Source organism: Anthonomus grandis, chromosome 5, assembly GCF_022605725.1.
Source record: "Anthonomus grandis grandis chromosome 5, icAntGran1.3, whole genome shotgun sequence".
NCBI lineage: Eukaryota > Metazoa > Arthropoda > Insecta > Coleoptera > Curculionidae > Anthonomus > Anthonomus grandis.
Window position 1 is genome coordinate 38,087,559 of NC_065550.1, and position 72,089 is coordinate 38,159,647.

Consider the following 72,089-nt stretch of genomic DNA (forward strand, 5'->3'; position numbering starts at 1 on the left):
TTAACAAATAAATTTTCCATGATTTATACGTGCCACAAGATAAAGGAAAAACAGGGTCCCATTTATTATAGGGTATTGGAATAAGACAACCGTGTTTTTATGTCTATTTTTTTTTAGTAATAAGATTTTAGTAGTAAGATTTTATATTTTTTAGTAATAAGATATAAAAAGAATTGACATGAGGAGAATAAGGAATAAAAGAAACCAAAAACGAAATGAATCGAAACTATAGAAGCCGAGATATAAGTAAAAATGTGGGAAAAACATAAGAAAACTGGTTTTTTCCCACCGTACCATTTTTTTTCCTAAAATGATTGTTGGCAAATTTTAAAATAAGCCCTAAACTAACAATTTTTAGTAAAAAAGCCCAACAAAAAAATAATTTTTTTTGTTGGTCGAAAATCGAAAAACCCCTATATACGATACCCTCGAATTTTCGAAATAATGGTTTTTATTTTTTTATAAATAAACTATAACTCTGACAACTTTTTGTATTAATAAAAGTTCTTGGGTATATTAAGAGGTATTCGCCTGTCAAATCGAATTGGTTCTAGCTATTTTAGAATCGGAGAAAATTGAAAAAAACTGTAAAACATAAATATCAAATTATCAAGAGCCCTATGAAAAAATGTCAATTTTTTATTTTTTTATTTTGCACTACTTCAGAGTACCTTTAAAAAAGGTTATTACCAATTTGACTCTAAAATGAACAGAAACCCTATTTCTTTGCATTTTTCGATTTTCGAACAAAATCCGGGGTCAAAATGACCATTTTTTCAAAATATGCTCTGAATTCAAAATTTCTTTTTTCTGGTTAAAGACCATTCAAAAACTAGTAAAAAAGCTTTATGACAAATTTTTCCACGATTCATACGAGTGTCACAATCTAAAGAGAAAGATCAGATCCCATAATAAGCAATGTATTAGGATAGGAAAAAGTGGTTTGTTTCTTGTTTTTTTTTAATTTTTAGTTTAAAAGGCAATTATAATAAAATAAAAAATAATTTAAAGGGAAAAAAAACGAATAAAAAAATGTATCAACTTATTGAACTGAAGCTATAAAAGCCGTGATATAAGTAATATAGTAAAATAATACAAAAAATACACTTTTTTTGACACCGCATCAATGTCTTTTTTTCCTAAATTGATAAACTATTAATATAAATTTTTTTACCAATTTAGCAACCCCCACTAAAAGAACCCTAACTAAAATAAAACTATTATTACTATTATTTTTTTCCAGGTATTTATACCTTGTCCTAACCTTTATGCTGCTTTTACTATTATTATAAGGATTATCTTTCTTGTAAATGTTCTTAAACCTTAAAACACCCTGTAGATTAATATTACTCATGACGTCACGAGACGAACACGACGCGTTTATAATAATTGTTGTCAGACATCCTCCTCCATCCTTCTCTCAAACGACATGTGCGACTCGATAGTGACGTCGTCCGTATGCTTTTACATTGGATGCTGGACCGCCAACTTTATTGTACCATGAGCTGGCTCCCTGTGTCTCCAGGGTATGACTGGTTGATTGGAACGGCTTTTTTTTGGGGGTTTATCTTAAATAACAGCGTGTTGCGGAAAAACGGTAATATTTAAAGAAAAACGGTATTTAGTGAATGATAGCCAGATAGTGTCCGGTGATTTCAGAAAAAAAATGGTTGTTGTAGGTATAATTTATCATAGGTATGCCGGTATTAAGCGTCAAAGTTATAAAAATGTGTAGAGTAAAAACTACTCTACGTATAAGGTTGTAGACTATGTCGAAAAATAGGATTTAAAAAGTTCTTAAAATGCTGAAAGTTTGAAATTTCTAGGTGCTGTCAATAAAGAGTTATTAAGAAAAGTAGAAAAAAACGGTCAAAAAAAGGCCCAAAAAGGGGGTTATATTTGTTAACACAGCTCACCCTGTATAATACGTAGCATCATGAATAATACCTCTATTTAATCCTAAAGGATTAAGCTTTCAAACGGTGTTAACAAAAAAAATTAAAAAAATTTTTTTAGAAGTAGAAAAAAATTTATTTCTCGAAAAAATTCACTTTTTCTTTTTTGAAAAAAAAAATATTAAGTTTGAGCTCGTTTATCTCGGAAGGAGTTTCTTTTGGAAAAAAATAGTTTTAATAAAAAAGGAAGCTACATTTACGTAGAAAAGGGCTGTTTTGTTCGCATTATCGGGAACATTATTGTTTAGGCCCTACAACCGTTTAAGTCCGCGAGGTACCGCGCAAAAAGTTCAAAATTCATTCACAGAAAAATCCGACTTTTAAGGGGTTTATCTTAAAAAGCGCCCTTTGGGAGTTGCTTTGCATAAAGGCCTTTGACGGCAATGAGTTTCAGAAAATTCGGCTCAGTCAGTTTTTCACAAGTTGCTGCACCGACTGTTTTCGCGAAAAAAGCAGTTTTTTGCCACGCCCAAAAAAAAATTACGTCATCACGTAGCTTTAACCTTCCCACATAAAACGGTGAAAACCAGAAAAAAAAATTCGCCATAGAAGCAAAGTTATTAACGTTTATGTGACGCGAGTCCTAAATCTGTCAATTCTTCACGAGCACATATAAGAGCTTCGCTCTTAACAAGAAATATACTATTAAGAAAAGTGTTTTCAACAAAATTTGTTAAGGATTGAAATCATTCCAGGCAAACATTTTAAAGATATACACATGTTTGTCCAGTGGTCTCTAAAAAAAAGTAATTAATTTTTAAACAGGATGTTTGGTATTAAAAGTGACCGCTAAATTCAAAATTCAAGATCTATAGAACTACTTGGAGTATTGTTATGAAACAAAAAGTATAATATTGAGAGAATTGTTTCTGATATATTTTGGTCAGGAAACAAATGAAAATTTTGAACATATACACATTTTTGTCCAGTGATCTCCAAGAAAGATGTTCCTTAAAGTGATCACTCACTTCAAAGTCCTTTATCTAAAGAAGAGTAACTTTACGAAACAAAAGGCATAATACACACATTTTTGTCCAGTGGTTTCCACTGTAAGCAGCCACAAAATTCATCTCCAAAGCATCAAAAACTATTCACACAATCATCGAGTATGTAAATTTGTTGCAAGTTACTGGAGTAGATAGATGGTAGAACTTTTTACTTCCAACATGAAAAATCCCTTCTTACCCGCGGTCCCATCTTACCCTACTTTCCTCTATCTCCATCTATACAATTGAGGTTAATTTTTCTTATTCCAAACTTTCGAAATATTTCTGAAAACCAATTATTACTTAAATTTCCAGCCGAAAATGGAGCAGAGAACAAAAAGCGGCAGTGGGCAGCCCCGTCTTTGGTTACATGGCAACGGCGAGTAATACCGTGAAAACCCCCGTGGTGGGCGCACCCCCTTATCAACTCACCCTCGAGGATCGGGTCAGGTGGGCCCAAATCGCGGACGTTATGGCTCAGGCGAATCATTATGCGGTAAGACAATCATCAGTAACGGAATATTCTTTAACTTCCACATTTTATAGCCCGAACCTGGATTAGCTCCAACCAGACCCTCTTCGGCATTATTCGGTTATCCCACGTTGCAAATGAACAGTACCATGCAGAGGCATCCGGGGTCTATTTATGGTGGTGCCGGTACACTCCCACCGGTGCCTTTGCCACGGTTGAATTTACAGGTATTTGTATAATAGTAATATTCTAATTCAATAATTCTTTATATACATATACAATCACGTATATTATAACACTAAATAGCAAAACAAGAAAACGTAAGCCTCGGGTAACCCAGGGTATTATTAATTCTATAAAACAGAGAGATAGCATGAAAAAATCTTTAAACATGAACCATAATATTGCCGATGAAATAAAATATAAAAAATTTAGGAATAATTTAACTAAGGTAATGAAATTGGCAAAAAATAATTATTATAAGCTAAAAATAGATGAATCCAAAAATGACTACAAAAAAACATGGAAATTTATTAATGAGATTACCAACCATCAAAAAAAAGCGCCTCAAAATAATTTTAAAATAAAAGTAAATAATGACATAATAACAGATGAAGTAACAATTAGTAATAACTTTAATGAGTTTTTTACAAATGTAGGTTCAAAAATTCAAAAAAATATCAATAAAAATTCATCGAGTTTTAAAGAAAAAATTAAAATTAATCCTAACTCCATGTTTCTTTTTCCAGTTAATACAAATGAACTTATAATGCACATTAAAACATTAAAAAATAACTCAGCACCAGGGGAAGATAAAATTTCAACTAATTTAATTAAAAAAATACATGTTCATATTTTAAAACCTTTAGTTTACTTAATAAATTTGTCATTTTCAACGTTTAACTTACCCTCTGATTGGAAAGTCTCTCTGGTATCTCCTATATATAAATCAGATAATCGTGACGAAACTACTAATTATAGACCCATTTCTCTCATAAATAACTTTGCTAAGATATTTGAAAAATGTTTAAAGTCTAGAATAATGAATTTCCTGGAAAAGAATAATCTTTTATATCAAAAGCAATATGGTTTTCGAGATAAAAAAAAATACGGAGAAAGCCGTATTTGATTTAATTAATAATATTAACATTAATCTACAAAACAGAAAAAAAAGTTTAGCAGTTTTTATGGATCTTTCGAAAGCCTTCGATACCGTTTCACATGAAATTCTCTTTAACCGTTTAGAAAAAATTGGTATTCGAAACGGGCCTCTTAACTTAGATAGAAAACAATTTGTTAAGATTAATAACACAATGAGCTCTCCTAAATACATTAAAACCGGAGTTCCACAAGGGACAGTGCTGGGACCAGTACTCTTCCTTGTGTATATTAATAGTATAGGAAGCTTATTGGACGACTGCGAAGTTATTTCGTACGCAGATGATACTGCATTATTGTTTTCTGATAATTCTTGGAAGAGAGTCTTTAAAAAAGCCGAAATTGGCCTTAGTAAAATGTATGAGTGGCTCAACAATAGTCTTTTAAGTTTAAACTTTAATAAAACTTATTATATGAGTTTTTCCGCAACGTCAGTAGATCAACCACCGCCCACAGAGATTGTTATTCATAATAATGACTGCTTATCGCATAATGATGCATGTAATTGTATCAAAATAAAAAAAGTTGAAAAAATCAAATATCTGGGGGTTATACTGGATCAGTATCTTAAATGGGAGGAACATATTGCATTCGTTAATAAAAAAATTAGGAATATTTTCTATAAATTGTATCAGGTACGTGAAATCCTAAATGTAAAAATGTTAAAAACTTTATATAACGCACTAATAGAATCCAATTTAAGGTACTGTATTATTATATGGGGTTGCGCGTATAACAATACTATAAAGAAGTTGTTAATCACTCAGAATTCTGCACTAAAAATAATATTTAAAAGACCATATAGATTTTCAACTGGTGAACTATATAATAATCTAAATTTACTAAGTGTCAGAAATATTTATATCCATTCCACTTTAAACTATGTCCATACTACATTATCACCAATTAATAGTGATTCTATCAACTATCTCACAAGAACAACAAAAGAGATAAATATGTTTATTCCATTTAAACGTACAAATGTGACCCAAAGATTTGTAACCTATTATGGACCAGTTCTTTTTAACACACTGCCTGCTGAATTGAAAAAATATTATAATTATTCAAAAATTTTCAAAGCCAAAACCAAACAATTTTTATTGAAAAATCAAACATTTTTTGAAACGTTGTTCTGAGTGTGTGGATATTGGGTTATTTTAGTGCGTATTAGTCGTAATTTTTACTACCTTTTTGTTCTCTCGCCTGTTTTCCGCCTGCATAGCGGCCGGGCTGTTACCGTTCTTAACCTCTTAATATCTGTGCCATTTTTGGAAGAGGAAATCTGCACACAAGGTACGTCATTAGATGGCCTTAGGCCGATTCCTCTTCTTGGATTTTTACATTAGGTATATAGGTATTTAACGTTATTTTTCTTCTCTCATGAAATAGGGTTGTTATCTATTTTTATTTGTACCTATTTTTCCTATGTAACAATAACACTTTTGTATATAACTTTACGTAATATATTTGAATTTACGTAATTTGAATCACAGAACAAATGAAATAGCGTTGAAAATAGACCAATAAATATAGAAGTTTTTTCTACAATTCCATGTCAAAACAGTCATTCAATGTGGTTCTAATTTTATGAAAAACTTCTGTACCCATAGAAAAAGTATAGTTTTCCAAAAAATTGGGATTAACCTTTTAACAGTTTTTCCTCATTATCTCAAAAACTATTAAGAATCGGGAAAATTTTCTTTTAGCACTGTACAGATAGCAATCGTTTATTCTAACCATCCGTAACCTTTCCATCGAACGATAGTTTTTGAATATTCCAAATTTAATTTCAAAGTTTTGTAAAATTCCAAAACAATTAGTTATTAAACTGTACATTCCATTCATTGTACTAGGTCCCTCCAGAAAACCGACTTGATCCTTCTCTATTCCAATTCCTCTAATTTCTTCTGAAGATTGTTGTTCCATCATCATATTATGAGAATTAATAACCATTTTAGCACTTAAAGTCTGTTCCGAGTATTGGTAAATTTGACATTGGACAGACTAGATCTAAAGCTGCATGCTTGGTATTGAGTCACAATTTGTGTGTTTCATTAGCATCAATGCAGCCAATGCATTTTTTGGCTTGACTATTTATTCTGCACATTTATTCAATCACTGATAACAGCAAGATACTATTATATGTCAGTCAACGTATACTTTTTTTTGTTTTACTCATATCTTGAGTTTCTAGCATCTCCATTACGTCCTGACGCACCACTTTGATATCCCTTTTTTTACTTCTTATTCTTCCTTCTATTCTTCTTCTCGTTTTTTGGTCAAATAATTAACAATAAAAATTTTAAGGCTCAGCTAGCAAGTAAGGCCTCAAGTATGCAAGGTATGCGACCTTTAGACAACAGCAGTTCAAGCGAAGAAGAAGACAAAGTGGACCTGCTAGGAAGAAATTTCCACGTGCCAAGACCGAAGAGCAGGAGTAACGCCTCGATAGCGGTAAGTCCCTTAATGCATTAAACTCACTAACCTAATTGTTTTTAACTTAATAGAATCAAAGCGGGATTTATTACGATGTGGATTACGAGCAAAACGAAATGTACAAACCGAGCGGGATTCCGATGAGTACGTATGGACGAGCTCCGTTTTTTAGAAACTCATAATAAAAGAGGGTTTTCTTAAGCGAGGAAACTTTTGTACATAGAATAGAGGGTAAACTGCTGCAAGTTAACGAACACACTTTTTGTTAATTTAGAGGTGTTAACCGGATTGGGTGGGAGTAGTAAAGGCGATGACGATTTTTGGTATTTTGAGGATTTTAGGGAGCGGAAACGAGGCGCGACTAGTCCCACGACTTCCTTGTGATCACTTCTTGTTTGTCTTTTATGCCACTCTCAAAATTCTTTATTTTATTGTATTAGATTTAATTGTTTTTTTTTTGTCCTGACTGTATTTATTTATTGTATTGTATATATTAAGTTAAATGGCTTATTTAGTACTTAAAATGTTTGTATGTTTCTTATATTATGTATCGACTTTTTTTAAAATATATTTTTATTGTATTTATTATCGTTTTTTTTTTATTTCTGAGAAAATTATTTTATGGTATCCAAGTCATTTTGATCGATAGACCTTTAAAATAGTTGTCCTGATAAATAGTTTATCTGTGTCCATGCTAAAAACGATTTGTTCCATTTGTTTTTGGTTGGTTATAGTTAGAAAAGTTTATAAAGAACCGGTGACATCAACAGGCGGCGAAATCCGCGCATCTCGTTATTCTATCGATCGGGTCAGATGACTATGTCGAGGTCTGAAGACAGTGGAGGCGGCACACTTGTTGAAATTATTAATATTTATTTGTACTAGAGTTTAAATAGCCCTAGATTTTTAGTAGGTATAGCTAGCGGTATTATAAGTGCGTTTGATTTAGTTGAAATACCAACTAAGAATGCATATATTTGAATTTAATTGCTCCGAGATTCGTTTAAAAAAATGTAAATAAATTAAAATGATATTTTTTAGCAAAAAATAGTTCTACTTACAGGAGGATGCAGTTCGCTAATTATTTTTAAAACAGGACTTCAAATAGGTAGCTGAAAATTATTCTTTATTCGCATTTTTTTTTTAAGGATCAGATATTTTAAACGACTTGTGTAAAGAAACAAATTGGTATAAGCTTAAAGTCTTATTTCATTATTTTACATATTATATATTTTTATTCACTATCTGATATTGTATTACAACTTAAATCAGATTCATCCAATGAAGACCATTTAATCTCTTCATCAGATGAGCCTGTATTTACTGTAAATTTTAAAGAATCCAATGCTTCATCAAAAAGGTGATGACTTTCGAAATATTGTTTTTCTATGTTGTCTATATGGTTGCAAATATTTATCCACTCATCATTCGAAATTTCCGCAAATTTCTGCCTTGTCAAAGTTTCGACATCCGCCAATTTAAAAGTGGAATTTCTGCTTGCCATCCAATTCCTAACAGTTGCCCAAATTTTTTCTATCGGATTAAGGTCTGGGTGATATGGAGGCAAACGTAACACAATGTGTCCATGCTTTTCCATTAGGTCGTCCAACTTGGTTTTTACAGGATACTACTCACCACCATTACCACTCTTCTGTAAGTTGACTGGGATACTCGAGTGGCAGCTAACGTACGTTGTCTAAAATAATTATATACTATTATTGTAAGTTATCAGTACAATAAAAATTAAAATTTGAAAACATCCTACAATAAAATACGAATTTATATTGTTCACTTACCTAACATTTTTCAAAGGAATAGTAATTCTTTGCTCTCCTTCTTTTTTCATAAAAGCTGCCACGTTAGAAATAATCTCTCTCCCTTGGCTGTGAATTATTTGTCCTTGTTTGCCTACTTTCTTAGGTGACATCTAAAAAAAAAATTAGAAAGTAAAAAAGTTAATATACACATGCACACTCTAGGCTGTATCAAAGATAATACTACGTTACTACGATACTTTTTTGGTACATGACCCGATCGATAGAATAACGAGATGCGCGGATTTTGCCGCCTGTTGAAGTCACCGGTTCTTTATAAACTTTTCTAACTATATCAATCTACAGCACCCTCCAGTCACGTTGATAAGTTTTTGAATGTAATCTAGGTCAAATCGGGCTAGAATGAAAATAGGGAAAGTATCAACTGTTTCTACTGTATTTCATATTCGTGGGACTCCTTGAATCCCCCTTTTGTAGTACAACTATGAGGAATTTTTTTCAAGCAATTGGTTAGGGCAAATTTGTATGATAATTCTTTAAAAGCAATTACTATGACTTTTTGACTACTTACTTAATTAAATAATGATATTCTTCCAGGCAGTTGAATACCATAGAAGCCCTAGGGCCTTTGCATAGAGATCTGTATTATAAATGTCTAAAAATCATTATTCAATTTATTCTAGACACTTCAAGTTTGTTAATCCAATTTAATTGCATAGGAAGACTTTGAAAATATTCATCTCTAGCAGTTCTAAAGTTCAGTAAAGGACTAATAGAGAACAATTTTTCTTGCTTTAACTGTTTGGAAGAAAATCATTATTTAATATATTAAAGGCAGTTAAGTAATAAGTGCCTTTAAAGAAATACACATTCACCATTACCGATTACTTTAAATTAGTCAATTCCTTGTTCTTCAAATGCCTAGAAAAGATTATTTAATTTATTCCAGGCAGTTGAATACTGCGCTCATTCCTTTCAATCTTTCACTCGATCCTTTTAGCAGGAAATGGCTTAAATTAGGAAGAAAAAGGTTTTGTATGGCCATCACAATATCCTGATTTAAACCCAATTAAGCACCTTTTGGGAGATATGCATCTGAATGCATCGAAGAATCATGATCAGGGATAGTTTCTAAGTTAATCCGTTCTTAGGTTAATTAATTGGGTTAAAAGGTATTTTGATAAAGGAAGGGCGGTTAGCAAATGATTTCATATATAAACGTTTTTTGTGCCTCAAAAACTCTCTGATTTAAAGAGAATTTGGTCAACAAAGGTCCAAGGGACACACATATTGCAGCATCAAGAATTTGATTAACTAGTGGACGTTTTTGGGCATAACTTGGAAACTACTTAAAGGATTTTCATAATTTTTTTACAATAATATAGTCGAGTTCCTGAAGATGAATTCAAGGTCAAAAATGCTCCCAAGGGGGGCAACAATTTGGGTTATTAGATCAATTTTACTTGGGACCCTTTCCTAGCAAGTCAATAAAGGGGAACCACGCAAACGTAGAAAGTAAAAAAGTTAATATACACATGCACACTCTAGGCTGTACCAAAGATAATACTACTACGTAGTAGTATTATCTTTGGCTGTACATATATACCTACAAGTTAAATACCTATTATTTTGTCACTTAAAATCAAAGTATATTTTACATAATATAACTTTTAACAGTAATTAATTTTCATTTATTTTTTTAAATTATTAGACAATTGAATAATTTAAACCAATTTTACTTACCTTTTACAATAAAAATCGGATAGTCTAACTAAAAAAGCTATAGTTTATTTCACTATTATACTTAAAAAAAAAACACACAACAGATTTTAAATGCCTTATAACACTATTAACTCACTTCCTGTACGAGACGACACTGAGTAGGCCTTCAGGATACGTCATAGGCTTTAAATCCCCGGCAGGTACGAAGAAACGAAGTACGGCGACTGCTTTGTTCTTGCGGTTTCTTTAATAAGAAGTGAGAGAAAATATATTGCGGTCGTCTTTTCTCTCTGCCACCGGATTTTCTATCGATTTTGTGTTGAAAAATGGGTTTGTGCGCATATTGAGCAGCCGGTTTTTTATAAACTTTTCTACCTATAGTATGTGAATCACAACTGTGATAAAAAGAATTCACAATTTTTTTTAAGGAAAACAATTTTTATTAATTTAAGGAATTTTTCTTTTAAATTGCCCTAAAAAAATGAAATTTTGGTTCTACTTATTTCAAATTAATTACATTTTTCACAATTTTCGTAGGAAAAATTCTTATTCTTTTTTTTAAATATCTATAATTTAACGATTTTTCTGGGAAAATATTTATATAAACCATTTTTTACCAAATAAAAGATGATTTAACAATTTTCCAAAATAAAATAATAATTCTTTGTAGTTTTTTATTAATAACCATTTTTCTTTTAAAAATAAATAAATCACTGAATTTCAAATCAAATCGATTTCTTAGATAATTGATTTTTTAACAATTTTCATAATTAAACACCTTCTCCAAGAAAAATTGTTCTATGCCAGATAAATACATTTTTTGACATTGTTACAATTAAATAATTTTTTTAGAAATCTAATATTAATAATGCTACATATATAAACAAAATATAATATTATCTAAAAACACAATGGGTGGAATGCATAAAAAGTAGTAGATGCTAATGCTTCGCTAAAAAGTATTTACTTTGTAGCATTTGCTTTTACATAAAAGTATCTACTTCGCCTATGAAGTAATTACTACACTGTACGGCCCAACAGAAGTACCTACTACTTAAGAGAAAAGTATCTACTAGTGTCAAAGTTCTCAAAATTGACAAGACACTTGTCAAAACTCGTTTTTCTATCAGTGCGTCTATTAGTATTAAGTGTGTTCGTGTAATTCGGTTCGGATTCAAACTTTTTAAAAGTTCAGTGATTATAATTCTGGTTTAACTATGAGTGATTCTTCAGATTCCGATGCAACAAAAGAGCTAGCACAAGATAAAAACGAACAAGTATTATTTGTTACTCTACTTGACATTTTATTTGATAAAAAGATGACACCAAAAATTAAAAACGAAAAAGAAGATGCACTAAATAAATTAACAACTGGTTTTAATAAACTAATGGGAAAAAAAACCTAGACACAAAACAAATTTTGAAAAAGTTTAATAACACGAAAACAAAAGTTAAGAAAATAGTTGACTTGAAAAATACTGGAAATAAAAGAATTGTACTGACGGAATGGCAAAAAAAATTCTACGACTTATGGAATGTAGGAGAAAACCCAGTTCTACACAGAGTACCAGGTGCATGTCAGGCCGGTGTAAGCAATAAGATTGATCTTTCCTTCCAAAACAGTGAAGATAACTTCCTCAGTTCTAAACCTGGCTCCAAACAAGTTAAAGTCATGACACCTAAAGGTTCTAAAGCAACTGATAAGGAGGAGACACTTATTCAACTACAAAAGACCTGTCTACGAAAACAAATTGAAGCAGCCGAAGCCCAAATTTCTGCTTCTCGAGCTCAACAATCTTCAGCCGAAGCTTAGGAACGGGCCACGATTATGGAGTTTCAAGAAATGATTTTTATTTGCAAAATTCCTTGAATTAAACTATTTTTTTTATATAGTTTACATTTCAAGTCAATTTCCTTTTAAATTACTTCATTTAAATTTATTTTTTTGAAAATTAATCCAAATTAAAATTGCCTAAGTTTTTTTTTTGGAAAATATTCTTAAATAAACGAACATTTCGCAAATCTCTTTTTACAAATAACTGAACGATTTCCTAAATAAAAAATTGATTTATAAAAATTTCCGGATTTTTTGACAATTTTTTTTGATAAAATAACTGTCCAAAATAAGTGATTGTCTTTTTGAAAATTGTTCCAATTAATTTTTCCTTTAAACCAACAATTTTTTTGGCAATTCTCAATTTTCCCAAAATAATGTAAATGGCAATGCGCCCACAGGGACCAATTACCATTTACAGGCCCCCCTGGGTGTTTCAAATAAACGAATTTTTCGCATATTAAACTCCCAAATAGCCCCACTCCCCAAGGAATCCATATTTATCGACTTTAGACTTTGTTATCGGAATTTTAGTACTCGCCCTCTTAAAGTTTAAAATAATTTCGCACCTTACACGTTTGAAAATATTAAGGGATCGTTCGGAGTCCCGAAACACCTGGTTTCCACTGCTAAGTAATTTACAAAACGGCAGTTTCCCCGAGCGAAACTCTCATTATAAGGTGTATTTACTGTAAGCTGAATACGATTATCCCGAAAAGGCTCGTAAAACGTCTGTGTGGAAGAGAACATTTTATTTTATTTATTATTATTATTATTAAGTCAAATTGTACAACAAACATTAATTTTAATACGTAATTAGTACTTTAGAGCGACGTTTTCCAACTTGCTAAGCAACTCGCTGGTTTTTTTCGTGCAAATGTCGTCGATGCCCACGTTGGCACTGGAAATTTCGGTTTTGATTTCGGAAATCAAACGGTCCAGTTTCTGGTTGGTGCATGCGTAAATGTCGTTTTGAAATTCCACTAAAAAAATATTATAAATTATCATTAAATAATACATTACAAAATGACAAATAGATTAAGTAGCGGGACGGTCATTAGCACTGGAGTATCTCGAGGCACAGTCCTGAGACCCTTATTTATTTTGAGAGTATATTAATTAGCGTTTTACAAAAATGGATAAGTAGCAATAAAATAAACCTAAAACTAAATTTATAGCATTTTCATTAACGGGTGCCGATCGACCCGGACAATCTGATATTAAAATTCATGCCACAACCTGTAATTTATTAAATACTACTTGCACCTGTCCAAGTATACAGAAAACGAATAAAATTAAATATTTAGGTTTATATATTGATCAACATGTTCGTTGGAATGAGCATGCTATCGAAAAGGCGAAAAAACTTCGAAAACTATATTACAAATTTTACCAGCTTCGAAACATTCTAAATAGGAAAATAATAAAAATAGTTTATAATGCCCTTATAGAGTCTATTTTAAGACACTGTTTACCAATTTAATGTTTTAAACCTAAGAGGATTATTTGTAAGTCTTTATTTCTATACAAAAAAATAATTTATAAATATTTTATTATAAATACACATGGGGCACTGCTATACAACAAGCTACCACAATGGTCAGGTAAGGATTAAAACTGGTTTAATTTTGTTTTTTTTTTACAGGAAAGGAAAGCTGGCTGATCCTGTATAGTAACTACTAGCTGCAACTGATAACTTGCAATAGCCTTCTTTTAAATTAAAAAAAAAATAATTTTACAAGTATTTGTAAGTGTTTTTAACATATAACATTTACATTAAGCCTAGGTGGATAAAAAACACCTGTATGCATTAACATTCTAGAAAAAGGTGTTTCCATTTTTCCTGTTTTTAATAAACTTACTTAATTAACCTTAAACTATTGTAATAACTCGTACCCTCGACTTTATATTTATCCTTCTTCAAAAAACCATGTTAAAGACCTAGACTGTATAATAATAAAAAAAAACAAAAATTTGTTTTACCAACAGTTGTTTTTACCTATGTATCTACCTACAATCTACATACAAGATATTTATTTATTTATTTATTACAAGTTCAGGTTGCGAACAGTACACAAGTACCAAAAAAGCATCCACTGTGTATATATAACAAACTTATGATAGGTTTACCAAACATTGTCTTAAATTTACATGTTACGTGTGTAGATACAATCAAAAAGAAAAGGGAAATTTAGATGAATACATCTAATGAGATTAAATAGAGCGTAAACTGTTACAAGTTCTGAATTAAATAAACAAAAATAAAATTATTCTATCTTTTTTAAAAAGTAGGTTTTTAATTGGCGTTTGTAGGATCCTATCGGCGTTCCAAAAATATCCGAATTCAGAAAATTGTAAAAATTAAAAACATTTTGAATTCTAGAAAGTGGAGAGTTCTGTCCTACGTTGGTTCGATAAAAATCAGCTGCAAACAAGTCTCGGTTTCTTGCATTTTGCCTTGGTATCCGTATATTAATGTGAGATAGAAGATAATGTAAATCGACGTGACAATTTACTATTTTATAAAGCGTAAAAAGATCTGTGATATTTCTTCTGTATTCAAGAGTTAAAAATTTAAATTTGGCTCGTATAATGGTATAATTATGGTTGTATATTGGCATATTGGTCTTAAATCCTAGATATTTTAGAAACCTATTTTGTACCCGCTCTAGGCGCGTAATGTCTACATTGTACTTCGGATTCCATATTACTGAGGCAAAAGAAAGTTTACTGAGGACAAAAGCATTATATAAGGAGATAATTGAATTTGGGTTTTTAAAATCCGTTGAATTTCTTTTTATGAAACCAGCCATCTTATTGGACTCGCATATCACTCGCTCAATGTGAGATTTAAAAGTCCATTTTTCATCCAGGATTACTCCCAGATCTCTAATCTGTACAACTCGTTTCAGATTACTGCTATTTATAGAGTAAGGCGATATTATTTTGGTAATATTTTTTGTAAAAGATCATCTGCAAAAAGTAATATTTTACAGTGTTTAAAACATTTTTTTATTGAATTTATATATATTATAAAAAACAACGGACCCAGGTGACTGCCTTCCACTCGGATTTATGGCCATCAATAGTTACTCTACTTTTTCTACCTGTATTATAGGAACAGGATAATCTAATTATTGCAGAGAAGAAAGATCTATTAATCACCAGATCTAATACCCCTAGACTTATTTTCTGGGGTCACTTAAAACCTGTTGTGTTCAAAACACAACCATCTTCACTCGATGATCTTCGGCAACGGATTATTACAGAATGTGCATCTGTTCCCAGAATGTGAGAAGTGAGTTTGAAAATAGATTGTACTTTTGTTTAGCCCAAAATGGAATGCTTTTAAGCATAGTCTTTTAGTTAATTATACAGGGTGTTCGGAAAAAGGAGGCCAATCCGCCGGCCACATATAGGGTGAACAAAAATAATGCGACTTTCCTTATTATGCCATTTTTTAAATGGGCGCTCGGTATTCAATATACAGGGCGTCAAAATTCACAATTATTACCAAAATTTTGCCACATTTTTTTGTATATATATATATATATATATATATATATATATATATATATATATATATATATATATATATATATATATATTATATATATATATATATATATATATACAAAAAAATGTGGCAAAATTTTGGTAATAATTGTGAATTTTGACGCCCTGTATATTGAATACCGAGCGCCCATTTAAAAAATGGCATAATAAGGAAAGTCGCATTATTTTTGTTCACCCTATATGTGGCCGGCGGATTGGCCTCCTTTTTCCGAACACCCTGTATAATTAACTAAAAGACTATGCTTAAAAGCATTCCATTTTGGGCTAAACAAAAGTACAGTGAATTAATATATATATATATATATATATATATATATATATATATATATATTAATTCACTTATACACATACACTTCTCACATTCTGGGAACAGATGCACATTCTGTAATAATCCGTTGCCGAAGATCATCGAGTGAAGATGGTTGTGTTTTGAACACAACAGGTTTTAAGTGACCCCAGAAAATAAGTCTAGGGGTATTAGATCTGGTGATCTCGCCGGCCATTCCATTGTACCTCTTGTCCCAATTCACCGATGTATAGTATCATGTAAAAATTGTTATTACATTCTTTGCTAAATTTTGATTTATTTTCGATTTCTTTTAGATTAGTGTTGGTTAGTGGAGTAATTAATGTCAGTACTATTTTTATTTATTGAGTGTAATATATATTTTGAATTATGGAAAGTTTTTTATATAGAGCATTTTTAAAATTCTAGTTTTAGCCTCGTCCAGGTGCATCGCTCATAAATTTGACTGTAACTCAGAAAGTACCTAAGCCTTAAAAATGCTTAACATATCAAATTGTTCTCTATCGGTTGCTTTAATTTTAAGTGAAAACTTCATTAAAATCCCTTGAATAGTACTTGAGTTATCAAAGAAAGTATCTTATACAAAGTATTTTGCTATCCATGACGTTAACCATATTATGTATACCTTCTGTTTTTCCTGAATCCAAATTCACTCTCTCTAAATAGCCTATTTTAACATTTTTCAAGAATTTTTGATATAATAAGAAGAAAAGAAATTTCTGCATCATCTGGAGTCGATCTGTTGAATAATAGTAGAACATAGATTCATGCTTTTATGTTTTTTTTTAGGTTATTTATTTCAGACAGAGGTCTGATTAAAGAATCAGTTACAATTATAACTGAGTCTTTAGAATTAATATTTTGTACAGAACATAGAATTAACAAAAAAAAAGTACTTATTATCCTAAATAAAAATAAATAAAAGCAATAAATAATTCTGTCTCTGTTTTTTAAATGAGGTTATGGTTCACAGTAATTTCCTCACCAGTAAAAAGAGTTTCTGGTAATGATTCTAGTTAGGGGAACGACACAATAATTTACTACCAACATTCATAAATTGTTCACACTTGTCTTTTGCCATTTAGTTCCTACTTTTAGTAAAATCCTTATATAGCACTCATCAAGATTTTGATCATCCCTGTAGCCCCTGATAGATCTAAGTTTATCTTTTCTACTATAACCAAACTTGATGTTCTGAGTAACATAAAAAAAACTAAAATCCCAATATTCAATGAGCACAGACAGTATACCTAATAAATTTTTATTATTATATATAATAAAATAATTATCAGTTTACGTAGTTGCCATTTGTCATAAAATTATAAACCCCTGTAAGTTGATTCACTTGTTTTGCAATAATGTTATGTAAAATGTCAATGTTAAATAAAAATTGAGTTAAGCACCTTTTAATTCCCCAATAGCATTCTTCACAATTGCCTCCACTTGCTGCCAAATATTTAGAGTTTTCTGATTTTTTCGTTGTTTTCCCGAAGTTTTTCCAAGTTTCTTTTTGGAATTCGGTTTGAAACTTTGAGATTGTAGTGGGCTACTGGTAGCGCGGGCAGTTGTTGCAGCCAAGTTTTCCTTTCGGTTCAAGTAAAGACGCACCAAATATTTCGTCATCTGAAATTTAATGATTAACTTGGTTTATAGTGTAGAAAGTGGGGCTTGGTTTTGTAATATACAGTGGTGGCCAACTAATTAGAAACGATTAAAAAAAAATACTTTATTCAATGTTTCAGTTCTTTAAAATAACTTAAAACCAACTTGTTGTAAAATTTTGATTGTTCATGACAACAGCAATATATAATTTATTTATAGACATTCCACTAAGAAATTTGTAAGGAATGCAGAATATAAACAAAATTTATAGATAACACAGTTGGCCATCTACTTAGAAACGACGAAAATAAACGCGCGTATAGTTCATTTCAAACCTTTGTACTGGTAACAATTTGTGTTTTTTGTATCTACAAGCCTTGTCTTTGTGTCTTTCATAGTTTAATATGGGTAGAAAAAAAAATTGTCATGCGTAAAACGTCAATGCGTAAAATAATTTTTACGCTAAGGGAAAGAGGTTGGACTTATATAGTAAAATAGCTGACCACCTAAAATGTTCAAAAAAATGGTTTTCTATGCACTCAAACACATAAAAGAACATAAAACGTACGAAAATATTCCACACAAGAGAAGATCTAAAAGAACCAGCCAACGAACTGATGAAACTGGCTAAAATGAATCCATTTCTCATTAATCCATCCCATGCTTTAATATTTGGACGAGTATCCCGCAAGAAACCACTGCTAAAGAAGAAAAATCGCCAGGCTAGATTAAAATTCGCTAAGGACCATATTAATTGGACCATAAAAGAGTGGAAAAAAGTATTATGGTCTGATGAGACAAAAATAAATCGCATTGGTAGTGATGGTAGAATATTTGTGAGAAGACCAAGGGGTGCGGAAAATAATCCGAAGTATACAACCAGCACAGTCAAACATGGGGGTAGAAATATAAAATTATGGAGATGTTTTTCGTGGCGTGGTATTGGTCCATTAGTGAAAATTGACGGTATTCTTGACCAAGAAAAATATAAAGATATTATGGAGAACCACATGTTGCCGTTTGCTGATGAAACTCTGTCGGTGTCTTGGGTTTTGCACCAAGACAATGATCCCAAGCACACGGCTGTAAAAAAATGGTTTGACGATAACTATGTTGATGTACTTGATTGGCCCTCATGTAGTCCGGATCTCAACTCCATTGAGAATCTTTGGAGAGACCTGAAAAAACTTTTAGAACATAAAAATATTAAAAACCTTAAAGATCTGGCGGAAGAAGCAGAGCAGGATTTGCTACAAAATATTGATTTATTTAGGGTTTAGAGCTGTTATTTTGTTTTTTTAAATTGATAATTCTTTGGTTTTTAATTAGTTGTCCAATTTAATATTTGTATAAAAAATTAACTTTGTTTTAAAAGTATAATATATGTGAAGACAAATCCACTAAATTTATGGTAATATTAAAGGTAAATGTTAGTTATGACAATGGGCGAGAAATTTAAGAATAAACAATTTTATTTACAAAAGATTTATGATTTTTATTAATTTATTCACACTGTTTCTAATTAGTTGGCCACCACTGTATGTACATGTACATGTACGTGTTCGTAATTGTAATTTTATAATTTTTGAATGTACTAATTTTATAATTAAAAATTTTTATTTTAGTTTTAGTACATATACCTGTGAAAATACATTGTTGTGTGTTGTTTACGAATAAATAAATAAATAAATATAGTGGAAAATTAATTGCGTTGCAACTGCAACCAGTTTTGGCCGTTTTTTAAAAATGAAAACTCGTTTCATGCTAAAGAATTATGGAGGATCATCAAGAGTAATTTTTTTTGAAATTTACATTAATTTTTTTTTAAATTAATTTTAGAGACATTGGTTGATTTAAGGATATACCACACCATTTGGTTATGGGTCATTTCTCAATTTAAAAAAAAATTCTGAAATATGTCTCAATTTTTTGAAAAAAATGATTTATGAGTAATTTCTAAATTATTGGAAAAAACACATTTTTTCTCTGCGTGCACATTTTTCTGAAAAATCCTGCAATAGATGTGAAATGAAATAATTCGGAAAATCTGTGTATAAATTTTTAAATGTCTATGCCACTTGGTTAATGAGTTATGGGTATTTTTAGAAAACAAATTTTTTTCCAAAAATTTCTTTTTTATGTTTATACATTTTTAGAAAAAAACTTGAAATAGGGGTCCAGTAAAATAATTTGGACAATCTGTGTACAAATTTTCAAGTCCCTATGCCATTTTGTCAATGAGTTATTAGCCATTTCTCAATTCAAAAAAAAAAAAAAAAAAAAGAAATCACCAAAAAACTTATTTTTTACCTTGCCTGTACATTTTTGAAAAAAATCCAAAAATAGGTGTCCAATGAAATAATTCAGGCAATCTGTGCACAAATTTTCAAATCTATGTTTCATTTGGTTAATGAGTTATGGGTCATTTCTCAATTTTTAGAAAACAAATTTTTTTTCAAAAAAACTTATTTTTTCACTGTCTATACATTCTTAGAAAAATTCATTGAAATATGCATTCAATGAAATAGTTCAAACAATCTGTGTACAAATTTTCAAATCTCTATGTCATTTGGTTAATGAGTTATAAGCCATTTCTCACTTAAAAAAAAAGAAATTTCTCAATTTTTAGAAAACAATTTTTTTCCAAAGAACTCATTTTTTCACGGTCTGTACATTTTTAGACAATATTCTGGAATAGGTGTCCAATAAAATAATTTAGGCAATCTGTATACAAATTTTCAAGTTTCATGTCATTTCATTAATCAGTTATGAGCCATTTCTACGTACAACTAAATGTTAAAAAAAAGTTATATTAATTACGATATTTCACTTTTGAGGTCCCTACCGATTTCATACGAAATTCAAGGAACACATTAGACATAAAAGACACATTTAATTAATATAGAAAAAAAATTATATATGCTTTTAAACAATTTTAATTTGAACTTTTTTAAGTTTAATTTAGCCCTAATAGGCTTAAAACATCTCATTTTATATATTTTTTTTGTTTGTTTATATAATTTTAATATATAGTAACTAGTCTCCGTCCGATTCTACTTATTTTAACATAATTTCCACCCTTGAATAATCGTATTATATCACTGTGTTGTTGCTCCTTTCTTTCGTTCTTTTTATTAGTGAATACACAAGTGGATCTGATGATGCCTAATATGGGCGAAACAAATGTAATCCTTTGACCTTAATTTAATAAATTTGAGACCTGTGACTTTATTTTATTTTATTTAATGTAAGCCAGTCTCTTTGAGAAAAGAAGAACTATTTCTTGAAATCTCATTTTAACTGACATTTTCTCAAGACCAAAAAAAAAACTTATTTTTCCAAATTCTAGGCTATAATAACTTCCTAGAATGAGGATTTCCACCTCAAAAAATCACTTTTTCACTCCAAAACACACCCTCTTACCTCATACAACTCCTGGTTTTGTAACACCTGCGAACGTCCCACAGCACCGTTCAAATTCTCAATATAAGAATCGTAGTCGTCGTCGATGTACTCCTCGCCGATCAAAATTAAATTGTAATCGTTGATCCCGAACAGGTCCCGACTTTTCACCCCTTTATCCCGTTTCTCCGATTCGCAAGTGATATCGTAGTACTTCTTACTTCTGGCACTATTGGTGAGGTCTTTGGTTTTCGTCTCTAATAACTCGGACAAATCCTTCAGTTTTGATTGCGGAGTGGAGTAAATTGAATCTTTTAGGGGTTTTAGTTCAGTGGTTTTCTCATCGTCGGTGATGTTTAGGTCCTTCGGTTTCTGTTGCTCACTAGGACTAAGATTTTTGTTGTTTTTTTTTTTGAATATAAATTAAATGGTTGTTACTCACTTTTGGCTCCTTCCCTCTTCGTCGATCTTCGGTAAGATGGTGTAGCTGACATTCAAAGGGTTTAGCGATTCATTCTCCAATGAATCTTGTTCGATGCTTTCGTTTGTTAAGTTGTTTCTGTCTTGCTTTACACTCGGTTTTTGACGACTTGAATGTTCCGAGTTAGTCTCTTGTTTGGCATAGCAATTGTGGACGGACCTTTGTCTATTCATAAAGGAAAATGCCTAAAAATTAAATTATTTTCGTGGATTTATATATGTATTTCACTTTTTTTTATTTACCTGTGTTTCCGTAGCATTCTTCTTAAATCGAGGAATCGATGATTGGCCACTTGAGAACTTTCTTTGAGGACTTTGAATGTTCTCTTTGTTTTCAGTGTACGAGAGGCTTAGCCTGGGTCTGAGGGAACGACGAGAATCCTTAAAATAATAGAAAAGGGTTTTTCAACCATTGAAATTAAATTATTTTTAATGGAGCACCACTATAAGAAAATTGTTGGGTCAAATGATCTATTTTGGTAAAGAAATGAAACTTTTACATAAATTCTATATAAAATTCTTAGGAATTTAATGGGTCACAACCCCACTTTGGACAAATCGTTTTGGAGATATAAACAGTTCAAAGTGGTCACTTTCTTTGATATTTTCATTCTTTAAACAGACATTTTATCCTGTTAAACATTTAATATAAACTATTTACCTTTTCCTTATTAGATGTTTCAGGACAAATAAAACTTGGATTCAAGGATAACCGTCTGGAACCAGCTTGGTTACTCTTAAACAAAAATAACAAATTAAAAAAAGAACAAACTGAAAAAGCTTTTATATACCTGATTATTGCATCTCTGATGGCATTTGCCGCTGTACCTGCTACAAATGGGACCACAACCACAATTGTCATCGCATTTTTGTGAACCAACCAATGGGTGTCTCTAAAAAAGAAATTCAATGAAAATTCCATGACTTAGGATCAATTAGACCACAGGAATACCGTCCAAGAAGTGCCGTGTCTAACAGCATTGTCATTAAGCGTTTTTGAAATTGTATAGGCTGTAGGAGAGGGACTGACTAAAAAAAGGAAATTTTTAGCACTAAAAATCCCTATGTAATGGAACAATTGAATAAATTACCCACAACGTTTTCGGGAAACCTGGACGACAAGGAAAAAGACATTTTCAGTGATATTTTAATACACATAGACATTCACACAAAAATATACTGGTAACAATACTGCTGAAATATGTACATACATAAAAACACACAGATGTTTTTGGTGCAAATACCTTTACGTTTACCAGGGACGCACTAAAAGAATTTGCAAAATTCTTCTAAGAAAAATATTATATTTTCACTCTTAATAAGTGACAATTTAAAACAAAGGGAAACCCACCAAAATTACTTGGAAAAATTGAAAAACAGTCATAACCACCTGGAAGAAACGATCATTTGTTCTAGAAACTTGAAACACATGGAAACCCCAATAGAACTACATGGAAAACTAGGAAAACATGATCAAAACTGCTTGGAATAAATAACAATTTATTATAGGACCTTAAAGACTATGAAAATCCAATTAAACTGCTTGGAAAACTAGACAAAATGACCCCGAATGCCAGGAATAAATGAAGATTTATTTGAGGTGCTTAAGACCAATAACACATTTCTTTAATTGCCTGGAAAATAGAAAAATAAACCCAATTTATCTTAAGAAAATAAAAATTTATTCCAGGAACTTGAAGTACATGAAAAACCCATTGAAGTACCTGGAAAACCTGAAAAATTACCCCAATTCCCTGGAAGAAATGAAAATTTGTTCTAGGAACTTGAAACACATGAAAACCCCAATAGAACTACTTGGAAAACTAGGAAAACATGATCAAAACTGCTTGGAATAAATAACAATTTATTATAGGACCTTAAAGACTATGAAAATCCAATTTAACTGCTCGGAAAACTGGAGAAAATGACCCCAAATGCCTGGAATAAATGAAGATTTATTTGAGGTGCTTAAGACCAATAACACTTTTCTTTAATTGCCTGGAAAATAGGGAAAAAAGACCCAAATTGTGTGAAGTAAATACAAACTTATTCCAGGAACTTAAAGTACATGAAAAACCCATTAAAGTACCTGGAAAACCTGAAAAATTACCCCAATTACCTGAAAGAAATGGAAATTTGTTCTAGGAACTTGAAACACATGAAAACTCCATTAGAACTACTTGGAAAACTAGGAAAACATGATCAAAACTGCTTGGAATAAATAACAATTTATTATAGGACCTTAAAGACTATGAAAATCTAATTTGACGGCTTGGAAAATTGGACAAAATGACCCCAAATGCCAGGAATAAATGAAGATTTATTTGAGGTGCTTAAGATTAATAAAACACTTCTTTAAATGCCTGGAAAATAGAAAAATAAACCCAATTTGTCTTAAGAAAATAAAAATTTATTCCAGGAACTTGAGGCACATGAAAAACCCATTCAAGTACCTGGAAAACCTGAAAAAATTACCCCAATTCTTTGGAAGAAATGGAAATTTGTTCTAGGAACTTGAAACACACGAAAACCCCATTAGAACTACTTGGAAAACTAGGAAAACATGATCAAAACTGCTTGGAATAATTAACAATTTATTATAGGACCTTAAAGATTATGAAAATCCAATTTGACGGCTTGGAAAACTGGACAAAATGACCCCAAATGCCTGGAATAAATGAAGATTTATTTCAGGTGCTTAAGACCAATAACACATTTCTTTTATTGCCTGGAAAATAGGGAAAAAAGACCCAAATTGTGTGAAGTAAATAAAAATTATTCCAGGAACATGAAAAACCCATTGAAGTACTATTCCCTGGAAAAAATGGAAATTTATTTTAGTTTTTTTAAATATATAAAAATCCACTTCAACTGCTTGAAAAATTGGGAAAAATGACTTAAAAATTGCGGGAAATAAAGAAAATGATTCCAGGAGCTTGAAGAACATGAAAAATTCATTCGACTATTTGGAAAACTAGGAAAATATGATCAAAACTGCCTGGAATAAATTACAATTTATTAAAAGAATTTAAAATAAAGGAAAACCCGCTACAAATGCGTGGAAAATTGGGAAAAAGACCTAACTGCCTGGAAGAAACGATGATTTAATCTAAGAACTTGAAATACATGAAAAACTCATTTCAACTACCTGGAAAACTGGTAAAAGAGGACTTCAACTGCCTGGAATTAATGGCAGTTTAATCTAGGAACTTAAAACACATAAAAACTTACTGTCATTGCCTAAAAAATTAAGATAAATTTCCCAATTTTTGTAAAAGAAATAAGAATTTATTCCAGGAGTTTAAACCACATGAAAAACTTATTAAACTACTTGGAAAACTAGAAAAACATAATCTACACTACCTGCATAAATGATAGTTTATTCTATGAATTTAAAACACATGAAAACCCATTTTCGTTTCCTGGAAAATCATTTACCATTTACCAGAGATATTTACCTAAAAATGAAAAGTTATGAATGAATTTGAGTTAAAAATATTTCACTGTATAGTAAATGGAATTTCTTAAAACGATTTTAAACATTTTTAGTACGTCCTATTTTAATACACGTAATCCGGCAATGGAGAACTTTAAATTGAAACAAGATGCCCTATAATAGATAAAAGAAACTCCGACTCTGTAACGAAGCTGATGCGGTCGGTTATATTTCAAAAGTTTCGAGCGGTGCTTTCTTAAATTAAATTTTAATTTAAAAAGTCGGTTTACTGATCGAATGGAGTATATTAAGTTGGTAACAAACGTTCGTTCGGTTAAGGGTGATTTTATGAACGGAAACAACAAACAAACAAACATAAAAAAAGGGCGTCCCCGGTTGGAAAAAGGACATTATTGGGAATTACCGCAATAATCCCGAAAACGATCCCGACTAATGGTCCGGCGAACCGCTAATAAGGAAACGATACACCGCATTTGACAGGAATTTAGTTTGATTTATCGTGGGGAATTTTGGTCGGGACCGGTCGTTATTTTTGACCGCAGTAGACCATCCACCTAATGGCCAAACCGATAACGGCAAATAAAAACTGTTTTGTACCTTACACCTTCGTATTAAAATAGCAATTTTATAGTATTGTCATGGTTCAAAATTTCGCAAGAAATTTAGCTTTCTATGATGAAGTTGAGTGTTTTTAGTTTTAACGCAGACAAACCAACCGTATTTAAGATATACTTAAGTTGTTTGCAAAAAATGGGGAAGAGAAGAAGAATTTGTTAGAAAAATTACTTAAGTGACGAAAAAGCAAAAATCCTTAAGGCTCTGGAGGCGATTTTTCTAGCTTTTCCATAAGAAGCCATGCTAATTTTCTCATTGCCATTTGACCGACCTTAGAACATTGAAAGGCTAGAATTAGCATTGCCATAGAACTATGGGCAATTTGTTTACTTGCAACATCTCTGATGCAATGATGCCAAATGCTAATGTAGAAATGGCAAAAAAAAACACAGCCGCAAAACGAATATTCAAACTTAAATGAATGTAGATATTACAGAAAAGATAATAATAATAATAAGACTTTTATTAATCACCAGAAAAAAATAAAAAATTACAATTCTGTTATAAACCAAATGCATATCACATCTTGAATAGTTCGTTCTTTACAAAGAGCACATTTAATGTGTATTGAAACATATAAAAAATATCTATAGAACTTAAATTTTATACAAATACATATAAAATTCCAGAAGGTGACTAATAGGCCGTGTTTTCAGACTTCCAGGGAACAACCCCTGCGAGATTCCCTGAATTCTGTTGAGGCCTTATATATATTTAATAATTATAAATTATAAATGACACTTATAAATAATAAACAAAAGCATTTTCCCAGTTAAAGAAAAAAAGAAGAAAGTTAATACAACACGAATAAAAAGCATACTGATGGGATAAGGAGAGAATAGGAAAAGGAACTGGAATTGGACAAGGAAAAGGTCGGCACATATAAATAATTCGATTTTATAATTTAAAAATAAAAATAAAAAACAATTTTTTATTATAAATACTTATAAGTAATTTGTTATTGATTTATTAGAATTAGTTTAGTTTTCATCTTAAAAATTTTTTCTGACATGGTAAAATCATTTATACAATATTTGTTAGTATAGTGTGCTATTAAGTAAGAAAACGATCTCTTAAAAAATTCTTTATTGTATGAAGGAATAGTTAATAATTGTTTTCTTCTAATATTCAAGTTGTGCACGTCAGTCCGATATCTAACTTTTCGATGTAAATATGAAGGAATCCTTGACTTAAGAATTTTGAAAAAGAAGCAAATAAGATGCAACACTCTACGATTGTACATATTTAACCACCCCGCAACCTTTAGCTTATGTGAAATATGTTCTCTCCTTCTTATGCCATATACAAACCTAAGACAGGAATTCTGAAGTTTTTGTATTCTATATGAGTCAGAAGAATCAAGGCAAGGACCATAGATGGTGTCACAAAAATTTAATTGGGATAGTACCAATATTTCACAAAGCATTTTTCTTATAGGCAAATTTAGGTAATCCCTTTGCGAAAAAATCATTTTTAGTGCGGAGTACCCACTTTTCATTTTAAGAGTAACATGATCCTTAAATCTTAGTTTGTAATCCATTAAAAGTCCAAGATTCTCAGCAGAATTTTTAAAAGTTATGTTGTCATTATTAATGTAAAGTTGCAAGTTATTTAAAATATTTGTTCGTTTATTATCACTACAAAAAAGAATGGCTGTGGACTTATTGGGATTAACTTTTAAAAGTAACTTTTGCGTTTCTATAAATAAATTGTTAAGGTCTTCATTAATTTTTATATTAGCCTGCCAAACATCAGTATCTTTAAAAGAGAAATAGACATAGAAATGCTACCCTACGGAACACCGCTGACTACGTCTAGAAACCCCGATTCATTATCATTCAAAATCACCCGCTGTTTACGATCTGACAAAAAAGAAGATATTAAAGTTACAGCCGACTCACAAAATCCCACATAATGCAAAATTGATAAAAGTATCTGATGATTAACCATATCGAAAGCTTTAGTAAAATCTAGTAAAATTAATACGGTTGCTTGACTATTATCAAGGGCTCTAAATATATCATCAGACACTTGAGCCAACGCGGTGGCACAGCTATACCCTTTACGGAAGCCAGATTGATATTCAGGAATCAAATTATTATTCTTTAAATAGTCCAATATCTGTTGCTCCATAATTTTCTCCATTACTTTAGAAAAAACAGAAAGAACGGAGACTGATCGAAGATTGTCAAATTCAGTTGGATTTTTTATTTTTGGTATAGGAATAATATTGGCTTGCTTCCATTTTTTTGGAAAGTAGTTTTCCTCTAAACAAATATTTATTAAATGACATAATGGATTAATAATAGCAGGGCAACAAAGTAAGATAAGAGTTATGTTTAAGTTATCGACCCCAAATGCTTTGCTTTTTATAGTTTTTAAAATGTTTACGATTAAGTCTTGAGTTATTAGGTTAAACTTAAATTCATTTGCGACAACTTTATGTTCTTTAAAATATTTAACATAATTAGCATCAACAATATTGTTATTATTATTGCCATTCGTAAAAAAAGTATTAAGTTCTTCAACATTCTGTAGAAAAATTGGAAGTTGTTTTTTATTTTTCTGTGAAACACCAATTTTTTTCAATTCTTGCCAAACTTCTTTATTTTTACAAGTACTAAACTTATATTCAAGGTAAGCTTTTTTCTCTGCTCTTATTGCGCTTGTTGTTATATTTCTATACTGCTTATAGATGTTCCAGTCCTCTCGCTCTTTAGTGATTCTAAATTTATTTAATGCCCTATTGCGCAGTCTTTGCATTAATCTAATATTAGCCGTAATCCATGGACTGTAAGGTTTATTTTTATTTTTAACTTTAATTAAGGGAGCATGTATATCCATAATATTATGTAATGACTCCGTGAAAAAGTCAACTTTGGAGTCTATATCTCTCATATCATACATAGTATGCCAGGGAATCAATTCGACCAAATCGGCCTGCAATTGCTCGTAATTTATATCATTTAAATTTCTATATACAAAATTAATAGTCTGCGGTTCTGGAACATCCAAATTGGCAGTACAATAAACAAGCATGTGATCAGATACACCCACATCCCTAACGCCGCAATCTTGGATAGACTCATGATTAGAGAAAATTAGGTCTATCAGAGACATCGTTATATCTGACACTCTTGTAGGATCAATGATCAATTGCTTCAAACCATAAACCTCAGTTATTTCAAGCAAAGGTAAGTTCGAATTCAGACCCAAAACATTAATGTTAAAATCTCCCAGCAAAAATATACAATCATAAACAACATAAAAGTTCTCTAAAATATTATCTAAATTTGAGTAAAACAAATTAAGGTCACCTTTAGGAGGGCGATATATATTACCAATAAGAATCTTTTTATTATTTAGCTTTACTTCAATCCAAATTTGTTCTAAATACATATTCGACTCACTAATTATTATGCGAAATTCAAAAATATTTTTAATAAACACTGCGACGCCACCACCTCTGCCCAATCGATCCTGTCTGACAATACTATAGTTAGGTATATGTACAACTTCGTCGTTAATATCAGTATGTAACCATGTCTCCGAAACACCAATCATATCATGGTTGGTTTTAGGGCGTCCACATTAAATCTTGAGTTACTTATTTTATTGGGTCAACACGTCACTTTAAATCTTCACACACACACACACTCGTACCGAACAAAAAAAAAAGCATTCGAGCATCAATTAAATCGATTCGACTGCTGTTTCCAAGCTGCCAGTCATACAAAAAGACGTTGATGAATCACCTCTCACTTGAACTGGAACATGGATCCCTTTGCCCTATCGAACTGGCACCAATTTGCTTTTGCCTTCGTATAAAATCGATTTTCGCCTCTCGGAGAGGGTGAGAAAAACCACAATTTCTTTCTTAAAATTAATTTTATTAAAAATTGTTATTTAACGGGCAACTATTGGCCGCTTGTAGTTCGTAATTCAGTACGAAACCTCGATTTTCTAATGTGGGGGCGACGTACTGCGAGGTGTCCATCGACTTGAAGTTGACGTAAAGCGGTCCAGGAACCAGACCTGCAATATTAAAAAGGTATTTTAACAATTCTACAAAATGTGTAAATGGCATTAAAAGCATTGTATAATTCAGCTGTGCATAGTGAAAATGGTTTTTATAGACTGTCGTTTACTTGTTATTATGCAAATAAAGACGTGTTGATGTGCCTACATTGCTTAAAAGCATCAAATAAATAGCTGTTGTTATATACCTTATCCAAATTAAATCCTAAAATATTACATAAAATAACACTTTTAGTGCCTGTATACTTACTATAAAATGGTTGATCAGTTCCAGAACAAACTGTACCAGCGCCGGCGCTACTTAAACTGGTCTCTGAAAAGTATTCCGGAATAAAGAGGTAGTGATAGCATATATCCTTGTCGCTCCTCAGGACGTTAAAGTAAGTAGGCGTAAACCTTAAAAAAATAATAAAATTTACCTTCTGTATGTTTTTTTGTTTGTTTTCTAGTTACTTACTTGATCCCACAAACGTTATTGGGCCTTTTAAAGGCAATACTATAATGCTCCAAGTAAGGATAACTGGTGGCCTCCTCACTTTTAAGGGGCGCGGTCGTATCCAAACCAAACGATCTGATCTCGCCGTGTGTTTCGGTGTAGTATTGTATCGCACCCTGAGGAGCTACAATAATTTTTGTCTTATAAATTTTCAGCTATATTCAAGTAAATACTACTCCTCACCTAACGCGCTAAAATCTTCATTAACATGCTCGATTTCGGCATATTTGGAAAAATCGAACTTATGTCTCTTCACGGGACATTCCAGTTGGGTAAACTTGATTTTCCAAGTGGGTTTCGGTAGGTTCTTGTAATCCTCACTCAAACGATTCGCGATGCTTATGTCGAGACTTACTGTGCTGCGTGGTTCAGTGGGGGTGTTTAAATGAATATACACTGGAAAATTAAGGGTTTGTTGTTAAAAATAAAAATAGTGGGGTAAAGAAATGATTTTTAAATTATAAGAGCATTTAGTTTTAGATCTCACTGAATTCGTTGCTTTCCTTGGAAAAAATGGGCATTCTGTGTATGTTTTTGGCTGTATAATTTTTTTTATTAATATCAAAAAAATTTCGATTTTTGACATTTTTTTAATGTTTAACAATTAAAAAGATCAAAAATATAAAAAAACGATAAAATTACAGAGAAAGCGCCAATAGTTTTCCTGTAATCCGTTGTCGAAGTTAAGGATTTTTCGTTTGCTGCTATACATCTTAAGATGTACCTATTCTTGTCTTGTCACAATTTTTTCCTTCAAATTGACTTGATACACTTGATTTGAGCAAAATGACGGTAATGAAGGCATTTTTTCTCTTTTGCAAAAAGCGATTGAATTCCTGGAAAAATTTGTTGGTTTTTTTTTTCCAGAAACTTGATATACTCGCGTTTTTTAGATATTGTAGAAGTACCTCAAAAATCTGGAAAAAAAGCTAACACGTTTTTGTTCCAACAGACATAAAAAAATTATAAAATAATATTTGATAAATTATTGAGATTGGAGACTGCAGAAATACCTGGAAATAATTAATTTTTCCCTTACAGGAAGGGAGATTTAATAATAAAAATAATAATTTTTAAATATTTTTTTACGTCTTCCAGGCAGTTGACATATTTCAGTTTTTTTAGGCAAAATTAAATTCAGTTCCAGGCAGTTGAATATATTTTATACATTAACTGCCTGGAATAGTATAATTCAAGCTTTCCAGAATTTATTCAATTATGGTGGTGTATTATTTGCCCGCTAAAATTAGTAATTTTTGAGTAAAGTAAATTATGATTTTAATGCTTGAGGAACCATTTAAGTGCCTGCAAAAGACGCTTTAATGCCTAGAAAATATTGTTTTTCCCTTCTAGTTTATAAAATTAATACCTGCAAAGCTGCGCAAATATACAAAAAATCCCACCTATAGGGATAAACATTTTTTTAAATTTAAAATATTTGAGCTTTTTTCAGGCAAAATTAAATGAAAGGAAAAAAGAGACGATACTCGTATATTTTATACATCAACTGCCTGGAATAATGCAATTGAAATTTTCCAGCCTGAAATGAAATAAATTAGGACTTTTCCAGGCAGTTAATTGTTAAGTATTTTTGACCTGACAAATGAGTAAATGTGTATTAAAAAAAATGCTTTAAAGCACCTTGAAGTGCCTGAAATACTGTTTAAGCAAAAAAAAAAAAGAAAATTAAAAAGTAAAGAAAAATCGCTGTTTTTAGGGAGAGAAACACAAAAAGGAATTCTTCCAGGCAGTTGAAATATTCGAGTTTTTTCCAGGCAAAATTAAATGCAGTTCCAGGCAGTTGAATTTGTTTTTTACATAAATTAGCTAATTTCAAAATTAATGTTTTTTTACCTAAAATTTAGGTGTTTCAGGCAATTATTGGTAATTATTGACTATTTTTTTCTCTTAAATGTTTGAAAAATCGTTTCAGTGACTGCAAAAACTGTTTGTTTATTAGAGAAGCTTTTAATACTTGAAAAAAATATTTTTGCCTTCTAGGCCAAATATCGAAAAAAAAAATTTAAATGCCTGAAAATGCTTAGTTTTTTCTTGAAGGTTTTTCAGGCAAAATTAAAAGGAGTTCCAGCCACTTGAGTTTATTTCATAAAAAAACTACTTTAAACAACAAATTGAAATTATCAGCTAATGATTAAAATGCCTGAAAAGGACGTTTAGATGTCTGGAAAAAAGTGTTTTTTTGTCTCCCAGGCAGAAAAAAATGAGAAAATTAATTTTTTTTAGACCTGAAAAAGTGCTCCAATATTTTTAAAAAATTCGTTATTTTAGGTTGTTCCAAGCAGTTGAGACATTCGTGTTTTTTTCCAGTAACATTAAAAGGAGTTCCAGGCAGTTGAATATGTTTCATTCATAGACTGCCTAGAATAACACAATTAAATATTGTTATCCAGCCTTAAATTTATTAAATTGAATGTTTTTCTGGCAGTTAATTATTAGGTATCTTTGGCCTGATAAATGAGTAAATATGTATTAAAAAAAATGCTTTAAAGCACCTTGAAGTGCCTGAAAAACTGTTTCAGAAAAAAAAAAGAAAAGTAAAGAAAAATCGCTTTTTTTAGGGAGAGGAACAAAAAAAAAATCTTCCAGGCAGTTGAAATATTTGAATTTTTTCCAGGCAAAATTAAATGCAGTTCCAGGCAGTGGAATTTGTTTTTTACATAAGTTGCCTAGAATTTTAAAATTAAATTTGTTCAACCTAAAATTTAAGCGTTTCAGGCAATTAATGTTAATTATTGATTATTTGTGTTATAAAGTGCCTGAAAAAGACGTTTAGATGTCTGGAAAGATATGAGAAAATTTTTTTTTTAAACCTAAAAAAGTGCTAAAATATTTTGGAAAAAATTCTTCTTTTTAGGTTGTTGAAATACTCGTGTTTTTTTTTTTTTGTAACATTAAAAGAAGTTCCAGGCAGTTAAATATGTTTTATTCATAGACTGCCTAGAATAATACAATTAAATAATGTTTCCCAGCCTAAAATTTATTGAATTTTCAGGCAGTTAAAGTCAATTATTTAGTATTTTTTACTAGGGCAAATCAGCGAATATTTAATAAAAAAAATGCATTTCAAAGACTTTTAAATTACTTTAAACCTGTTTAAGTACCTGGACAAGGCGTTTTAATACATGGATTTTTTAAAATTTTTGTCTTCCTGATATTTTAAAAAAACCCCTTTTTTTTTAAACAACGAAAAAAATGATTTTTTCCAGGCATTTGGTATTCAACACTGTGGTAACACAACAGTAAATTTTCAGTTAAATTTTTTTTTTTAAGGCATTAAAAAATGCCTGAAAAATCATTACTAATTAAGCTTTTTTAGAATTCATAAATTCTAGGCTCTATAGTATAATTGAAATATAATAAAATAATTGGTTTTTCAGGCACTTGTAAGTATTTGCTTACTCAACTGCCTTGAATAAGCCCAATTATTTTTTCTTTTAAAAAGGAGTTCCAGGCAGTTGAATATGTTTCATTCATAGACTGCCTAGAATAACACAATTAAATATTGTTATCCAGCCTTAAATTTATTAAATTGAATGTTTTTCTGGCAGTTAATTATTAGGTATCTTTGGCCTGATAAATGAGTAAATATGTATTAAAAAAAATGCTTTAAAGCACCTTGAAGTGCCTGAAAAACTGTTTCAGAAAAAAAAAAGAAAAGTAAAGAAAAATCGCTCTTTTTAGGGAGAGGAACAAAAAAAAATTCTTCCAGGCAGTTGAAATATTTGAGTTCTTTCCAGGCAAAATTAAATGCAGTTCCAGGCAGTGGAATTTGTTTTTTACATAAGTTGCCTAGAATTTTAAAATTAAATTTGTTCAACCTAAAATTTAAGCGTTTCAGGCAATTAATGTTAATTATTGATTATTTGTGTTATAAAGTGCCTGAAAAAGACGTTTAGATGTCTGGAAAGATATGAGAAAATTATTTTTTTTAAACCTAAAAATGTGCTAAAATATTTTGGAAAAAATTCTTCTTTTTAGGTTGTTGAAATACTCGTGTTTTTTTTTTAAGTAAGATTAAAAGGAGTTCCAGGCAGTTCAATATGTTTTATTTATAGACTGTCTAGAATAATACAATTAAATAATGTTTCCCAGCCTAAAATTTATTGAATTTTCAGGCAGTTAAAGTCAATTATTTAGTATTTTTTACTAGGACAAATCAGTGAATATTTAATTAAAAAAATGCGTTTGGAATATTTTTAAATTACTCTAAATCCGTTTAAGTGCTTGGACAAGGCGTTTTAATACATGGATTTTTTAAAATTTTTGTCTTCCTGATATTTTAAAAAAACCCCTTTTTTTTAAAACAACGAAAAAAATGATTTCTTCCAGGCATTTTCTTCCAGGTATTCAACACTGTGGTAACACAACAGTAAATTTCCGGTTAAATTTTTTTTTTAAGACATTAAAAAATGCCTGAAAAATCATTTCAGTGCTTAAACAAGACGTGTAAATGCCTGAAAATTTTATTACTAACCTACTAGTTAAGCTTTTTTAGAATTAAATTCTAGGCTATATAATATAATTGAAATATAATAAAATAATTGGTTTTTCAGGCACTTGTAAGTATTTGCTTACTCAACTGCCTTGAATAAGCCCAATTATTTTTTTCTTTAGCCTATAATATAAACATTTAATTTTTTTTAGGCATGCTATCTTAATTGTTTAGAAATGCATCAATATTAAATTTAAAATTCTCTTTTAAGTAACAGAACTGAAATAATATATATTTTTTGCAGCAGTTTTTAATTTCCTTTAAGTAGTGGCATGTGTTCAGCATATAAACTGCCTAAAATAATTAGGAGCCAATTGAAATATTTCCAGGCAGTTTATAGTCTATTTTCACTATTTTTGTTCCTTAACTAACTGAATTTAAAAAAAATGGTCATTTGTCATGGTCTTATCCTACATATCTAGATAGAAACGTGACCTATTGAACAAATGTACACAATTTAAGTGTAAGAAATATTGACTCTTTCATAATAAAGAACTTAAAAAAAAGTAATTTTCGTACGTAATAGTTCTTTTTATAAATAAATTTAAAATATTAGACTGCGATGTCCGAGGACGCATTTAAAGAAAAATTTAAGCGGTATTTGTTCAACGCATACATTTACTCCTTCTAAATTACGTGTAAATACTAAAAAAAATTAAAGTTTTAGAATTTAAAATAGATATTATAGTTTAACCTTCTTCTCTGTTTTTCCTATTACATTTCTCTTTTAGGTATATGTTTCTCTTAATTTTTTTGCCTACGATTTTTAATTTTAAGGCCTCATCCCATTGGTCACTTATTTCGATTACTGCTATGTATGTAGGGATAAATTTATTTTTATGTACAAAATAATATTGTTCAGGTTAATGACTATATTCTGAAATAACATAGTACTACTTACTATTGAAAAAAAGTAGTCTATTTTCTCAATGAGACCTACATAGATTCAATAATCTAAAGGGAACTACACAAAGTCTCGGTCTCAAAAGTATTTATTAATTCTAACAATAGATTACGCGTGTTTCGCTGTTATTTAGGGCATCATCAGACCTTAAAAATCGACAAACTACTAAGTGTGCGTGTATAATGTGACCATAAAGCATGTACTGTTTGTAGTTGATTTTTAAGGTCTGATGATGCTCTTAATTAGAGTGAAACAAGTGTAACCTATTGTTAGAATTAATAAATAGTTTTGAGAGCGAGACTTTGTGTAGTTCCCTTTAGATTACTACTTACTATTCACGGTCCGTGACCTCTCTTTGTATTTTTTTTGCTTCATGAGTGACCAATAAACGTTTTTACTACTATTATTATTATTATTTTCTATAAAAATATAATAGATATATTTTTGCCAGTAGTCTAACTGGATTCAAAAGAAGATGAATGTGACATTACTAAGAACGAACCCCTAGTTTGAAAATTCCTTAACAATGACATACACGTCGATCAGGACACAGAATTCTTAAACAAAAAAATGGACACAAAAACCTCGAAAATTGTCCTCGTATTTTTTTTACAACTTACAGTGTTGCCTAGTATTGTTTCCACACAAGACCGGAACTCCATACGTGTCCGGATCGATCTTTAGGGCGTCATTGACGCACTTGTAAATCGAAACGTCCGATTCGGTGGAGGATCGGGTCAATACGGCCGGCGCCAAGTAGAACTCTTCGAAATCCAGCCTAAAAATTAAAATATTAAATTTTTTAAATAAATTTTGAAAAAATTACACTTGCCTCACTTGGCATACGTTTTTACTTCTCAGTTTGATGGTGTATTTGCAATTAGTCACGGCGGTATTTAAGTTTTTCGATTCGAAATACGCCTGTTTCTTATCGGAGGTTTTGACGCAATCGGTGTCATCTGCAACAGGATTTTTTTTTAATTTTCAATTTTTTTTTGGAAAATGTCGACTTACACGAGCAGCATGTAAATAAAGGTCCGCATTTTCCAGAAGGAGTTCCCCCTGTTAAAAGACATCTTGGTTTGTCCATACAGGTGCCGTAGCGGTTGGTGTCTATTATGCATTGGGTGATTTTTTGATGTACAGCTAAAGTTGGGCAAAATGTTTGAAATGATTATTTAAAAAAGTTTTTTTTAGGACCTCTGAAATCCTCTGGTACTATTGGAAATGTTGTTTGAATGTGTTGAGATATGGAGCTTCAAAATTAGGGAAAGTTAAAGTTTTACATTTTTGTCAATCATTCTAGTTAAAAAAGTGGTTTTATTAGCTTAAAAAGGTCTGGATTTTTTTCCTTTCAGACAGGAAAAAATTAGAAAATTATGTTTTTTCAGGCAGCTGTTAAACAAGAAATTTGAGTAATTTTTTCCAGGCTTTTCACTATTTTACCTCGAAACTAAAGTCAGGTTTAAGTCATACCAGGCAGTTAAATCCATTAGCTCTGGCAAAAGGTTAAAACCTGGAAGTTTCGGAAAATTCATGGTGAATTTCTTCCAGATAGTTAAAATGATAATATATTTTACAGAAATGTTAAAAAAGATGCCTGGAAGAGTAACAAAGGCCTAGAAAAAAAATCAGCTTTTATCAATTTCATATTTCTAGGCATTAAAAAAAAGTAAAAGGGTAAATTATTTATTTTCTAGGCAAAAAAAAGAATTAAAAATTAACTTTAACTATTTGAAATTAACTTCATTTAATGCTAAGAAGAAAACTAAAAAATTAAGATCCTCTGGGGAATAAATATAATTTTTTAAATTCCTGAAATTTTTGTTTCCAGGCACTAAAGAAAAAAATAAGCACGATTTTTGTTTCTTTTGGATAAAAGATAGTTTCGGTTTTTTTCAGGCAATATTAAATAGTTAACGTAAATCTTTGATTACTTTCGATTTTTTTTTCTTCCTACCTAGAAATTTTTTTATTCCAGACATTTAACGAATATCTAGGCATTAAAAAACCGTGCCTAGAATAAATTATTTATTTTCTAAGCAAATTAAAAATTAACTATTTGATATTTGCTTATGAAAAAACCTGGAAAATTTCCTAATTAGGAATTATAAATAATTTTTTAAGAGTACTTTTTTTCCAAGCACTAAAAATAAAATTTAACTTGATTTTTTGTTTCTTCAAGGCAGTTGAATGTTTTCAGTTTTTTGCCAGGCAATATTAAACAGTTAATCATTCAGTAATAAGTTAATATACCGATAATTTGCCATTGTTTTTTAAATTTTGTGTCAGATATTAAATGTACTTGCAGGCAAAAATGTGTCAAGAGTACATTGTGCATTTCCTAAGTTTTTGCTTAAAAAATTAACTTTTACTATTTTAAAATAAAATTCATTTAATGTTGCTTGAAAAAAAATGAGAAAACTTCGATTTCTTAGATGCCTGAAATTTTTTTTTCCAGATATTAGAAACAAAGGCTAAAATTGATTTATTATTGTCCGATGGCAGTTGAATGTTTCCAGTTTTTTTTCAGGCAACAATAAGTAATTAAGGTAAAACTTTTTTTGGTTTATTTCGATTTAAAAAAAATATACTGCCTGAAAAAATGATTATTTTAGATATAAACGCATTTCTAGGCATTCAAAAAAAATTGCCTAGAGTAAATAATTCATATCCTAGGAAACCAAAAATAAAAAATTCACTTTAAATATCATTTAATATTGCCTGAAAAAAGCTTGAAAATTTTGATCCCCTAGAGGAATAAGGAAAAAATAATTTTTAAATGCCTGAAATTTTTTTTCCAGGCACTAAACCAGAAAATTAAACTAGATATTTTACGTCCTACAATAAATAGTTCAGGTAGAATTTTAATCATTTTTATGAGTAAAAAATAAATAATTTTTGACAGGCAACTTTTTTTTTAAATGCCTGAAATTTTTGTTTAAAAACAAGCAAATTAATAATTAATTTTTTTAAGCAGCCAAAATATTTACTTTTTATAGGCAACATTAGAATACCAACATAGAAAATAATTATTTGATCTTGGCAAAAAAAAATTTTCACTTATTCTAAGAGGTTAAAGAAGACAAAAATTACATGCCTGGAAAACATGCCTGGTTTTAAGTGCCTGGAAAAGTTGTCTGAATTGTTAATTCCTTTCGGGTACAAGAAAATGATTTTAAAATCCTGGAAAATTTTTTTAAAATTATATTTTTTATTTCTCCCAGGCAAACTAAATATATCGTAAACGTTAAATACCTTTTTCTAAAATGAATTTAGGAGTCTTTTTTACCTAAAAAAATTTTTTTTCCAGACATTAATCGTATTTTCAGGCATTAAAAAATATGTCTAGGACAACAAAAAACAAACTTTAACTATTAAAAAAATTAATGCATTTAATGTTACCGCATAAAACCTTATAATAAAAATTTTAACAAAGAAAATAAAAAAATATTTCTTGCCTGAAAAAATATTTTTGATTCTTTTAAGGTGGTTTAAGGAATTTTTCAGGCAACTTTATAGGCAAAATGCCTGTTTATTAAAGAAAATAAGAAACCGTTTACCATTTTCTTAAAATTATTTTGCCTCAAAAGAACAATTTTTCATTTACTTCAGACTATTAAAGCAAAAGAAATACATGCTAGATACAAAAAAACTGACTTAAGTGCTTGGAAAAAACGTTTAAAAAACAGATCTTTGCTCTTCAGGTAGAAAAAAAATTCCAGGCAATTAATAAATAGATAATTTAAATGCCTGATAATTTAAATCGTTTAAGTGCCTAGAAAAACCTTTTAAATGCCTGGAAGTATTATTTTACTTTTTAAGGCGAAAGAAAAAAAACATTATTTTTTAGATGCCTGAAAACAATTAGTTCTTCTTTTCCAGAAAATAATTTATCATTAATTTTTTATTTGACAGTTGATTATAATTTGTATCTCAGTTGCCTGGAATAAGAGTTTTCACTTTGAAACTTTTTAAATTGTAGGATAACCATGTTGAATAAGAAACATAAGGTTTTCCTGCCTAAGACGTTTTAATAGAGATTTTTCCCAGATATTTTTCAAAAGTTTCATTCATTTTTCAGATAAAAAGTGACTAAGCTATTTAATATTCTGGAAAAACTGCTTGAAAGAGAAAAATAAAAGGTTTTTTTAGGCAGTTTAAAAATATGAAGTGTGATTTTCCAAGTAGTACCCAAAATAATTCAATTGTTTTTTCCAGACTAATTTAATTCTCTAACCGCCTGGAACAAATAAAGTTATGTTTTTCCAGACAACTCAGTCATTATTTCAAATTTTCCAGCCAATTTTTACTTTTTTCTAGGCACTTATTAGTTATTTATTACACCTTATTGGCAGTTGAATATAATTTGCTCAACTTAACTGTGTGGAATTTATGGTCTCTAATCTATAACTCGTGGTCATTTTTTAAAATTTATCCGCAGTTAAATTGATTTTGGTCTTCAACTGCCTGGAATAAGTGAATTTAATTTTTTCAAGCTTTCTACACTTCATGAAACTTTGTTCTTCATTGCCCGAAATTATTTAAATAATTATGTGTTTTTCAGGCAAATGCAAAAATTTTTAAAAAAATTGTTTTGTGTGAAAATATGTTTTTTTATTTCAGGCATTAAAAAGAAAATTGTTTATTGTCTCAAAGCGCTTGAAATTTTCCAAGCAACATTAAATAGTTACACTAACATTCTGATTATTTTCCATTTATTTTACTGCCTGGAAAAATGTTTATTTCAGAAATTTAACGTATTTTTGGACAACCTTTTTTCAAGGCAAACTTATTTTATATGATTGAAATTTCAGGCAGTAAACCAAATTTAAAAAAAGTTTATTGGTGGCTTCAGATAAAAGGTTGAAACTTTCTAGTTTTTTTCCAGGCAACAGTAAAAAAATTCACGTTAGTATTTCGATTATTTTCCATTGTTTTTAAATTTTTTTTTCTGTCCGGAAAAATGGGATATCCAGACATTAAATGCGTATCCAGGCACTAAAAAAATGTGTCTAAAAATCGTTTATATTTTAGGCAAAAAATTAATTTAACTATTTAAAATTAAACTCATTTAATTTTACCCGAAAAAAAAATTGGAAATCGTCGATCCCCTTACCCCCCCTGTAGGTACTAAAATATTAATTTTTTACATTATTTATATCGTTTTCCAGGCATTAATAAATAATATCTTATTACTTCAAGGCGGTTAAAATTTTCCAGTTTTTTCCAGGCAACATTAAATAGTTAAGGTAACTTTTCGATTATTTTTTATTTCTTTTTCGCTGCCTGAAAAGGTGTTACAAGAAAAAACTTTAACAATTGGAAATAAAATTAATTAAATATTGCTTGAAAAAAAAACTGTAGGTACTAAAAAATAATTTTTTAAATGCCTGGAATTTTTTTTTTCAAACACTAAAGAAAAAAATTTAATTTCTTGTTTTTTCAAGGCAGTTGAATATTTTCACTTTTTTCCAGGCAATATTGCATTGTTTACAAGGTAAAATTTTAATTATAAACTTAATGCCTGAAAAATAAAAAAAAATTTCTAGGCACACCATTTCTTTAAATGCCTGAAATTTCGTCTGTCAGGCATAAAAAAATAAATTCAAAACAAAAGGGGCTTTTGATTACCTCAGGTAGACAGTTGAAATTTCCCAGGCAACATTTAATTTTTAAGGTAATTCTGTGATTATTTTCCATTTTTTTTATTTTTCACTGGCTGGCAAAATTTTTAATCCAGATATTAACACATTTCCAGGCATTCAAAAAAGGATAAATAATTTATTTTGTAGGCAAAAATAAATAAAAAATTAACTTTACTTATTTAGAATTAATTAATTAAATGTTGCTTGAAAAAATTGGAATTTTTTTTTTGCGACTAAAATATTCCAGTTTATTTTAAAGCAACATTAATTAATTGAGGTAGTCTCTTAATTATTTTTCTATTTTTTTTATAGTAAATTATTTATTTCCTAGGAAAAAAATAATTAATTTTTTTTTTCACTTTCAAAGCCTGAAAAAAAACTGGAAAAATTTTGATTTCTTGAAAGTATAAATAATTTTTTAAATTGCCTGGAAAAAACTCTTTTTTTCAAATTTAACTTGATTTATTGTTTTCTCAAGGGAATTAAACATTGGACATATTAATATTATTTTTTTTAAATGGAAAACATCTTTTTCCAGGCACTAAAGAAAAAAAAATTCCACTTTTTTTCAGGCTATTTAATAATAGTCAAAGTAAAACTTTTTTTTGCCTAGAAAATAAACATTTTTTCCAGGCATTAAAAAAATGTGCCTAGAAGAAATAATTTATTTTCTAAAAAAATTAAGATATGTCATAATTTTTTTCAAAGAACTATTATAGTTAAGGTACATTTGTGGTAATTTTTTTGCCTAGAAAATTCTTTTTCCAGGTATTAACGTATTTCTAGGCATAGGAAAAATTATTAATCTTTTGTCCAATTAAAGCAAAAGAAAATAACTTTATTATTTAAAATTAAAAGCATTTAAATTTGCCTGAAAAAAGTCATCCAGAGGAAATTAAAAAAATTTAAAATGCCTGGAAAAACTATTTTTTATTTTTTTCTAAATAGTTGAAATTTTCTAATTGGTTTCAGGCAATAATAAATAGCTTTACAACAAGCAAACTATATTTTTGTCTAAAAAGTATATAATTTTTTATAGTCAAGTTTCTAGGAAAATGCCTGTAATATAAAAAAATGCCTGTTATAGTATATATTTTTTTCAGGCATTTGAAAAATATTTTTTGACTAGGCAAAAAAATAACTATTTTTCTTTATTTTATTCGATTTTTAATATTTCTCAGGTAATTAAATATATCATGTTAATACCTGTAAAAAACCATTTAAATGCCTAAAAACAATAAGTTTTTTCTTCTAAAAAAATTAAAATATTTTTTTAATTTTTTCCAGGCAGATGAAATATTTCAGTTTTTTCAGGCAACATTAAATGCAATTATAAATAATTGATTAAAATTTCTTCATCAGCTGCCTGGAATAAGACTTTTAAAATTGTAGATTTTTTAGACAATTACCTTAAATAAGAAGCCTGAGGTTTTCAATCCTGAAATTTTTTTCCAAGCACTTTTTAAAAGTCTCATTCAATTTTCAGGCAATATTTTGTGAATAACTTATATTGTTTATAGAAATGTGCACAGAATATTTAGCTTATTAACTGTCTAGAAAAAAATATTATTTAGCTATTATTTCAGCTTTTTCTAGGCAGTTTATAATCAATTTTATTTTCTCCAGATCTTCATTGGTCATTTTATTATCGTCTTATGAATATAATTTATTCACCTCAACTGTGTGAAATTTTTAGACAACTTATGGCCCTAATTTTTTTATTCAAGTCTTCAACTGCCTGGAATAATTTAATTTAATTTTTTTAGACTTTTTATAGACAGTTCTTACGTTCATTATACACTTGATTAAATGGTGCTCTGCATTGCCTGGAATTATTTAATTTATTTATTTCAGAGAGTTTAAAAAAAAGTGCCTGAAATAATTAGATTTCTATTCTTTCCTTCTTATGCTGAGGAAATGAGATAAAATACATTTTCTACTTACGTAAGTGCCATAATAAAGCAAAAGGATCCTCCACATCGGTTAAATCAAAAAACCCCGCACGAACAAAAGAAAAACTAACGAAAAACACGAAAAAACTAAACATGTTTAGTCAAAAAACAACATAATTCAACTTAGAGCAATGTACCAAGGTCCCAACCTTATATACACTTTTAAGCACATAATTATTTACTTAACAGTATATATTGTTTTCTACACTTAAGCTTTTAGGCAAATTTCAACTTCAACTTGGGATTCTTAACGGTTCTTCGTATCTCAGTCAACAGTCGTTCATCTCGTATTACATTGAGTCAATATGACTTGACAATGGTCCCTAAATGGTTTTATTGTTTACTTTTAGAAGAATTTAATCTGAGAAACCGTAAACAGGTATATACAGAGGGTCGGTTAATTTAAATGCCTAAGTGCCAATGTAAACGTGACGATGGGGCGAAATAGTGTTTGAACTAATTAGGGAGTTAAGAAGACAAATAAGGTTGTTGGGTTTATTACACGGAAATATAGCGAGAAAATATTAACTTGAAAGGGTCTTAAAAAAATCAATTTTTCAAGGTACTTTGATATTATTCTTTAAGTTTCACTTTTTTTGAGAAAACTTAATGGATTTTGAGGGCTTTAAACGAGTAAATTTAGTTGAAAAAAAATATTAAATTGCTTAAAAAGATTAATTAACTACATAGAAGAAATACGCCTTTTCTACTGCCTGAATTTTTTCCAGGGACGTAAAATAATTAAAAAAAATTGTTTTATGTTACCTTTAAAAAATAATTAATTTATTGCTTGAATGAAGAAAAAACAATTTTTTCCAGAAACTTTAAGATGAGCTTCTAAATGTTTTTTAAGTTCCAAATTTTTTTTTTTTTTGACGTAAATCAAGCTTTTGGAAAATTTTAAATTATAGGAATCCTAGAAATTTTTAAAAATAATAAATATAGATTTTTTACAGCAGTAAGAAAAAAAATCAAATTGTTCCAGACACTAGAAGTCATTTTTGAAAATACGAACAATTTTACTACCTAGAAGTAAAAAGGAACAATTTTTTCAGGCACTTAAAACTAATTTACCAAAAGAGTTTAATTTAAGGAAAAAATCAAAATTAAATTATTAGAAATTTAGGGGAATTAAAAAAAAATATTTAAAAGTTACTTGAAATACTTATATAGAAAAATTATTCATATGCTTAGAAGGAATACAGAATTTAAAATCGATATATTAAAAAAAAAGTCTTAAAAATTAGGAAACCGTAAGAAAAAAAAACAATGTTTCAGGCAAAATGCAAACATTTTTCAAACTCAAGAAAAGACAAAATAAAGGAAAAACAATTTTTTTTCCAGCCACTTAAGAACTCACATTTATTTTGAATATTTTGTTAAAAAATGATACAAAAACATTCTTTTAATCACTTTAGAATAATTTTTAGAAACCAGAAAACCCATTTAATTTTAATTTTTCAAAAAGAAAAAAAACAAATTTTCAGGCACTAAAAAATATTTAATCAAAGTTCCTGGAAGAAATCTATTATTATGAATTATTTCTTTAAGAATTCCTGGAATAAAAATAAGATGTGCTTAATCCAGGCATTTGAAAGAAATTGATGTTGCCTGAGCAAAAAATTATTTTGTCTTGTCACTGCCTTAAAAACAAAGAGAAATTCTGGATTTTTAAGTGTTTCAAAGATATTTTCTAAAAAAATCAGACACTTTGAGGCACTTTTAAAATCAATTTTTCAGTCAAAAAACTGATTGAAAAAACCAAATTTTCAGGCACTAAAAATTTTTTAATTAATCATGTTGTCTGAAAAAAAATATTTAATCGAATGAATAAAATTAGGCATTGTTTTAAGTTCCTGGAAGAAATATATTTTTTAAAGAATTTCCTGGAATAAAAATAAGATATGCTTATTCCAGGCATTTGAAAAAAATTGATGTTGCCTGAGCAAAAAATTAATTTTGTCTTGTCACTGCCTTAAAAAAAAAAAAAAAGAGAAATTCTGGATTATTGAGTGTTTCAAAGATATTTTCTAAAAAAATCAGACACCTAGAGGCACTTTTTTTTAAAGCCAACTTTTCAGGCAAAAAACTAATTACAAAAACAACAGAATTAAAAATCAAGAGGTGCGTTAATTTAATTTGCATTTTCCCTTGCAGAGATTTAAAAAAATCAATAGAGGCATTCAAAAATATGGAGTTTGTGATGTTGCCTGAAAAATCTTCAATTGCCTGGATTAAAATCAGGGATTTTTTAAATGCCTCAGAGAACTAAAAAAAAAACTTTAGCAGTCCCTGGAATAAGGAAAAACATTTTTTTCCAGGCACTTAACAACTCATAATTTTTTTTTTATCATTTTGTTAAAAAAATAAGCAAAAACATTTTTTTAATCACTTTAGAATAATTTATAGGAACCAGAAAACATAAAAAGCCTTTTCATTTTCGGAAAGGAAAAAAAAACAAATTTTCAGGCACTAAAAATTTTTTTATTTATCATGTTATCAGAAATTGATGTTGCCTGAGCCAAAAATTAATTTTGTCACTGCCTTAAAAAAAAAAAGGTATTTTGAATTTTTGAGTGTTTCAAAGAGACACTTTTTTTTAAAACCAATTTTTTAGGCAAAAACCCAATTAGAAAAACAACAGACTACATTAATAGAAGAATTCAAAAATATTAAATCTGTCATGTTGCCTAAAAACTCTTTAATTGTCTGGAATAAAATCAGGGCTTATTTCAAGTGCACGGAAGAAATTTAAAAAAACTCTAGCAGTCCCTGGAATAAGGAAAAAACATCTTTATTCCAGACAATTTAAAGAAATTGATGTTGCCTGAAAAGGGAATTTTTATATAATTACTGCCTAAAAGGGAAGAAAATTTTTTTAGTGCCTGGAATCAAGTATTTAAAAAATCAGACACTTAGAGGCACTTTTTTAAAACCACATTTTCAGGCAAAAATTAATTACAAAAACAACAGAATTAAAAATCAAGAGGTGCGTTAATTTAATTTGCATTTTCCTTTGCAGAGACTTAAAAAAATCAACAGAGGCATTCAAAAATATTGAGTTTGTGATGTTGCCTGAAAAATCTTCAATTGCCTGGATTAAAATCAGGGATTTTTTAAATGCCTCAGAGAAATAAAAAAAAAACTCTAACAGTCCCTGGAATAAGGAAAAACATTTTTTTTCCAGGCACTTAACAACTTACAATTTATTTTTTTTAACATTTTGTTAAAAAAGGAAACAAAAACATTTTTTTAAACACTTTAGAATAATTTTTAGGAACCACAAAACATAAAAAGCCTTTTCATTTTCAGAAAGGAAAAAAAACAAATTTTCAGGCACTAAAATTTTTTTTATTTATCATGTTGCGTAAAAAACATTTAATCGAATGAAAAAAATCAGGCATGATTTTAAATTCTTGGAAGAAATATATTTTTTTAAAGAATTTCCTGGAATAAAAATAAGATATGCTTATTCCAGGCAATTGAAAGAAATTGATGTTGCCTGAGGCAAAAATTAATTTTGTCACTGCCTAAAAAAAAAAGAGGAATTTTAAATTTTTAAGTGTTTCAAAGAGAAACTTAGAGGCATTTTTTTAATACCAATTTTTCAGGCAAAAAACTAATTACAAAAGTTAGAATTAAAAATCAAGAGGTGCGTTAATTTAATTTGCATTTTCATTGCAGAGATTTAAAAATAATTAACAGAAGAATTAAAAAATATCAAATCTGTCCTGTTGCCTAAAAAATCTTTAATTGCCTGGAATAAAATCGGGGATTTTTTCAAGTGCCTGGAAGAAATTAAAAAAAAATTCTAGCAGTCCCTGGAATAAAAAAAAACATCTTTATTCCAGACAATTTAAAGAAATTGATGTTGCCTGAAAAAGGAATTAATATAATTACTGCCTAAAAAGGCAGAACATTTTTTTAGTGCCTGGAATCAAGTGTTTAAAAAATCAGGCATTTTTTCAGACAAAAATCCTTTTATTGCCTTAGTCTAGAGTTTTCGTCTATCAGCCCGAATAAAAGTTGTAAAACCCCGATTTTTTAGGCATTTTTTAACGAACTAGATTTCAGGCAAAAATAATAAAAACGCTATTTTAAGGGTCAAAAATTTTTTAAAGCCTAAAAACAATAATTTCTTTAACTGTCCGCAATGCAAAGAAAAGACAGAACTGCCTAGAATTTAGTGCCTGGAAGTAAAAAGGAAGTTTTTTTCGAAGACTAAAGCCTAAAAATAAAATTAATGAATATAAGTGCCTGGAAGGAAACTATATTTAATTCTAGAAAACTACTTATAAACTCCTTATGGGCAGAAGTCTAAAAGAATTAAAAAATCATACCTCTGGAAGAAAACACATACAAAGTCCTTTAAGGGAAAACTAGAAAATTGTTTTTAACTTAAAATACATTTGTATTTCCTAACAAAACTGGAAAGAAAAAACTTTCAGGCATTTAAAAAATTATTGATGTTGCCTGGAAAAGAGATCCAGGAATTCTATCACTGTTTAAATGGAAAAAATGCGGCAAAAATGGTTTATGCATTTTTTGGAGGATTTTCAAAAAAAAACCCAGTTAAAAATATTTGCTTACTTAACTTTCTGAAATAAGAAAGAAATAGTTTTTACAGTGTGAAATATGTAAAATTAGGCTTTTTCCAGGCAGTTTTAGTTGCTCCAAATAAATGAATTGATTTTTTCAGGTAGTGGCAAACATTTTTTCCTACACCATTTTTATGAGATAATTATTATAATTAGACTTCAAGTCAGTACAGAAATTTAGGATTTTATTACTGTTTCGTCATCACATGCTTGTAGTAATTATAATTATTAATTTTAATTTTCTCTTAATCAATACTTAGTGATACTTTAACTTTAATTTAATTCTTTACTTGTATTTAATATTTATGCATTCAAAAGTACGCGTTTTGCTAATAACTTATTTAACTTTACATAATTTGCCTTACATCTTTTCCTTTTCCCACCTTTTGTATATTCCTGAACTATACATATCTTTCCTTATATTAAATACGAATTCGAAAAGAGTGGGAAAAAAGGAGAAGGTCGCTAAGCTGTGAATTAAGTTGCAGTAATTCTGGCATTGACCATTAACCCCTATAAACTGTTTATCTATGGCATTGACCGAAAACCGATTTGATTGATAAGTGTCGACACTGTTTTACGCGCGTATTTTTCGGTACGTGACCTACTACACCCATTCCCAAAATATCCAGGGTAAGTTACTTTATTTACTAAGTTACTCTCTCTTTACGTTTACGAATCAGCAGGTGAGAGGCTTAGATTACCGGTTGAATTCGAATATTGAGTCAGTGAAACCTATGGCTTAAGGGTTTTACTTAATTCCCTCGGGATATACATATTTCGAAGGAGTTGACCCAATTACTATAAAATAATAATAATAATAAAAACTTAATCTTATGACAATGTTTCAAATTATAAAGTTATACAAAATTGGTAAAACAAATAACGTTTTTAACGTTTTATCCATAGGCTTCTAAAATATGTACATTTATATGTATTTCATCCTTATCTAAATAAACCTAATTTACGTAATAATGTTTATTTTTTTTAAGAACATTTAGAATTGTTATCGCCTAAGCGACAAAGTTTATCGTATATTCGATTTTTTTTTTCTCAGTCCTGTTTTAAAGGTTGAACATGGTGAACTTTGAAATTTCGGGTAAAGTTGCCCTGGTGACAGGCGGTGCCTCCGGTTTAGGCCTTTATTATGCCAAAGCCTTATTGGCTAAAGGTGCTAAGGTAAGAAAACTAATATTTAAAAAAAATTATAATAAAATGTTTTTTTTTTGCCTCTTAAAGGGGGTTACTTTGGCTGATTTAGATCCTAAAATAGGTCAGCAAGCTTTAGGCGAAATAGAAAAGAAGTTTGGTGCAAATAAGGCCATTTTTGTTGAATGTGATGTTACTTATTACAATCAGTTCGAAGGTAAGTGTTTTTTTTTAATAATTTCTCCAGAAAAAATGCCTGGTTCGTTTTTTTTCCGCATTTTTCCAGACGGGCACTTGATTTATTTTCAAGGCAACATCGATTTCTTTAAAATATCTGTGCAAAATAATTGATTATTTTAGTCCAGAGAATTATAATTTTTAATTTTTGTTATCAAAAACATTATTGAAATTTTTTCTTCCATGTTTTGTTATGCAATACAAATTTATTTGTTACTTTTCTATAGTCAAAATATTTTTTGCCTGGAATATTCTAGGGTTCCCTTAAATGCCTGGAAAAATATGTGTTTTATTCCAGGCATATGATTTTTTAGATTTTTCCCCCCCAAAAAAAAACAGTTTGAATATTTTTCAAGTAACTCAGACCTTTAAATGCCCTAATTTTTGCTAAGCAAACTGATTTTTTTGCCTGAAAAATTATTTTTCAAAGTGCCTGGAAATTAATTTTCCTTTATATGCTTAAGTTCTTTTCCAGAATTAAATAGTTTTTCTTTCCAGATACTTATTTTTATTAATGTTTTTTACAAGCAACAGTAATTTCTTGTCCAGAAAAAATAGTTCTTAGGCATCAAAATTCTTTAATTTTAAATCCTTAAAATAAGTTTGTCTAAAAATAAATTTTGCCTAATATCTAGTTTGTTCAAAAATGCCTGGATAATCCGGTGTTTTCAGAGTTTTTTTTTGTGCTGGTAAATGAAGTTCTAGGCACTAAAATAGGGTTTAAAACACCTTCTGCTAGGCACTTAAAAAATTGTGATAACAAAATAAATTTCTGGTTCAGGCAATGTGAGTTTCCGTGACGTGCCTGGAATAAAAGAATTTTTTTCTTACTCCAGACAAAATTTTTGACAGGAAAATGCAAATTAAACCAAGGTATCAAGGCTTAATAATTTTTTTTTTCTGTAAATTGTTTTCGTCTAAAAAATAGGCATCTAAATGCCTAAACTTTTAAAAAAAAATTCTTCCACTCACTTAAAAATTCAGAATTTCTCGTTTTTTTAGGCAGTGACTAAATTAATTTCTGTCTCAGGAAACATCAATTATGCCTAAAAATATATTTTTTAAAAAGTTATTCCAGGCACTCAAAATCAAGTGCAAACATAAGGCAACATAAAAATCTCTAATTTTAATTGTCTGAACTAATTCTTTGCCTGAAGACTATATTTTCCCGGTATCTTCAAAAAAAAATCCTGAAAAAAATTCTTCCAGGCACTCAAAAATCCAGAATTTCTCTTTCTTTTAAAACAGTCACAAAATTAATTTCTGCCTGAGTTTTTTTTAAACCAATTAAATATTTTCTAAGCAACATAATTTTTTGCCTGAAAAATTTTCATTTTTATTCCTGGAAATTGCAAAGTAAATAGTTTTTTGCTCCCTGGTACTTAAAAAATAGGAGTATAGAACAAAATAATTCTTTAAATGCCTAAAAATATTTTTTAAAGGCACTTAAAAAATGCTTAATTTTTCTTTCTAGTCAATTAAATATTTTCCAGGCAAAATAAAAAACTCGGTGTTTTTGGATGCCTGAAAAATATGAGTTTTTCCCTTCGAAGAAAATTAAATATTTTTTTAAGGCACCTAAAGGCTTAAAAAATTCCTTAATTTCAAATATTTTTTTTTTACCTGAAAAATAAATTTTCTTAGTATTTAAAAAAAATGCTTCAAAACGTTTAAAAAAAATGCTTTCATAAATTAAAAAAAAATCGAGAACGTTTGTTTCCTTGAGATAGGATCGAAGATAAAATTTTCTTTTCAGGCAATCAGCTTTTCAAGCATTTCTGTTTCAGGCAACATCAATTTCTTTTAAATGCCTCGACCAATTTTTCAATTAAATTGTTTTTTACTCTCTGTTACTTGAAAAATTGTTAGATAGTAGTAACGAAAAAATGCCTAATTTTTCTTTTCCAGGCAATTAAATATTTTTCGGGCAAAATGAAAAACTCGATATTTTTGAATGCCTGAAAAATATTAGTTTTTCCCTCTCAAGAATTAATAATTTTTTTTTAAAAATTTTAAGGTACTTCACATATTTTCTTTCAGGCAACAATTTCAAATGTTTAAACTTAATTTCTTGCGTGAAATATATATATTCTTGATATTTTCATAAAAATGCCTTTAAATCCCTTAATTTTTCTTACCAATTATTTTTCAGGCAATCAAAAATTTCTTTTAAATGCCTAGAATAAAAACGTTTCAGTGACTTTTTTCTTTCCAGGAAAATGCAAATTAAATATTTTTTTATATTTAATAATTTAAAATTGTTTTTAAGTAACTAGCTGGTTCATACCCATGATTTTAATAATTGACATTAACAATGTCAATGCTTGGAACACTAACAATTTTAGTGCCTAGAAGAAAAAAATACTTTTTTCCAAGAACTTGAAACAATTTTTCAAATGTTTTGTGTGAACTTAAAAAAAAATTAACAATTTTAATGCTTGGAAGAACACACTAGCAATTTTAGTGCTTGGAAGGAAAAAATACATTTTTCCAGGCACTTAAAACAATTTTTCAAATGTTTTGTATGAACTTTAAAAAAAACGTTAATAATTTTAATGCTTGGAAGAACACATTAACCATTTTTATTGCCTGGAAGGAAAAAAATACATTTTTCCAAACCCTTGAAACAATTTTTTAAATGTTTTGTATAAACCTTGAAAAAAACATTAACAATTTTAATGATTGGAAGAAAACATTAACAATTTTAGTGCCTGGAGGTAAAAAAGACTTTTTTTCAGACACTGGAAATAATTTTTTTAATGTTTTGTTTGAATTTTAAAAAAAAAATTAACAATTTGAATCTTTGAAAAAAAACACTAACAATTTTAATACCTCGAAGGGAAAAAACATTTTTTTTCAGCAACTTAGAAAACAATTTTTCACATTTGTTGTATAAACCTTGAAAAAAAACATTAACCATTTTAATGCTTAAAAAGAACACTCTAACAATTTTAGTGGTTGGAAAGAAAAAATACATTTTTCCAGGTACTTGAAACAATTTTTGAATAAAACATTTCATGAATCTCATTTTATGAACCTTGAAAAAAACATTAACAATTATTTTAATGCTTGAAAGACCACACTAACAGTTTTAGTGCCTGGAAGAAAAAATCCAATTTTTTTCAGGCAATCAAAAATTTGTTCAATCAATTTCTTTTAAATGCCTGGAATAAAAACATTTTTTTTTATTCCAGAGACTTTTTTCTGTCCAGGAAAATGCAAATTAAATATTTTATTAAATTTAATTATTTAAAATTGTTTTGGCAGTTAACTGATTCATACCCATATCTTTAAGTAATTGACATTAACAATTTCAATCCTTGGAATAAAACACTAACAATTTTAGTGCTTGGAGGTAAAAAAGACTTTTTTCCAGACACTGGAAATAATTTTTTTAATATTTTGTTTGAATTTTGAAAAAAAACATTAACAATTTGAATCTTTGAAAAAAAAAAACACTAACAATTTTCATACCTGGAAGGGAAAAAACATTTTTGTTCAGCAACTTAAAAAACAATTTTTCAATTTTTTTGTATCAACGCTTGTAATGGTTGGAAGAATACACTAACAATTTTAGTGGTTGGAAGGAAAAAATACATTTTACCAAACCAAATAACTAAAACAATTTTTTAAATGTTTTGTATAAACCTTGAATAAAACATTAACAATTTCAATGCTTGGAAGAACACACTAACAATTTTAGTGCTTGAAAGGAAAAATACAATTTTTTTCAGGCAACATTAATTTCTTTTAAATGCCAGGAATAAAAACAATTTTTTTTATTCCAGAGACTTTTTTTCTATCTAGGAAAATGCAAATTAAATATTTTTTTATATTTAATTATTTAAAATTGTTTTTAGGCAATGACTTGATTCATACCCATAATTTTACATAATTGACATTAACAGTTTCAATGATTGGAAGAAAACAGTAACAATTTTAGTGCCTGGAGGGAAAAAGGCTTTCTTCCAGACACTTGAAACGATTTTTTAAATGTTTTGTTTGAATTTTGCAAAAAACATTAACAATTTAAATCTTTGAAAAAAAACACTAACAATTTTAATACCTCGAAGGGAAAAAACATTTTTTTCAGCAACTTAGAAAACAATTTTTCACATTTGTTGTATAAACCTTGAAAAAAAACATTAACAATTTTAATGCTTAAAAAGAACACTCTAACAATTTTAGTGGTTGGAAAGAAAAAATACATTTTTCCAGGTACTTGAAACAATTTTTGAATAAAACATTTCATGAATCTCATTTTATGAACCTTGAAAAAAACAAAAACATTTTTTTTTATTCCAGAGACTTTTTTCTGTCCAGGAAAATGCAAATTAAATATTTTATTAAATTTAATTATTTAAAATTGTTTTGGCAGTTAACTGATTCATACCCATATCTTTAAGTAATTGACATTAACAATTTCAATGCTTGGAATAAAACACTAACAATTTTAGTGCTTGGAGGTAAAAAAGACTTTTTCCAGACACTGGAAATAATTTTTTTAATATTTTGTTTGAATTTTGAAAAAAACATTAACAATTTGAATCTTTGAAAAAAAAAACACTAACAATTTTCATACCTGGAAGGGAAAAAACATTTTTTTTCAGCAACTTAAAAAACAATTTTTCAATTTTTTTGTATCAACGCTTGTAATGGTTGGAAGAATACACTAACAATTTTAGTGGATGGAAGGAAAAAATACATTTTTCCAAACCAAATAACTAAAACAATTTTTTAAATGTTTTGTATAAACCTTGAATAAAACATTAACAATTTCAGTGCTTGGAAGAACACACTAACAATTTTAGTGCTTGAAAGGAAAAATACAATTTTTTTCAGGCAACATTAATTTCTTTTAAACGCCAGGAATAAAATATTTTTTTTTTTATTTCAGAGACTTTTATCTGTCCAGGAAAATGCAAATTAAATATTTTTTTATATTTAATTATTTAAAATTGTTTTTAGGCAATGACTTGATTCATACCCATAATTTTACATAATTGACATTAACGGTTTCAATGATTGGAAGAAAACAGTAACAATTTTAGTGCCTGGAGGGAAAAAGGCTTTCTTCCAGACACTTGAAACGATTTTTTAAATGTTTTGTTTGAATTTTGCAAAAAACACTAACAATTTTAATACCTCGAAGGGAAAAAACATTTTTTTTCAGCAACTTAGAAAACAATTTTTCACATTTGTTGTATAAACCTTGAAAAAAAACATTAACAATTTTAATGCTTAAAAAGAACACTCTAACAATTTTAGTGGTTGGAAAGAAAAAATACATTTTTCCAGGTACTTGAAACAATTTTTGAATAAAACATTTCATGAATCTCATTTTATGAACCTTGAAAAAAAACATTAACAATTATTTTAATGCTTGAAAGAACACACTAACAGTTTTAGTGCCTGGAAGAAAAAATCCAATTTTTTCAGGCAATCAAAAATTTGTTCAATCAATTTCTTTTAAATGCCTGGAATAAAAACATTTTTTTTTATTCCAGAGACTTTTTTCTGTCCAGGAAATGCAAATTAAATATTTTTTTATATATAATTATTTAAAATTGTTTTTAGGCAATGACTTCATTCATACCCATAATTTTAAATAATTGACATTAACAATTTCAATGCTTGGAAGAAAACACTAACAATTTTAGTGCCTGGTGGGAAAAAAAAATTTCCTCCAGATTGACTTGAAACAATTTTTTAAATGTTTTGTTTGAATTTTGAAAAAAACATTAACAATTTGAATCTTTGAAAAAAAACACTAACAATTTTAATACCTGGAAGGAGAAAACCGTTTATTTTTAGCAACTTAAAAAACAATTGTTCATATTTTTTGTATAAACCTTGAAAAAAACATTAACAATTTTAATGATTGGAAGAAAACACTAACAATTTTAGTGGTTGGAAGAAAAAATACATTTTTCCAAACCAAATAACTAAAACAATTTTTTAAATGTTTTGTATAAACCTTGAATAAAACATTAACAACTTTAATGCTTGGAAGAAGACACTAAGAATTTTAGTGCCTGGAAGGAAAAAATACATTTTTTCTAGAAACTTAAAAAAAATTTTAAAAGTTTTGTATAAACCTTGAAAAAAACATTAACAACTTTAATGCTTGGAAGAAGACACTAAGAATTTTAGTGCCTGGAAGGCAAAAATACATTTTTTCTAGAAACTTAAAAAAAAAATTTAAAAGTTTTGTATAAACCTTGAATAAAACATTATCAATTTTAATGCTTGGAACATACTAACAATTTTAGTGCCTGAAAGGAAAAAATACAATTTTTTTCAGGCAATCAAAAATTTGTTGATCTGTTTCAGGCACCATCAATTTCTTTTAAATGCCTGGAATAAAAACAATTTTTTTTATTCCAGAGACTTTTTCTGTCCAGGAAAATGCAAATTCAATATTTTTTTAAATTTAAATATTTAAAATTGTTTTTAGGCAGTTAACTGATTCATACCCATAACTTTAAATAATTGACATTAACAATTTCAATGCTTGGAAGAAAACACTAACAATTTTAATACCTGGAAGGGAAAAAACATTTTTTTTTTCAGCAACTTAAAAAACAACTTTTCAAATTTTTTGTATAAACTTGAAAAAAGACATTAACAATTTTATTGCTTGGAAGAACACACTAACAATTTTAGTGGTTGGAAGGAAAAAATACCCTTTCCAGGCACGTAGAACAATTTTTCAAATAATTTGTATAAACCTTGAATAAAACATTAACAATTTTAATGCTTGGGATACACTAACAATTTTAGTGCCTGGAAGAAAAATTACATTTTTCCGGGCACTTGAAACAATTTTTGAATAAAACATTTCATGAATCTCATTTTATGAACCTTGAAAAAAACATTAACAATTATTTTAATGCTTGGAAGAACGCACTAACAATTTTAGGGCCTGGAAGAAAAAATCCAACATCAAACATTTGTTCAATCAATTTCTATTAAATGCCTAAAATAAGAAAAAATGTTTTATATTTTATACGAGATTTTTTTCTGTCCAGGAAAATGCCGATTAAATATTTTTTTTTATAATTAATTATTTAAAATTGTTTTTAGGCAGTTAACTCATTCATACCCATAATTTAAAATGATTTAACTCATTTTTTATAAAGTTAGTTTTTGCCTGAAATATAGGAAAGAAATGCCTGAATTTTTTCTTCTTTCAGTTTCTTGAAAAAAGAGTTTGAAAATTTTTCGATCATCATTCTAAACACTGACGAAATTATTGTTTTCAGGCAACTTTAACAACCTGAAATTAAAAAAAAAATCTATTTTGCTATTCTAGGCACTGAAAAATCATCAAATTGTTAGGCAACATAAAATGCCTTAGTTTAAAGTTTCCCTGGACAATTTAACAAACATTTTTCATTTGATTTTTACCGTACGTTTTTTAGTTTCGAGTGCCTGGAAAAATGACTTTTTTTGTTTTACAAGCAAATAAAAAATGTTCAACCTTCATCTAATTTTTTCCCACTTTCTACTCTCGTTTAATAATAAATTCATAAATTTTAGATGCCTTTAAAGAGACTATCAAGGCATTCGGCAATATTGACATTTTAATCAACAACGCTGGCATTATGAACGATTCTGTCTGGGAAAAGGAAGTAGACATTAATGTCGTAAGTCTTTTTAATTATTAGATTTAATACTCATATCTTGAAGCTTGATTTAAGGGTAAAAAACGTCAACAATCGAATGTCCACACATACATTAAATATTAATTGTCTTATAGAAAGGAGTTATCAATGGAATGCTCCTTGGTCTAGACAACTACATCCCCAAACACAAATCCAGTCCAGAAGGAGTCATCCTGAACGTTTCTTCTACCGCGGGAGTAGGAAAGTATGGTTGCTTACCAGTTTATGTGGCAACCAAGTTTGCTGTCCATGGTTTAACTCTTTCGTGGGGTTTACCAAGTCACTATGAAAGAACCAAAGTGAGGGTGGTGGGAATATGCCCTGGACCGACTGATACTCCACTTATAAGAGACATGGCAGGTAGAAATTTGGGTGATGCCTATGAGAAAATCCGTCAGGAGGAAGTTAAAGTTATGAAGTCTCAAACGTAAGTGGATTTTTTTTCTAAATGATATTTTAAGGTTAACTGGTGGTTTTTAGGCCTGAAGAAATGGTTCCAGATGTGATGAGGGTTATCGAAATGGCCCCGTCTGGTACCATGTGGTTAATGGAGGGTGGTGAGCCCGCTTATCAGTATGAAATGGTCGACAGAGAGAAAATGGAGAACAAGAAATATATTGGCAAATAATCGGGTTTGGAATATAGGAGGTTAAAAAAATAAGGCGGTTGATTCAATTTTTTATCCCTTTTCTGTGTACTGACTGGAAATTTTTTTTTTCCAGTCACTTGAGGTAATTTTTTAAACGTTTTATAGGATGACGTGTTAAAAACATTAACAATTTTACAGCCTTGAGGAATAAAACAATTTTTTTCAAGGCACTTGTAACAATTTTTTAAACGTTTTATATGATGACGTGGTAAAAAAATTAACAATTTCACAGCCTTGACGAAAAAAAATGATCTTTTCCAGGCACTTGAGACAATTTTCCCAACGTGTTTTATGATGACGTGGTAAAAACATTAACAATTTTACAACCTTTAGGAAAAAAAAAATTTCCAGGCACTTGAGGTAATTTTTCAAACGTTTTGTATGATGACGTAGTAAAAACATTAACAATTTTACAGCCTTGACGACAAAAAAAAGATCTTTTCCAGGCACTTGAGGCAATTTTCTCAACGTGTTTTATGATGACGTGGTAAAAACATTAACAATTTTACAGCCTTAAGGAAAAAAACTATTTTTTCCAGGCACTTGTGACAATTTTTGAAAAGTTTTATATGATGACGTGAATAAAACATTAACAATTTTACAGCCTTAAAGAAAAAAAAATGGTTTTTTCCAGGCACTTAAGGTAATTATTTATATGTTTTGTATGATGACGTAGTAAAAACATTAACAATTTTACAACCTTGAGAAAAAAAAAATTTTATTCAGGCACTTGAGGTAATTTTTGAAACGTTTTGTATGATGACGTGGTAAAAACATTAACAATTTTACAGCCTTGAGGAAAAAAACTATTTTTTCCAGGCATTTGTGACAATTTTTTAAAAGTTTTATATGATGACCTGATAAAAACATTAACAATTTTACAACCTTAAGGAAAAAAAAAGCGATTTCTTCCAGACACTTGAGGTATTTTTTCAACGTGTTGTATAATGATGTGGTAAAAACATTAACAATTTCACAGCCTTGACGAACAAAAAAATTTTTTTCAGGCACTTGAGGTAATTTTTAAACGTTTTGTATGATGACGTAGTAAAAACAATAACAATTTTAAAGGCATGAGGAAAAAAAAACATTTTTTCCAGGCAATTGAGATAATTTTTGAAACGTTTTGTATGATAACGTGGCAAAAACATTAACAATTTTAGAGCCTTAAGGGAAAAAAACGACTTTTTCCAGGCACTTGTGGCAATTTTTAAAACGTTTTGTATAATAACGTGGTAAAAACATTAACAATTTTACAACCTTAAGGAAAAAAAAAAACGTTTTTTTCCAGGCACTTGAGGTAATTATTTAAATGCTTTATATAATGACGTAGTGAAAACATTAACAATTTTATAGCCTTGAGAAAAAAAAACTATTTTTTCCAGGCACTTGTGACAATTTTTTAAACGTTTTATATGATGATATGGTAAAAACATTAACAATTTTACAACCTTGACGAAAAAAAAAGCGATTTTTTCCAGGTACTTGAGGTATTTTTTAAACGTGTTGTATGATGACGTGGTTAAAAACATAAACAATTTTACAGCCTTGAGAATAAAAAAACAATTTTTTTCCAAGCATTTGTGACATTTTTTCAGTGTTTTATATGATTTCTTGAAATAAACATTAACAATTTTATTACCTGCAAAGGAATAAACAATTTCTTTTCAGGCAATCTTTTAAATCTTCTATATAATATCTTAAAAAAACAATTTTACTGCCTAGAAGGCAAAAGAACATAATTTTTTCTGGCCAATTGAAATAATTTTTCAGAACTTATACGTTGCCTAAATAAACACAATTTCAATTTCTGGAAAGAAAAAAATAATTTGTCCAGGCACTTGAAGTCAGTTTTTAAACGTTTTATATGATGACGTGGTAAAAACAATTTTATAGTCTTGAAGAAAAGAAAAGTAGAGAAAAGTACAGAGTACCTGGAAAGAAAAAAACATTTTTTTTCCAGGTACTCTGTTTTTTATAATGCTTTGGAAAAAAACATTAAAGAATTTTACTGCCTGGAAGGCAAAAAGGAAACAATTTTTGCTAAGCACTTGACGACATATTTTTGTAGAACTTTTATATGTTGCCTAAAAATTTTAACAATTTTATTGGCAGGTAGGAAACAAATAATTTTTTCCAGGCACTTGAAACAATTTTTCAAATGTTTTATATGATGCCGTAATAAAAACATTAACAATTTTTCTTCCTAGAAAGGAAAAATCGATTTTTTTCCCAGATACTTAAGCCATTACTTTCTGTTTATTATATATATTTTTGTATGATGCTTTGAAAGAAAACATTAACAATTTTACTGCCTGGAATAGAAAAAACAACTTTACTACCTTGAAGGAAAAAAAAATGTAATTTTTTCTAGGCAATTGACATGTTTTTTTTAGATCTTTTATATATTGCCTAAAAAACACAGTTTCATTGTCTGGAAGGGAGAAAATAATTTTTTTTAAGCATGACTAAAACTTTTGACAATTTTACTTCCAGGTAGGGAACAAACCTTTTTTTCCAGGCACTTGAAACAATTTTTCAAATGTTTTATATGATGCCGTAATAAAAACATTAACAATTTTTCTTCCTGGAAAGGAAAAATCGATTTTTTTCCCAGATACTTAAGCCATTACTTTCTGTTTATTATATATGTTTTGTATGATGCTTTGAAAGAAAACATTAACAATTTTACTGCCTGGAATAGAAAAAACAACTTTACTACCTTGAAGGCAAAAAAATGTAATTTTTTCTAGGCAATTGACATGTTTTTTTTAGATCTTTTATATATTGCCTAAAAAACACAGTTTCATTGTCTGGAAGGGAGAAAATAATTTTTTTTAGCATGACTAAAACTATTGACAATTTTACTTCCAGGTAGGGAACAAACCTTTTTTTCCAGGCACTTGAAACAATTTTTCAAATGTTTTATATGATGCCGTAATAAAAACATTAACAATTTTTCTTCCTGGAAAGAAAAAATCGATTTTTTCCCAGATACTTAAGCCATTACTTTTTGTGTATTATATATGTTTTGGATGATGCTTTGAAAGAAAACATTAACAATTTTACTGCCTGGAATAGAAAAAACAACTTTACTACCTTGAAGGCAAAAAAAATGTAATTTTTTCTAGGCAATTGACATGTTTTTTTTAGATCTTTTATATATTGCCTAAAAAACACAGTTTCATTGTCTGGAAGGGAGAAAATAATTTTTTTTAAGCATGACTAAAACTTTTGACAATTTTACTTCCAGGTAGGGAACAAACCTTTTTTTCCAGGCACTTGAAACAATTTTTCAAATGTTTTATATGATGCCGTAATAAAAACATTAACAATTTTTCTTCCTGGAAAGGAAAAATCGATTTTTTTCCCAGATACTTAAGCCATTACTTTCTGTTTATTATATATGTTTTGTATGATGCTTTGAAAGAAAACATTAACAATTTTACTGCCTGGAATAGAAAAAACAACTTTACTACCTTGAAGGCAAAAAAATGTAATTTTTTCTAGGCAATTGACATGTTTTTTTTAGATCTTTTATATATTGCCTAAAAAACACAGTTTCATTGTCTGGAAGGGAGAAAATAATTTTTTTTAGCATGACTAAAACTATTGACAATTTTACTTCCAGGTAGGGAACAAACCTTTTTTTCCAGGCACTTGAAACAATTTTTCAAATGTTTTATATGATGCCGTAATAAAAACATTAACAATTTTTCTTCCTGGAAAGAAAAAATCGATTTTTTCCCAGATACTTAAGCCATTACTTTTTGTGTATTATATATGTTTTGGATGATGCTTTGAAAGAAAACATTAACAATTTTACTGCCTGGAATAGAAAAAACAACTTTACTACCTTGAAGGCAAAAAAAATGTAATTTTTTCTAGGCAATTGACATGTTTTTTTTAGATCTTTTATATATTGCCTAAAAAACACAGTTTCATTGTCTGGAAGGGAGAAAATTTTTTTTTTAAAGCATGATTAAAACTATTGACAATTTTACTTCCAGGTAGGGAACAAACCTTTTTTTTCCAGGCACTTGAAACAATTTTTCAAATGTTTTATATGATGCCGTAATAAAAACATTAACAATTTTTCTTCCTGGAAAGGAAAAATCGATTTTTTTTCCCAGATACTTAAGCCATTACTTTTTGTGTATTATATACGTTTTGGATGATGCTTTGAAAGAAAACATTAACAATTTTACTGCCTGGAATAGAAAAAACAATTTTACTATCTTGAAGGCAAAAAAGAACAATTTTTTCTAGGTACTTGACATATTTTTTCCGAACTTTACACAAAATAATTTTTTCCAGGCATGTTCTAAATTTATTTTTTTTTTTAATTTTGAAAAGTTTGAATTTGAGGAAAAAAAACAAAATAAAATTTTTGAAAAATAATTTAACTGTCTAACAGAGATACAAAATTTGAAATCAGAACATTTTAAAAAAAGTAAAAAAATATTTAAAAAAAAATTAATCATCAATCATAGGGAAAAAGATTTCCAATGTATTTTTACATTCTTTTAAATAAATCAATTTTACTGCCTGGAATTTTCCAATTTTTTTTCTATTAAAAAAAAAAACTGCTTGCAATAAATGAATAATTCAACAATTAACTATTTCACTGACTTATATTTTTTCATAAATAAAATAAACAATTTTCAGCATAAATTTAGGTGTTTCACAGGCAGTTGTACTTCATTTTTCAATTGCCTGATATAAGAAAATTAAGATTATTTTAGCCTGGACTACGTGAAAATTAGAGTAAATTTGGAGAAAAGGTAACAATCAATTTTTCCCCTTTAATGGCTTGTAAAAAATTAAAATTTTGAGTTATTAAAAAGCTTAAAATTCCAATATGGAAGTCCAATTTCTAGTCTTAAATTATTGGCAAAATTTAGAAAATATCATGAAAATTCAATTTTCTTTGACGAGTAGGACTATGGATAAATTCTGGCTCAAAAGCTTCTGCAACAAACCAATTTCTACCCAAATTAGTTCGCATGTAACCTAAAAAAAAACAAAAAAATTATTTTTAAACGTTCGGTTTAATCACGTTTAAACTCTCGGATTTTTCGACTTTATCGAGAGAAAATTTTATCAGATTCCCACCCCGAAATTGGCGCATTAATTTGTGTGTGGCACCCGCGTTACGTGAGCTTGCATTTTAAACACATTATTAATTTTCGGTCCAGATAACATCTTGGAATATGCGATTTTTTCCATCAGGGTTAAAATGTTCCCAAGAACAGTGAGAATTTGTAAAAATTGCCTGAAAAAAAACATTAACAATTTTACTGTTTAAGAGAGAAATAGATATTTCTTCTATAAACTTAAAAGAAACTTGTGTATGATGTTTTAGAAAAACAATTACAAGTTTACTGTTTGAAGCCAAAAAAAAAATTCCAGGTATTTCATGTAATTATTTAAATATCTTTTATTAGGCTTAAAAACAACATTAACAATTTTAATGCCTAAAAGGAAAAAAAACATTAACAATTTTACTGCTTGTAAGGGACAAAATAATTTTTTTCCAGGCATTTCAAAACACTTTTTAAAGGTTGTCAAGAAATTATTAACAATTTTCACTGGCTGTTTTAAGTACCTGGAATAGATTGTTTTTTATTAATTTAATATATTTAAAATAATTGTTTCGCCCTAATTAATTTTAGGTACGTTTTTTTTTGGACACATAAAACAACTTTTTAACACACAGTGGAATGCTTTGAAAATTGGAATTTACAATTCTGCTGTTTGAAAGCGAAAAAATAAATGCCAGACATTTAAAACCATTTTTCAAACGTTTTGTTTGAGGTCTTGAAAAAAACATTAATAAACAATTTTAATCCCTCAAAGCAAAAACATTACAATTTTGAAATAAACTCTTTAAATTTTTTGGATAAGACCTTAAAAATTCATTAACAATTTTACTGCCTAGAAGAGAAAAAAAAACATTTTTTTTAGGTACTTAAAACCAATATTTTCAGACTTTTTTTTATTAATTTCTTAAATATTTTGTATTAAGTTTTGTTTTATTTACTGCCTATTAACATAAGCAATTTATTCCAGGCACTTGAACAAGTCCTTTGCTTTATGGCATGACGCCTTAAAAGAATTTACAATTTTACTGTTTCAAAAAAAAAATATAGTTATTTACAGACACCCTCAACAAATTTTCAAATGTTTTACATAAGGTCTTAGAAAATCATTAACAATTTTAATGCTTGGAAGAACGCACTAACCATTTTAGTGCCTGGAAGGAAAAACTATATTTTTTCCAGGCATTTGAAACAATTTTTTAAACGTTTTCTATAAAACTTGAAAAAACATTAACAATTTTAATGCTTGGAAGAAAGCACAAATCATTTTAGTGCCTGAATGAAAAAATCAATTTTTTCAGGCACTTGAAACAATTTTTCAAATGTGTTGTATAAACCTTGAAAAAAGCATTAACAATTTTAATGCTTGGAGAACACACTAACAATTTTAGTACCTGGAAGGAAAAAAATACATTTTTTTAGGCACTTGAAACAATTTTTCAAATCTTTTGTACGAGCCTTGAAAAAAAACATTAACAATTTTAATGCTTGGAAGAACACACTAACAATTTTAGTGCCTGGAAGGAAAAAATATATTTTTCCAGGCATTTGAAACAATTTTTCAAACTTTTTCTGTAAAACTTAAAAAAACATTAACAATTTTAATGCTTAGAAGAACGCACTAACCATTTTAGTGCCTGGAAGAAAAAAAAATATTTTTTCCAGGCATTTGAAACAATTTTTCAAACGTTTTCTATAAACCTTGAAAAAAACATTAACAATTTTAATGCTTGGAAGAACGCACTAACCATTTTAGTGCCTGGAAGGAAAAAATATATTTTTCCAGGCATTTGAAACAATTTTTCAAACGTTTTCTATAAACCCTGAAAAAAAACATTAACAATTTTAATGCTTGAAAGAACACACTAACAATTTTAGTGCCTGAATGAAAAAATATATTTTTCCAGACAGTTGAAACAATTTTTTAAATGTTTTATATAAACCTTGAATAAAACATTAACAATTTTAATGCTTGGAAGAACACACTTACCATTTAAGTGCCTGAATGGGAAAAATACATTTTTTCAGGCACTTAAAACAACTGTTCAAATGTTTTGTATAAACTTTGAAAAAAACATTAACAATTTTCGTGCCAGGAAGGAAAAAAAAATTTTTCCAGACAGTTGAAACAATTTTTTAAATGTTTTGTATAAACCTTGAATAAAACATTAACAATTTTATTGCTTGGAAAAACACACTAACAATTTTAGTACCTAGAAGGAAAAATACATTTTTCCCGGCACCTGAACAATTTTTCACATGTTTTGTATCATCTTTAAAAAAACATTAATAATTTTAATGCTTGGAAGAACACACTAACAATTTTAGTGCCTGGAAGGAAAAAAAATTTCTGGCATTTGACACTGGTATTATTTTCAAATATTTTTCCTAAATTTTTAACAAAACTTTAACAATTTTAATGCCTGGAAGAAAATAAACAATTTTTTTCAGATACTTAAAACAATTTTTTAAATGTAATCAAAATAATAACTATAATATATTTATTTAGCAAACGTGCTAAACACATAACAAAGAATCTGGAAAAAACATAAACATTTTATTTCTTAGAAAGGACATAATAATTATGTTTTCTAGGTCTTTTAAATAATATTTCTAAATATTTGGTATGAGCTTTTGAAAAATATGTTAGCAATTTTAATGCCTCAAAAAAAACTTCATGCACTTAAAATACATTAAAACCTTGAAAAAAAAGCATTAACAATTTGAACGCTTGAAAGAAAACACTAACAATTTTATTATCTGAAAGCAAAAAAAACATTTTTCCAGGCATTTCAAACAATTTTTCAAACCCTTTTTATGTTAATAATAATAAAGCATTTATTTAGCATAAAAAAGCTACATATAAGTACAAGTTTGCCTTATTAGTCTTATTACAATAGTAGAAATAAAAAAAAAAACAACATTTGTAAATATGTGAAAATTAAATAAAAATAAAAAGTGTAATGTATGTACAGGACACAAACAAAAAGAAACAAGAATAAACCTACAGTACCTAATTTAACAAAAACATTATTAATACAAATACCAGGGGGCAACAATAAAATTAAACAAAGACAAAACTTAACTTATTAACAAATAAAAAATAAAATAACTAAAAACGGGCTAAAATGTGTAAAATTAAAAATAAACATGTAAAATATTTATATACAGGACGAGAAACAAAAGAAACGAGAATAAACCTACAGGGCTAAGATGTATAAATAAAATAAATAAAAACAGGCTAAAATCTGTAAAATTAAAATATAACTATCTGTACTAATACTGTTGTCTTAAAAAAAGTAGCTAAAGACTAACCGTCTGATATAAGACAAATCTGATGATTTATTTAGACGTAAATTGATGAAGAGTTAAAATATTTTGAAGAATAATGAAAAAATTGAACAACTACTAAACTCAGGATCCATCCTCAGGAACTGATCTAACTTGATAATAATGATGAAAATATTTTAAATCGTTAGCAAATCTATAAATAAAGAATCTTTTAACACGAAAATAACATTAATTTAATCATCAAGCCAACACCTATAACCCGATTTAACTATAATAATATGACCCTTATTCAAGGGCTTGTATTTTGATTATCTTTATGTTTTAAATCCCAAAAAGCGTAAATCCCTCATAAAAAAACTAACGCATAATTTGCACGTAATTCAGGCGAGCATTCAAAATAAATCCCCGAAAAAAAAAGTGTGTTTTCATACGCTTTTAGGCGTGAAAAACAGCATGGCACAGCAAAAAAACAACCCTGATAATCTTTTGTGTTTGTTTGAAGTAATTTGTGGATCATTTTTCCAGTAACTGCTGTATATTTGTCATATGCGTGGATGAATTATTACCCCTATGGATTTACGTGTTTTTTTTCCTAAACTGAAGGGCGGTGGGAAGAGGTTTATAATCCATAAAATACGATTAAATAAGGTTGTATTCCCTTTGTCCCCCCTCAGCTCTACGTCTCATATCCAATAAGTTTTATTGAAACCCGTAATATATGTACCTAAAGGCAATCGGAACATCTGTGTTTCTTCTGAACGAATACCTTCCTTTTCTCGTATATAAGGAATATATTCACGGGATCGATCTTACGGTGGTTTCCTGTAGGAAAACCGGAACACGTGTTGTATGCCTTCGGAGTCTTATTGCCATTTTAAACGACAAACAAGTGGGAAAATGTGAAGGACCATGAATAAATATTTAAGAACAACCAAGAGACTTTTGGGAGAGTAATAAAGAGATTCGTTTACATAAGGGAGATGATTGGAAAGTTTGCCAGAAAATGACCATAAGTTTCGGCAAATTCGGTTTTCGGATAGATGGATTAAGCGCGTTAAGAGGATAAAAGTGCCATAGAAATTGTGAGAGTGAGTCCTAAACAATTCGTCTCTAAAGTGAAGATTTTTTTACGTAGTGGTATGATTTTATTTTATGCATCTCGAAAATACCAAGTTATTATAGGCTCTGAGTAGATTTGTAAAAATAAGAGCATAAGGCTTTTTTTGGCCTTAAAATTGGCCTAAAACAATGTAATATCTCGAGAAGTGTAAATGGTATGACTTTGTGAATAGTCTCATTCGATTCAGACGGATGAGAGTATGTAAGATCCGTTGAAACTGTTAAGAAAAAATTTATTGTTTTCTCGTAAACGAGTCTCAAAGTTTGAAAATTTTCATTGCATAGTTTTTCGAAATTGTACTCATTATCATAAGTGGCATGCTCTCATTTAATAGATCATAAAAACCCTGTGTTATGATGATAAATTAGTGAAATGGAAAAAAATTCAATCTTTTTGAACATTGTAAAAAATGCCTTTTTTAACGTAATATTGGAGTAAAATTTTACAATATCTTGGAACCTATAAATAGTAGAATCTTCGGAATGCTCTTACTACATTTAAACGGACAAGTCGGTTCAATTACATACGAAAAGTAACATTTAAAGATGATTCAAGGCATATGAGGGAGGTGAGATGCGGTAGAATGCCAAATAATGGACTTTTGACCCCTTTTTTTGCCATAAAAACCTCTCTGAGATATAGGAATCATTGATTGGAAGTAAAAGATCGCAATGAATTAATGGTTCACGTCTGTGGTTGGTTCAGTGAATGAGATGCGGTAGAATGCCAAATAATGGACTTTTGATCCCTTTTTTGACATAGAAAACCCTCTGAGACTCAGGAATCATTGACGATTGCAATGAATTGATGGTTCACGTCTATGGTTGGCTTAATTACATACGAAAAGTAACATTTCAAGAAGATTCAAGGCATATGAAAGAGGTGAGATGCGGTAGAATACCAAATATTAGAATTTTGACCCCTTTTTTGGCATGAAAACTTCTCTGAGACCCTGGAATCATTGACGATCGCAATGAATTGATGGTTCACGTCTGTGGTTGGTTCAATTACATATGAAAAGTAACATTTCAAGAAGATTTAAGGCATATGAGAGAGGTGAGATGCGGTAGAATGCCAAATATTGGACTTTTGACCCCCTTTTTGGCATTAAAACCTCTCTCAGACCCTGGAATCATTGACGATCGCAATGAATTGATAGTTCACGTCTGTGGTTGGTTCAATTACATACAAAAAAAAATTTCAAGATGATTCAAGGCATATGAGGGAGGTGAGATGCGGTAGAATGCCAAATAATGGACTTTTGATCCCTTTTTTGGCATGGAAACACTCTCACGAGATGTGAATCATTGACGATCGCAATGAATTGATTGTTCACGTCTATGGTTGGTTCAATTACATACGAAAAGTAACATTTCAAGAAGGTTCAAGGCATATGAGAGAGGTGAGATGCGGTAGAATACCAAATATTGGACTTTTGACCCCCTTTTTGGCATGAAAACCTCTCTGAGATCCAGGAATCATTGACGATCGCAATAAATTTATGGTTCGCGTCTGTGGTTGGTTTAGTTACATACGAAAAGTAACATTTCAAATTGATTCAAGACATTTGAGAGAGGTGAGATGGGGGTAGAATGCCAAATAATGGACTTTTGACCCCCTTTTTGGCATGAAAACCTCTCTGAGACTCAGGAATCATTGACGATCGCAATGAATTGATAGTTCACGTCTGTGGTTGGTTCAATTACATACGAAAAGTAACATTTCAAGAAGATTTAAGGCATATGAGGGAGGTGAGAAGCGGTAGAATGCCAAATAATGGACTTTTGACCCTTTTTTTGCCATGAAAACCTCTCTGAGATACAGGAATCATTGACGATCGCAATGAATTGATAGTACACGTCTGTGGTTGGTTTAATTACATATGAAAACTAATATTTCAAGAAGATTCAAGGCATTTGAGAGAGGTGAGATGCGGTAGAATGCCAAATATTGGACTTTTGACCCCTTTGTTGGCATGAAAACGTCTCTGAGACTTTATTATTTCTTTGAGGTAGTAAGATCATTCTTTTTATTCAGTTTTTTTTCAAATGCTTGGCAATGATCATTAAAAATCTTATTTCCCGGCAGTTGAAAATTTTTCGACATTAATCGTGTTATTTATTACATCCAGATAATTTTCAACTGCTTAGAAGAAAATCAATTATTTAACTATTTAGACGATTTAAAAAAAAATGAAGTAAGGGATAAACGGCTAAAGGCAACGGTAGTGCAAAATTCACTGAAAAGGACCTTAATTACCTGGGAAGCGGAAAAAAAGGTTTTCACTGCCCGAAATATTTTTTTTCTCATATATTTCTGACTATTTTAGCCATTTTTCTCCATTTCAGATTTCTTAAAATCGTCCAAGCATTTGAATAAAACATGAAAAAAATTATAATTTTTTCACTACGTCCAGGCAGTCAAGAGTATGTTCCCATAATCATGTTTCAAAACGGTAAAAACCCCATGACTCCTCGCTAAATTAACACGTACTGAACGAAGCACTAATATGCCAAAAACTGGATCTAATTAAATCGAAAAGAACCGGGGCGTGTTCGTAGATCCTAAAAATTTAATAAACACATCTCGCGAATTAAAAAAGGCGGCGAAAAACCGGCAAAATAAACTTTATAATCGCCGTTTTTACCGTCGTTTATTTTCATTCTTTCTTTGGCGTCGTCGCCTTGAGACCCCCCCTCTCCCTTCTTTGGTCCAGAGGGGGGGGCTCGATATTCCCCCGGGAGTGAACAGGAGGGTGTGGGGGGGGCAAAGGGGGTGCACCGGAACGTGCGAGCTACGTTTTTTCGCATTTTTACTCCTTCGGCCGCCTCCCTCCTCCCTTCCCTCTCACCTGCCACTACGTAATGTCCAGGGATATTAAAAATTCTTTACTATATTGAACCAAAATGGGAAAAAAAAACAGTCGGATTTTCTGAAATCAGCATTGTGAATTTAATAGTAAGGTTGGTCAACAAGATGCTCTAAATCACAGCAATGATCTATTTTTAAAATTGCCAATAAGAAACAAAATAACATTTTTTTACGTGTAATGATAACTCTTTGATAATCACTACTACAACTGTGATTAAATTGTATTATATCACTCAAGCTATTTCAGCCAAGAAAAAATACAATTTTTTGCAATATTTCTACCATAAACCCTTAGTACAATTTTAATATCATCTTTATCACTTTTTTAAATTTACTTTTGATCCATACATAAGGTATTGCTTGCTGTTTAAGTTTTTTCTTAAAATATTATACCATACCATATTATAGAATTAAATCAGGACCTATTATAGGTTTAGATTTAGGTTTACAAAATGCCAATATAAGTATCTTTTTCGGTTAAGCTGTCGTATTGTATAATTTCGTTATTGATGTTAGATGTTATTGTGTTGATATCGAGTATTAAAAAAATTGTTACTAGTTTAGCATAAATCTTCATTTATTCCAGGCATTTTTCAGTTTTCCACATAGTTTACGTGGGTATTTCTCTGTTTTAGGTTCTTAGAGTAAATTGTAATTTATTCCAGGCAGTTGCAGTAATTTTTTCGAGTTTTTCAAGCAATTGAAGTAACGTATCTTTTATTTGAAGTTCCTAGAATAAAATGTTATTTGTTTCATGCAGTTTGGGTCATGCTTTCCTAGTCTTACAGCTAGTTGAAATAGTTTTTTTTCAAGTGTTTTAAGCTCCTGGAATAATTTTTTTTTGTTTCAAGCAATTTGGGTCGTTTTCCCTAGTTTTCCAGATAGCTTAACTCGGTTTTTATTTGTTTCAAGCTCTTAGGATAAAGTGTCATTTGTTCAAAGTAGTTGGACTCATTTTTCCTATTTTTTTAGGAGGTTCAAATAAGTTTTCCTTTGTTTTAAGTTCCTGGACCAAATTAAAATTTATTTCAGGCAGTTGGAGTCAGTTCTTCCAGTTTCCAGGCATATAAGGTACGTTTTTCTTTTTTTTTTAATTCTTCAAATAAATTGTGATATATTCCAGGCAGTTTGGGGCATGTTTTCTTAGTTTTGCATATAGATGAATCGGTTTCTATGTGTGTTTTTAGCTCCTGAAAAAAAATTTTTTAATGTCACGCTATTGGGGTAATTTATCCCGATTTTCCAGAAAACAAAAGTGGGTTTTCATGTGTTTTAAATTCCTAGAATAAATTATCATTTATGCAGGTAGTGTGAATCATATTTTCTATTTTTCCAGGTAGTTTAATGAGTATGTGGTTTAAACTTCTGTAATAATTTTTTTTTTCAATTACATTCACAACAATATTTAATTACAGTAAGTTTTTATGTCTTTTAAGTTCCTAGAATAAACTGCCATTTATTCCAGGCAGTTGAAGTCACGTTTTACCAGCTTTCCAGGTAATTAAAATGAGTTTTCCATATATTTCAAGTTATTAAAATAAATTATCATTTCTTCCAGGCAGTTAGGTCTTTTTCCCAATTTTCCACGCATTTGTAGTGAGTTTTCCTTTATTTAAAATTCTTTTAATAAATTGTTATTTATTTCAGGCAGTTTTGATCATATTTTCTTAGTTTTCCAAGTAGCTGAATGAGTTTTTCATGTCCTTCAAGCTCCTGGAATATTTTTTTTAATTCACGTAATTTAAGACTTTTTTCCAAATTTTTAAGGCAGTTGAAGTGAATTTTAATATATTTAAAAATACTAACATACATTTTTACTTCTTCCAGGGAATTGGGGTAATTTTTTCAGGTATTCCAGGTACTTGAAAGGGTTTTTTATGAGCTTCAAGTTCCTGGAATAAATTTTTATTTACTTCACACAATTTGGGTATTTTTTTTCCAATTTTCCAGGCAATTAAAGTAGTATGCCATTGGTCTCAAGCACCTCAAATAAATCTCCATTTATTCCAGGCAGTTGAGGTCATTTTTTACGTCATTTCTTACAGTTTGAATCAGATTTTCCTAGTTTTCTAGTAAG

The 72,089-nt window shown here is 29.2% G+C and overlaps 4 protein-coding genes across 4 annotated transcripts in view; 2 read left to right on the plus strand and 2 right to left on the minus strand.

Moving 5' to 3' along the window:
• LOC126736362 (uncharacterized) overlaps nucleotides 1–7,592 on the plus strand; it is a 53,941-nt gene extending 46,349 nt beyond the window's left edge. Inside the window, exons 15-19 of the mRNA XM_050440680.1 lie at nucleotides 3,257–3,437; nucleotides 3,488–3,640; nucleotides 6,879–7,025; nucleotides 7,079–7,151; nucleotides 7,282–7,592. Coding sequence (XP_050296637.1) covers nucleotides 3,257–3,437; nucleotides 3,488–3,640; nucleotides 6,879–7,025; nucleotides 7,079–7,151; nucleotides 7,282–7,391 — 664 coding nt within the window. The 3' untranslated portion in view covers nucleotides 7,392–7,592. The remainder of the gene's footprint in view (nucleotides 1–3,256; nucleotides 3,438–3,487; nucleotides 3,641–6,878; nucleotides 7,026–7,078; nucleotides 7,152–7,281) is intronic.
• Nucleotides 7,593–13,075: 5,483 nt separating this feature from the next.
• Nucleotides 13,076–22,916, minus strand: LOC126736277 (uncharacterized). Its single transcript, XM_050440558.1, has 9 exons — nucleotides 22,797–22,916; nucleotides 22,658–22,734; nucleotides 22,497–22,598; nucleotides 22,367–22,441; nucleotides 21,949–22,086; nucleotides 21,668–21,891; nucleotides 21,247–21,613; nucleotides 17,625–17,844; nucleotides 13,076–13,321 (listed from the first exon to the last, which is right to left on the minus strand). Exons 1-9 carry the CDS (start codon nucleotides 22,867–22,869, stop codon nucleotides 13,155–13,157), a joined length of 1,443 nt encoding a protein of 480 aa, XP_050296515.1. The 5' UTR covers nucleotides 22,870–22,916; the 3' UTR covers nucleotides 13,076–13,154.
• A 6,753-nt stretch (nucleotides 22,917–29,669) lies between these two features.
• LOC126736776 (uncharacterized) lies at nucleotides 29,670–43,587 on the minus strand. Its single transcript, XM_050441307.1, has 8 exons — nucleotides 43,321–43,587; nucleotides 36,743–36,874; nucleotides 36,561–36,687; nucleotides 36,349–36,506; nucleotides 30,495–30,707; nucleotides 30,273–30,435; nucleotides 30,066–30,211; nucleotides 29,670–29,812 (listed from the first exon to the last, which is right to left on the minus strand). The coding sequence occupies exons 1-8, from the start codon at nucleotides 43,421–43,423 to the stop codon at nucleotides 29,670–29,672; spliced, it is 1,185 nt and encodes a 394-aa protein (XP_050297264.1). The 5' UTR covers nucleotides 43,424–43,587.
• Nucleotides 43,588–48,540: 4,953 nt separating this feature from the next.
• On the plus strand, nucleotides 48,541–57,640 carry LOC126736217 (15-hydroxyprostaglandin dehydrogenase [NAD(+)]-like). Its single transcript, XM_050440471.1, has 6 exons — nucleotides 48,541–48,559; nucleotides 48,984–49,105; nucleotides 49,166–49,292; nucleotides 56,855–56,961; nucleotides 57,075–57,406; nucleotides 57,460–57,640. Exons 2-6 carry the CDS (start codon nucleotides 49,004–49,006, stop codon nucleotides 57,605–57,607), a joined length of 816 nt encoding a protein of 271 aa, XP_050296428.1. The 5' UTR covers nucleotides 48,541–48,559; nucleotides 48,984–49,003; the 3' UTR covers nucleotides 57,608–57,640.
• Nucleotides 57,641–72,089: the final 14,449 nt, after the last annotated feature.

Bases quoted from the DNA above. Each gene is read 5' to 3' on its own strand.
- LOC126736277 (XM_050440558.1), bottom strand. From the start codon at position 22,869: ATGTCTATGTGTATTAAAATATCACTGAAAATGTCTTTTTCCTTGTCG. The intron at 22,087-22,366 runs GTAAATAGTTTA...TATTATTTTAAG, and splicing joins AAACATCTAATAAGGAAAAG to GATTCTCGTCGTTCCCTCAG. The intron at 13,322-17,624 runs GTGCTTAACTCA...ATATTTTTTTAG, and splicing joins TGCTATTGGGGAATTAAAAG to TGGAATTTCAAAACGACATT.
- LOC126736217 (XM_050440471.1), top strand. From the start codon at position 49,004: ATGGTGAACTTTGAAATTTCGGGTAAAGTTGCCCTGGTGACAGGCGGT. The intron at 49,293-56,854 runs GTAAGTGTTTTT...CATAAATTTTAG, and splicing joins TTATTACAATCAGTTCGAAG to ATGCCTTTAAAGAGACTATC. The intron at 56,962-57,074 runs GTAAGTCTTTTT...ATTGTCTTATAG, and splicing joins AGGAAGTAGACATTAATGTC to AAAGGAGTTATCAATGGAAT.
- LOC126736776 (XM_050441307.1), bottom strand. From the start codon at position 43,423: ATGTTTAGTTTTTTCGTGTTTTTCGTTAGTTTTTCTTTTGTTCGTGCG. The intron at 36,688-36,742 runs GTAAGTCGACAT...ATCCTGTTGCAG, and splicing joins TTTATTTACATGCTGCTCGT to ATGACACCGATTGCGTCAAA. The intron at 30,708-36,348 runs GTAAGTTGTAAA...TTAATTTTCCAG, and splicing joins AAACAATACTAGGCAACACT to TGTATATTCATTTAAACACC.